Source organism: Cucumis melo, chromosome 4 (assembly GCF_025177605.1).
Source record: "Cucumis melo cultivar AY chromosome 4, USDA_Cmelo_AY_1.0, whole genome shotgun sequence".
In the NCBI taxonomy this organism is placed as follows: domain Eukaryota; kingdom Viridiplantae; phylum Streptophyta; class Magnoliopsida; order Cucurbitales; family Cucurbitaceae; genus Cucumis; species Cucumis melo.
In genome coordinates, this window is record NC_066860.1 from 14,862,385 (window position 1) to 14,923,252 (window position 60,868).

Genomic DNA, 60,868 nt, shown 5'->3' on the forward strand with positions numbered 1-60,868 from the left:
AGAAATGGAGTTAATTCTCAAAATTAAACAACCAACTTTGTAAATCAATTTATTTTACCCTCCAAAAGTAATGCGAATTTTGGAACCAATACCAAAAGTTATATATTAGGACGATTATTTGTTGAAATTTATAGGGTTTTCAAATTACAAAATATTGTTGTATGATTTTTCATCTATTTTTTAAGGCGAATAAATATGATTGTCTTAAGAAAACACCGTTGATTCAAGAGCTAGTTTCCAACTAAGTTGTGAATTATGATAAGTTTGTGTTTATGACTAATAAAAATTAGGCACAGTAACTCAAAAGCTCAAATTAGTAAGGACCAAGAAATCAACTTTGATTGAGGATGAAACTACGTTGTTGAGACTAAGACACATAATCCTTCACCATACTCCTCTAATACTACCTTAAATCATCCCTTAACCAAAACAAAATTTAGACTGTGGATCAAAGCAAATATAAATATATATCTTAACAAAGGAGAAAACTGTTTATAACTTTTTGAAAATATTAAAATATACTATAAAAAAAAAAAAGATTGGGAAAGAAAAGAGGTGGGAGTTATAAGTATTTTTCTTTTGAATGTGAATTACTTGACCGGCAACCGGCTGATATATGAACTCTGAACACGTTTTTATCTTACTCTTTACACGTGCGATACTATTGGCTGAAAATAGATCGTAGAAGACCCCGCACGTGCATTAAGATGAGTAAATAAAACAAATATCTTCTTGGAAAAATTTTCTTCCTAATTCTCTTTTCACTTTTACTTATTTTTTTATTTTCTCTCTACATTCAAATTGTGTTCCCACCCAAAAAGCAACCTATTATCTATAAACAAGAATATATAATTACAATTTTAGGTCTACAATGACTGTGATATCTTTTTTGTTATAGTTGATTGATTTCTATATGATATAACATAAGTGTTGAATAAACGAGAATATATAATTACAATTTTAGGTCTACAACGACTGTGATATCTTTTTTGTTATAGTTGGTTGATTTCTATCTGATATAACATAAGTGTTGAATTAACTCTCACGTCAATCAATGTAGAATTTATGGACATATTGACAAAAAGTTAAGATCTTTAGGACAATAATAATCCACATCTTCTTCTGCCGAGTTAACTATAACATAAAATGATGTATTTATATATATATATATATATATATATATATATATATATAAGATAATTTGATGATAAGATTACATGCATTTGTTGCATTTCAAAATTCAAAATTTCAAATCCAAAAGGTATTCTTTAGTGCATGTCACATCTGAGCAAAGATTAACATATCATCTTTAGTTAGTATGTTTTGCATTTCGATTATCTTTTAGAATTTAATTAAAGCTAAAAAGTAATTAATGAGGTTTAGATTTTTTTTTTGTCTTTAAACTTTAAAAAACATTTGTTTAGTCTCTAAACTTTTTAAAAGTGTTTATTTTGATCATTAATTAATTAAACTATCAAAAACATATGTTGTATTCCTTGAACTTTTAAAAAGTGTTTAATTTTGTTCCATGCTAGTAAGATTTTGTTAACTCTACAAGGACAAAATTGGTTTAGGATAAATTGCATGTACTAGCATGGGTTGAGTAAGATGAAGGTGAAGTAAAATGTTGATAGCTAAAGCACCAAAAATAGAAAACAACTAAAATCTTGAACGTAAAATGACTTTTGAGATCTTCTTAGAAAACTACTTAATTAGCCACCTCATTCAAGATCCAAAACCAATAATATTCTTTAATGTGACTAACTTATATGGTATCCTAGCCGTCCAAAATTACAAATCATCTTGCCATTCTGTCCAAGTGTGATCACAGTCATAATAACAGATACCAAAATAAACAACTTTTAAATGTTTATGGACTAGAATGAATGTTTTTTAAATTCCAGAAATGGAAGTAGACTAAGATTAAAAGTCTAGAGACCAAAGTAAGCACTTTTTAAAATTTGGTGACCAAAATGCCGTTTTAAGAGTTTAGGGAAAAAAATAAAACAATAATCAAAATCCAGGAATTGAAATAAGAATTAAGCAAAATAATCATGAAACTTTTAAAAGAATCAAATCAAAGATAGATTATGAAACATGAATATTATAATACAACCAATATTATACATCAGCTTAATAATGTTATAAAAATAAGTTTTATATAAAAGTGAACTTAATTAGTTCAACGTTAATTGACATGATATTTCATTCTTGAGGTGGGAGGTTCAACCACCCACTCCCATAATTTATTGTACTAACAAAAATATCTAAATCTAACCTCTGTGTATTTAACTTACCATAGGATAAAAAAAAAACAAACTTTTATTCGGTTGGATATAGAAACATTGTATTGTCCCAAACACACATTAGTTTGGAATAATTATTTGTGAATGTGACATTTAGATTGAAAGATATATTTTTAAAGAAAATTTTGTAATAGAAAAGTGTGGTTATATATATGATGCATGAACCCAATTAAGGTAATGTAAAGAATATATTCCCACATTGACTCAAACACACATATGGATCAAAATGGGAAAAGATAATTAAAGTGGCATCAATTAGGTACACACAATTATTTGTTTACACAAACACTCTCACCTCACTTATATAGATATATAATTAAGCATCACTTGGATTGGATGCAACTATATTTTATATATAATTAATTTATAAATGTTTATCATGTTTATAATAAACTTTACCTACATAAAGCCTGCCTGGATACTAGTCATGTTCAATCTACATTACCAAATTATAATAACTATTATATAGTGCTTGAATACTTTTTTGTGTAATTAAATTGACTAAGTTAAGAAGTGTAATTGTGGATTTTTAGAACTATGAAAGCTCTTGGCCAAATAAACAATATAAAGCAAGGGGAATAAACTTTTTAACTTCAACAACACAACTATATCTTTTATTTACATAAAAATCATGTAAGAAAAAATTTAGAATATTTTTTTATGAAATGAGAATAAAATTTAGGGATTGTTTGCTCACCAAGTTTTGTCATGAAGTTTAGAATTAATTTTTAGAAATTAACGAATCCCCTTGGATGCAGAATTGTAAGATGAACTTCATTCATAAACATACAAAATAAGAATAAAAGACGGTTAAAAATTCTTTAAACGTGCAAATTTCAATATTTGTCTATTATTGAAATTGAATCGTTTACCGTATTAGAAAATTGTTGACATTGTGTATCAACATGAAAGATTTTAAAAAATTTAGTCAAATTATAAATTAATAAATAGTCACGAGAATATTCTTGAAACTTTATGTAAATTTAAGATATTATCAAAGTAGAAATTCTACGAAATAAACATAGTACATGTCTAACATCTCTAATTTCCCATATCTAATAGTTCTAGGCATCTATAGTGATCGACAAATCTATTTTTAGGAGGGGTTAGGGGAGTTGGGAGTTTGGGAATCAAGTGCGAATCGTGCATATTTCACTCCCTATTATAGGTCTAAGAAGTTCGTGGACTCTACAACTAAAAAACATCAATTTTATTTTTAAATTTATTAACTTTTTATACGGTCCTATATTAAGTTAATATGAGGAAAACAATTATATGATACGACCTTAATTTACTTATTGTGTTACGTAAACATACTTTAAAAAATATGGTGAAACTTAAAGTCAACAAACATTTATGAAAACAAATTTATAGTGTGAACAACGAGAGTATGGATGCTGCTCTAGTACCATAAAAATTATTCATTCACTTCAAAGCTCACAACTTTCTAAACTCTCGTAACTTTTTTTTTCGCAATTCCGCTCGTTACTCAACCACACTAAAACTATGATGGACTTTGTTCCCTGTGTTAAACAAAAAGTGATATTGATGAAAGGAAATGGGTGTGGGTAACATTAGAAAAGCATAATGATTAAAAATGAATGAACGTGTGGTGACATAGGTTTCGTGTAAAACCTCTCTTTACAATTACCATCCCCCATCCTCTAAATTATTATGTTTTCTTCTTCTTCTTCTTCATCTTCTTCTCCCTTTTCCCCTTTTCCTTTATTTCCCAAATCTTCCCCTGCTCAAAAGTTGTATATAAGGAAAAGAAATTTGGGGTGGAAAAATCAAAACGTTACTAAACTACGCCCAAATGATTCCTTTAATAATACCTATCAATACACAATTGCAAGGGTAGAGCTATATACTCACATTCATTAAAATTTAAGAACAAACTCTTTTTAATAAGTTATTTTATAAGGTCACTCCCATCTTAATTTTTTTTAAAAATGTCTGATCCTTATTTTGGAGTTCTAACGGTAAAATTTTCTTGTATAGGCAGAGATCTAGTATTTTTTGAATCCTTAGGTAAGGAATTGCAATAGAAATTCTTTCGACAAATATGTGAATTAAGAAGGATTATTGGTCGACGAAATCTGAACCAGTCTTGAAAACAATACATTTTTGTTACAACGAGATAGATATATTGGCAGTTATAGATAATTTGATTGGACTTAAATTTGTAATAGTTACACTTGACGATATGAATTATTTGAAAATAAACAGAAATCTCAAAATTTTGAATCCTTTACGGTCTAATAAAATATTGACCTAGTTATTTAAGATGTTTTAAAAGTTCAAAAGTCTATTAGATGCAAAAATTTTAAAAAGAAAAATGGACACAAAATCAAAATCATAAAAGAAGTATTGAACATTAACCCTAATTAACCCAAAGATGAAAAAATAGGGAATTGGCAAAGATGAAGGCCATTCCTTTTTAGACAAAGTTTATGTAGCTAACTTCTTCTTTTTCTTCTTCATATTCTCTGCCACGTCATCTTCTTCTTAAATTTGGCATACTCTTCTTTTCCCTTTGTTATTTCCTCTCCTTCTTCACCCCCCCATACTTTTTGGTCGGTTATTTATTTATTTATTTATTCCGTTTTTAGAGAATTTTAAATCTCAACTAAAAAGCATAAATTTGTGTCCTATTTGCATTTGAGGTAACATTTATTACTCTTTCTGTTCCATTATAATTATATATATATATATATATATATATATATATATTCATCCTAACCCTTCTTTTCTTTTTCTTCACACATCAGGTCCTCTTTCTATGCCCTTTTTGCATTTCATCTTTTCTATCATTTCAACATAAATGCTAATCTTAATTATGCTAATTAAGAGAATGGGTTAATACACAATCAAATAATCTCACAACTTTTGTTATTATGTTTGTTCTACCTATACAATGTCGAATTTAATTCAAATCCTTCAAAACCTTCCAATTTCTCGTCATAATTTCTTATTTTTCTTATATTACAATTATACCCCTTCCTTCCTTTGTGTTTATCTAATTTCTTTATTTTAATAATCAGTCTTTTAAGTATTGTATTCAATTTCCATCAACAAATCAATATTCCTACATCAATTTGATATTTCTATTACGTAAAAAGAACTTATGAAACTCAAAAGTTAAAAGCATCAAAGTAAAATGTTTATTTATTAAATTAAATTTATTTTTTGAATTTTATTTTTATTATTCCTTTCAAAACTATCTATCGTAATTGACATTTTCATTGAGACTTTCGTAAAATAAAAAACTTCCATATTTTTATCATCATTATAATTTCAAATTTGCATCCAATATCTCATCTTTAAATCATGTTTATTTGTTCTTAAGCTTAATTGATTAATTTTGAATCCATTTCTTTTCATATCTCCATTGTCTAGGGTATTTTAAAAAATAGTAAAATATGGAACTTATTTACCAAATATAATAAGATTCATCCAATTCTCTAGAGTTCATTTGAAAATTTTGTTATATTTTGTAAATAGGAATTATTTTTATTTTTATTTTATATAAATACACAATTTCTTTTCTAGAGACTCTAAATTAAATAAGTTATTTATTTTTTAATATTTTATTTATAGACCTCTTAAACAAAAAAAAAAAAAAAAGTGAAAGTTTAAAGAATTATTAAATGAGGACAATTATCTAGTTTTTAAAAACTTTTTAAAATTTGTCTTGCACGTAGCAATATTATCTCAACTTAGAAGTTTAAAATTTGTAAGCAAATTTTCAATGACAAAATCAAGATTTCTAGAGATGAAGACAAGAGATGGACATTATACTTTAATATTGTTTTTATGAAAAAAAAGAAAAGTAAAAGTAAAAGTAAAAGTAAAAGTAAAAGTTATAATTAACAAAACAAATAATGAAAATTAAATTGGAAAAGAATTTGTGATAATTAGCATTTAATTCCGCTCGTGGAAACCAAAACACAATGTCTAAACCATCACATGATTGTTAGGGTGGACCAGTTCCCATCAGATCCGCACTGAAAATGGTTTAGATGGCAACACGTGTAACTGGGCTGGGCCCCATCATTTCATCATCACCGTTAGATCCCCTCACGATATCGATGGCCATGACGGACCCCACGTTGTCGTCGGAATTCGTATTCGACGCCACGTTTTTTGGGGAACACATCATTTGGTTTGCTGAATTTGTGTGAGCCGCCACACCCAAATATTTTCTTTGTTTTTATTTTCCATAATTTCCCCCACACACATATATTTATATATATTTTTTATTTTATTTTATTTTGTCGTAAAAGATTAAAATTAAAACCAAGTAGGGAGTAGGTTGGCCAAATTGCAATTCACGGGAAAAAAGTATATCCCCGGAATTTTGTATGTCTTTAGTTTTTAAAGTACTACATATTCATTTCAAATCTTATCTTTCATTCTTTTTTTCTTTCTTTTTTTATGTAGTTAGAGTAATTATTTTTAGAGCTATTTAAAAAGATAATAATAATAAATTATTTTACTATTCATAACTATTTTACTAATTTTTTTTATTTAAAATAATGTTTTGTGTTTTTCTATGGTATTTTTTTATTTTTGAAAAATAACATTTTAATTTTCTCTAATTTGTAACTTAAAATATGAGTTTTTAAATGTTAAACAACAGAATGCATCATCCTAATTTGTCATTCACAATAATTTTTTTTTAAGAATAATTTCATTCACACCTTTTCTTTTCAGGTGAAAAGAAAAGAAAAAGAAGGCAACTTTGAATCTTCTAGTAATTATATCTTAATCTTGATGATGGTACATTATATTTTTTATAATTAATTTTTGCATAAGGCTCACACACCTTCCAATAAAGCAGTTTTACCCTAAATTTATTTGGTGGAGCCTACCCAATGGGACAAAAATTAATTTCCATGGAACATATCTAACAATCCAATTTTTAGTATAACTATAATGAATTATCGAGAAAAGATTTGTTGTAGTTATCACATTTGATTTAGTTGAGCTAAATTGTTTCTAATATTTATCTACATTTAGATAAGTGTTACAAATTATCACTCTCATTTAAAATCAAATTTAAAAAATATATTTATTTTAACAAATTTTAATTGATCTATCTATAAATTGAATAAAAATATAAGAAGCGACAGAAGACGTGGCTTTGCTTTGGTTGCTTCATGGATTTAAACAAAAAGATATTAACAATAATATGATTAAATAAATATTTGATCTTGGTAGAGCAAAAAAAAAAAAAATATGGGAAGATATAATTAGGCAAGCTGTTAGGAAGGGGAAATATAAAATAATTAAGATTGGCTTGTGTGACACGCCCTCTAGGGATATTGCGACCATATAATAAACATTATTAATAATAAAAATGAAGATTTCGCAATCTTTAGAAACATTATTATATGTATCAAATCACGTTAGTGGAAAGCTATTTTATTACAATTTAGGATAAAATTGATTAGGGGATGGTGTTACGTGATTATTATTATATGATTTTAGGAAATAAGAAAAAGAAAATTAGATTATTGATGGTGTGGATTATTATTAAAATATATGATTTTAATTATTATTTTATTTTAAGAAGATTATGCAATTATATATTTATATTCCACTGTGTTGACTGACATTGCTTCTGGGATACGTTTTGGGAATTTATTTGCTTTTTATAATTCTTAAAACGACAAAAAACAAATTGCATTTTATTTTCTTTCATCTTTTTCCCTATCATTTTCCCTCCAAACAAACAACATCCTTTTCTTTCATCTTGCTATTGCCAATATATAAATAATAAAAATATTTAAATTCAAAATTAAAAAAAAAAAAAGACCTTTAAAAACATATATACAATAATTTTTTTACCAAATTGAATTTGTTTAAATGTAATTTTTATCTCTATCAATTGAAATCTATTTTCTTTTATAAGTTTACTATAAATTATAATTTGGTTAGAAAAATATAATGTTTCGATTGAAATTTTAAATTTTCAAGTTGAAATTCTCCTCCAACGTAATATAACTAAGACATACTAAAAAAGAATAGAAGAACCAATCCAAATCCTATTTACTTACTCTCTCATACATATCAACATCGATTCATTAATGTCTGCCACATGAAGAACATGTAATATTCTATTTCAAGTGCGTTAGCTTTTCAACTCCATTCATGCTTAGGGAGGAAACCAGCTAGTTCAACAAATCTTTATTTATTTTCCCTCTAGAAAAGTGATTAGTTTAACATATTTATTTTTCCCGGTAACCAAACAGAAAGTGATATATAGGAAAAAGGGGAAATGAAATGAAATGATATCTCAAATCTTGAAGGATTGATTATTAATTATTCATATTGATTTATTTGGCTAAAAATCCACCATCATTGCCGGGTCATAAGCTATATGAATTGCTATGCCACTTCCATAATTTATTATTATATATTATGCAACCCCACCTAACCATTAATTTAAAACTATATTAAACTTCCTATATAGATCAACTTTATTTTTATTGGGATAAGAAGACAATAATAATTCAATATGTATAACTTTGTAACTATAATTGGAGTTTCATATGATTTTGATCAAACCTTCCTCATATTTCTCTACGTTATTGTATTATTACATACATGATTGTCACAATTTTTTCTTTTACTAATTTGTCGATGTTGGATTTTTTATTCGGTAAAATTACAAATTATATAGTCAACTATACAAGTATTTATGGATGAATATATAGAATAAAAAATAAAAAAGTTATAGTTTTTAAGGGAATGAAACATATATAGTCGATTTAGGTCCAATTTCACTGAATTTTTTCTTTTCTTTTTTTTGCAAAGATGGAAAACTCTTTCTAGAAGTTTGACATATGTATACATTCAAACCCTTTTTCTAATTCCTTGTCATCATCTTGTATGTTTTTCTTTTAATTTATAAATGATGGCAATTGAAGGTTCTCACGTAGTAAAGTTGCACATGGGAAGAAGTCAATAGGTTTGTGATTAATTATATAAAAGATAATAATGTAAAGATATTATTATTAAAGAGAGTCAATCAGAATGAGACAAATATCCCAATTTTTACGTATGCATGAATCCTGCCGACATGATGTGTCATCAAATCTCTCCTCAATTTATCATCTTTGGTCTCTTCTCTTCCCATTCAATTTTCTTTTTTATTATACTGCTTTACTTAATTAATTCCTCTCAATAATAATAAATAATATATGTTTAATTATATATGAAGTGTGTGTATATATGTAATTATCTCATTCAAATTCACATTTATATCTCTGCTCATTGCATGATAATATATTCTTATGTTTGGCAATATACTTAAAAAGTTGAAGTTTTTGAAATTTTAAACTTTTAAATTTTATGATTGATATTATTTTTTAATTAAAAAAACTCTATAAACTTATTGAAAGATAAAAAGATTCATGTCTTCTTCAATAATATATCTATAACAAGATATGTTTATAAGATACCAAAAACTAATAGGAATGTTTAAGTGTGAAAAAGTTAGATGAAATTAAGTCTTCTTAACGATTTTGATGTAAAGAAATGAACACTCTTTGACAGACAAATATATGAATGCTTATATTTTTATTATTAATATTAATTAACTAATTAATCGAAAACTTACATAAATGTAATAAACCACCAAACTATTTATGACCGTGTAACAAAGCTTATAAAATTAGTCATTTTTTAAATATTTCAGGTTTGCATTTTCTTTTTTTTCTCTTTCTCGTGATGAAATCGTCTTCCTCTTGGGATTTCTTTCGTTGTCTTCTTTCCCGATTTCTTTCATCGTCTTTTTTTTTTCTTTTTTTTTTCTGCGATTTCTTTCAATCATCTTTCTTTTTTTCATTTGTTTTTTTACATCATTAAATCTTTACATCGTATTTCTTCTTTTCTGATTTTGCGATTTCTTTCGACCATCTTTCTTCTTCTTTTTTTTTTTTATTCTTTTTTATGTCGTTAGATATTTTTATTGTCCTTCTTTTTTTTTGATTTTTTTTTACGTCGTTTAATCTTTCCATCGTCTTTCTTCTTCTTTTTGTTTTTTTCGCTGTGATTTTTTTCCAGTATTTCTTCTTTTCCTCTTTCTTTTTTTACGTCGTTTAAATTTTGATAATCAAATCTAAACGACCATGTAAAAAAATAGCAAAATCTAAAAAATCGTGTATAAAAAATCTTGAAAAAATCATTTAGATTGGAGAAGCTAAATGTAAACGATTGTGTAAAAAAAATTATCGGTAGACAAATCTAAACAATTATGTACCAAAAGAATTAAAAAAATCGTTTAGCTTTAAACGATCGTGTAGACAAATCTAAACGATCATATAAAAAAATAAACGATTGTGTAGCAAAAGAATTTAAAAAAATCGTTTAGCCAAATCTAAACGATCGTGTACCAAGTTTTGAAAAAAAAAATATACCCAAATCTAAACGATCAAATCTAAACGATTGTGTAACCAAATTTAAACGTAACCAAAATAAACGATTGTCTAACAAAATTAAACGATAGAATTGAAAAAATAAATTGTAGCCATATCTAAACGATCGTGTACCAAACAATAGTGAAGCCTAAGCGATCGTAAATATATTACGCACGCATTGTTGACGGCGTAATTGACGGGACATTTTTTGTATTTTACACGGTGGACCTCTATGAGCTTTTTTTGGTTTTGGAATTGTTTTATACAGTGTAAATACTTTGCCCTTTTTTTATATTTTTGAAAAGACCCCCTAATTAATTATATGAAGAGTTCTAACGATTTTTAGGAAAACTAATGGTTTGTTAAAAAAAAAAATATGTAAAATAAAAATGAAGACCAAACCTAAAATATCTAATGATTTTATTTTATAAATTACAAGTTGCATATATGTTTGCAAAATCATGTTCATTTCCATACTTATATTCTTCAAACACTTCTCAAATTCAACTATATTATTAATTGGGAAATTATCCTGGATTATGTGTGAGTCAAAATCACGTGGAATATTAGTATCTCTATTCATCTATACCATCTCATATATAGGTGAAATCAGTGATTCGATAATTTGATTTTCTCCATAGGTCAATACAATTTTGGACCAAAAGAAAAAAATTAAATTATATATACTATTTGAATGTATTTTTATTTTGGTAAAAAATTGACAATATATGAGAAAAATCATTCAACTGCACCTATTTAATATTATATCTTTTCTCCATATTTATTTATTTTTCTTGCACTTATTTCTCCATTTTTCTTCTCTTATAATTATTTTTCAATTATCTTATTTCTACATTTTAATTTCCTTTCTCTTATAACAAATTTATAAAAATTTGTTTATGTACGTCGTTTCATATCTTGTTTATCTTTTTTTACTCATTATTCGTTATTACTTCCTTCTTTCTTTTTCTAGTAATTTTATTTTATACTTTTATCCTTTTACATATGGTTGTTTAAATGTTTAATTTGTGTTTACTTTAAGGTCCACCTAATATATTCTGGCTAATAATTATTTAATTTTTTGAAAAAAAAAAAACACCCGACGACGGAATCTAAGAAACTTGAAAGTTCGATTTTCTAGAATTCCTGAGATGAGGAGATCGATTCTTTGAGAGTTCGAGATCAATGGCTAATATGTTTTTATTAAAATCTCAATATGCTATTTTATGTTTGCTTAATTTATTATGTTGCTTTTTACTTGTATTTTACTTATCTAATTTTCCTATTAAACATCATTTTGTGTTCTATTTAAAATTTACAATTATTTCTATTTAAAAATTTTCAAAGTTTTAAAATCCTTCCAACTTAAAACTCTCTATGTTTTAAAATAAAAACTCTTTTACAGTCATTAAGAAAATTTGTCTCCAATGCCATAGTTTTTTTATGCTTTTCAAACTTTCAAAATTTAATATATAGTTTCAAAAGGTTTTCTTAATCAATCTTTTTCAATAACTTATATCGTTTTTCTTAAACAAGATCTTAAGACGGAAACTAGAAAATTTGGATCTGATTTTCTATAATTCTCAAAGGTAAAATATCACATCTTTGGGAGCCTAAGATTTGATTCCAAGAAAAAATGATTTTAATTATTGTTTATTTTAAAAATATTTATTTATTAGAAGACTATATCTACGACGGATTTTGAGAAATTGTACTAATTTCTCACTTATTTGATGTGAGAAAATTTTCTTCAATATAGTTTAATTGATGAAATGCTTATCTCCACCTAATTTATGAGATCATTGTTTCAAATATTGGAGTAATAAAGGGTAAAATAAAATATTATTTTTTAAAAGAAATTTAAGGAATATTTTCAACTCAAGCTTTGAAATTTGTCCACCGTTTTCTAACAATGTTGTGGGGTGTTAACACTTTTCTTATACACAAATGACTTCCAAACTTAACTATAATTTTTGCAGACTATTTTGTTACGATTTTATTTAAAAAATTATTCACTTTATTTCAGAGTTCAATCACATCGTAAATAGATTGGCAGTGACTTTTTTTTTTTTAAAACTAGTTCTCTTGAGGATGTCGATCGTTCGTCATCATCTCGGGCACATGGTGATAGCTTAACGATTCCGTTGGGACATTAGGCTCTACCTCGAGAGTTTGACCATTTTCCTCTTTATCTTGATTTATTTTATTCTTTAATTTTATTTTAAATTTTTGTGGGTAACTATTGTTATTATTGCATTTTAATTAATTAGTATTATTTAATGATTTTTTTTGTAATATATTAACTATAAATATTGGTAAAATATTGGTAAAAAAACATGTCATAATTAAATAACATTAGCATTAAAAATTAAAATTTGGATAATGATTATTTCAAATACTAAAAGGAAGTTTTTATTCAAAAATAATAAAAAATACAAACTATTTACACTTTTTAACAAAAAAAAACCACTTAAGGATAAAAACTCATTACACTTGATTTTACCATAAAGTGTAAATAGTTTGTCTTTTTGTCATTTTTTTTTTTGTAATTTCTCTACTAAAAAATAAGATCAAATATAAAAAGAATGGTAAAAAAAAAAAAAAAAATATCGTGTATATAACCTTCATTCTTGTTCCTTCCATTTATTTTTGTAAAGTTTAAATATTTAGAAAGTTATTTTAAAAGAGACAAATGTTTAAAAGTAAAAAAAATAATAAAAGAAAATAATGAAAAGGTTTAAAATTTTCCGTTATCCTAAAATAAATTTGATAAGATCATCAAACAAATTGGACTAATTAATCTAAAAAGAGAAGTTTTTTAGATTAAATGATTAATTTCGATAGCCTCATAAAATTTTTGGGGTGAATTTTATTTATTAACTTTTTCATCACATTGTTATCCATTTTACTTTTAATTTTGTCTTGGCTTGTGGCTACAATTATAATTTACTATTTATTATTAACCTTTGACGTTAATAATAAATGATAAATTTAATGTATATCATATTGATTAAGGTGATCAATTTCTTTTAGAATATAGTACGTTTAAATTATAAAAGAGCATAGATATGATTAATGACAGAATGTGAGGGCATATTTCTTTTTTAAAAATGTTTTTGAACAATTCGGATTTTTTATGTATTATAGATTATAAATAAGCTATTGATATATATATATATATATATATATATATATATATATATATATATATATATATAAGGTAAGATATTAATACACATCAAAGATATATGAATATGATAGATGATTACAACACGTAATTTTATGCTTTTCTTGTCACATCAACATTTCATGCCAAACTAGATCAAATATCATTCAATTTTTTTCTTTAATTATTTTCGACTGCCAAACTTTAGGAAAGGTTTTTTTAGAAAAACAAACTATTTAAACTTACAAAAAAAAATATTAAAAAACAAAATTCGTAATTTTTATTCAATATACATTTAATGATTTATAGATATAATATTGATCAAATTATAAATTTATTTTTTACTTTGACATTTGTGTTGTTTAATTAATTTTTGACTTTTTAAAATTATAAATTTTATATATATATCTGACTTTCAATTTTTTAACACAAAAATGAAAGTTTAAAGTATTGTAAAATATAAAACTTATATTTACATTTATTGAGTTAAATTAGAATTTAAAATTTAAAACTCGTACTTATTAAATATAAAACTAAAAATTTAAAAACTTGATGATGTAAATTAAAAAAAACCCAAATAAACTCGAACGGTACAATCTTTTAAATACTAAACTCGCAACTCAATCTAATTTTTGAGGTAAACAAATATTTAAATTCATACGGTGATTAAATGTGAAATATTTAAAATGTTGAATAATTTTTTATTGTTTGGTACGTTTTAAAACAATCAAAGGATGGAAAATTAAATCCTCACCCACGAACTTTTAGATTAAAGTATTCGAGGCAATAGCAATGCAACACATATGGTACAAAAAAACATTTATTGGGTTTAGATAAACATGGAATATGGTTTAAATAAAGTTGACTTTAGGGTTCAAAAATTGGCATTGGAAATGCATTATTTGTTTTTTAATCTTTGTTAGAGGCTTAATTAAACGATGCAAACGAGGAACTTTTTTGTCCTTTTTATTACTTCCACGTTGTGTTTCTTTAAACAAAAAGAACGTACACATTAATATCGATGATAAAATCGTATCAAACTTTAAACTCTAATTAAATATTTATTGATATATTGTTTTCTCTTTTAAATATTTGAGATATATATTTGGGTTGCTTATTCATCTGAAACACACACATGTATATATAATAGAGAAGAAAAGAGATCAATTTGTGTAATGTGGAAAGATGTGGTTGGAAGATTTAGTGGATAGAGACATAGGGGCAGGGTGTACCTAATAAGTACTTGTCTTCTATTTTTAGGTTTGTGGTTAACTAAATTTGAGCATTCCCATGCATAGCTACACCATATCATTTTTTTAAAGGGTACCAACTATTGAAGGTATGGTATGCTGATTGTTGAACAAGATGAGAGTGGAAAGAGGAAGAAAATAAAGAGGGGATTGTCCTTTGGTTTTGTCTTTCATTTAAGAAGTTTAATAATAATACTAGGTTAGTTTGAAATGGTTTTTTTTAAGGTTTTATTTGATAATGATTTTGTTTTTCAAAACTAAGTTTGTCAAACCATACTTTTACTTTTAATTATTATTTTTTGCTTCATACTCTTATATGTTGTTGGGTTCTAATTTTGAAAATTGAAAAAGTTGACTTGGGTTGATAATTAATTTGGTTTTTGAAAATTATATATGCTTTCACTCTTTTATAATTGTTTTTTTAAGTAAAAAGAGTTGAATTCTTTGCTAAATTTAAAAAACAAAACTAGGTTAAAAAAGATTTTTCTTTTGTTGTAGTTTTTCTAGGTAAAAGAGTTAGAATTCTTCCATAAATCTAAAAAAATATAAAGAAAATAATAAAGGATAGAAAGCTAAAGGTATTAGACTTTTAAAAATTTGTATACTTTTTATTTTTATATTTTTTTTATTTTTATAAGAAGTCAAATGTTTACATAGAAAACATTGAAAACCACAATCAATGAACTATATATATAAAAAAAATTATAATTTTCAAAAACTAAAAAATAAAAAAATAATCATTATTATTAAGAGTTGTGAAAGTTGAAAAATGAAAAAAATAATCTACAAGTAAAAAAAATGGAATAAATAATTATCTCAAAACATTAGGAGGAAAGTCATTCTTCATTAGGTGTTTTCTTTACATATTGTATGAATGAGATTAGGAATTTAAGCCTTTCATTAGGTTACTAATTTCACAACTCCAATCCAAATTAAAGGTTTTTGCATTTACATTGAGTGTGATTTTATTAGTTAACCATGGTTAGGTTATAGGGAATGTGGGTTTGGGTTACCACTAACCAATATCAGACTTAAATAATGGGTAGGTTTGTGGATATGGTTGGATAGTAAAAAGTTGCAACCCACTAAGCTTTTGTGGCTTTTAAGTGGCCCATTTTCATGGTCCAATATAATTCTCCAATACAGACGAGGGGAATCCGTGGAAATAGCAAATATGAGGATAGAAAAAAGAAAAATAGTAAACTGTTATTCTTTTTTATTTATGGCAAAACTAACTGCTATAAATATTGTTCCACTATTTTTACCCAAAATTGCCCCTCCATGGATGACAATTGTCCATATACAAATATAATGCATTTGTTGAGATAAAAAAATCAAACAAAATATCACATATTACGAGTACAGTGTATTTGTAAACACACCAATTTATGATAATTATTAACTAAATCAAAAAATTATTATATTATTTCAACAATCCCTAAACATATTCAATTGGTTTCAATATCCCCTAATTATCACGGTAAAAATCAACAAATTAATAAAAAATAACTTCAAATATTCAATTTTTTATTTTTCGAATTATAGATTCAAAATTCATCTCTCTCTAAAATCATGCTAAAGATAATGCAATAATTAATTATTAGGATAAAAATTAAGAAATTAACGAAAAAGAATTTCAAATATTCAAAAATTTCCTTTTTGGAATTATAGATTCAAAATTAAATCCCTCCCTAAAATCATAGCAAAGATAATGCAATAATTAATTATTAGGATAAACATTAAAAAACTAACGGAAAAACAATTTAAAAGATTCAATTTTTTATGCACCTAGATACCTCTTTCACTAAAATCATGCCAAATACAATGCAATAATTAATTCACTAGGATAAAAATGTTGAAATTAAGGAAAACTAAATTAAAAGATTCGATGGGAAGCCACGCATGTAAAACGATCTTCACAATCAACTGGAACAAAATGATATTGTTAAGAGGAAAGAACCAACATCATTTTTTGTTTTCTAAATTATTTACCAAAAGAACACAGACAATAAATTAAGTTTACGTTATCTTAATTTTAAGATTTTTATTTTCTAAATTATTTATGAAAAAACATTAATTTTGCCTTCCTAAGATTAGATTCATAAGATTATGCCATATACATCTTCTTCCTTCGCCCTAGTCTACCATATCTTCTTAATAGAAGATCGCTACATCAAACTAAAACATGAGGGCTACAGAAAATGCATAATAGAGTAAAAAAGAAAAACAGATACCCATTATTGAACCCATGGAGTCCGTATAATATATGAAACAATAATTTAATTTAACATACATCCCTCTTATATAAAATCTACCAGTTTTTAACTACTCAATAAATGTGTTCCCTTTGAATTTTTTCGATGGCTTTACAACAAGTGAAGACCGTATTCGATGGTAGATGGATTGAATCCTCCCGATATATTGACTATCGCATCCTTGATGTATATGTTCTAGTTTCATTGTTGTTTTAAGAATTTGCAAACTGCATCCAATGTAGACTTTTTCCAAATTCAGAACTTTCTTTCTCTAGGTTGACCGTTTACTGGACTGATTGCAACAATTCGAACCTCATATTCGAATTGTTGATGATAAGGATGTGTCTTGGATTATGTTAGTCATATCAAAGTTCTCTGACAATGATCTACTTGTTGTCGTTGACACTGTATCTGCTACTAATATTGGAAATACCCCATATTTAAGTAGTGAATTACCTAGAACTGAAGACTCGCGTAATGAAAATGGAATTATTGACCTTGATGCATTTCACCTCTCCCTTCCCCTTTTTCATCTTTATATTCTCTACAATTTATAAGGGCAATATATATTTATAACTACACAACAAATCCCAATTAATCTTCCTAAAATAAAATAAAGGGCATATTGTTCACATTTTATGCCTTTTATTTTAGGAATCTTAAATTAAACAAATAAAATATAAATATATCTATCTATAAATTTAACATTTAAGTGGAAAAAAAAGTTAGTACTATATACTATATTTTTAAAATAGAAAAACACCAGTCAAGAACAACATCGAAAACAGATGTTGGTGGAAAGCGATTTGAAAATTTGAAGAATGTTAGAACCGGGGACAAATCTTAAGAAGAAAATATGAGGATGGGGTATTTTTTATCTACTTGCAGAAAATGTGAGAATATGGGACAAATCCAAAGAATAACTCACCGATAGTTGGCAATCTACCTACAGAAAATGAACAGAAGGTTGAAGAACGAACATAAGGGTGAAAATGAAACAAACGTTTGCATACCTGAATGAAGGCCGGTGGAAAACGATCTTAAAATGGAACGGTGGAAAGCGATCTTAAGTGGAAAGTGATCTTAAAAGGGCTGGTGGAAAGTAATTCTAAAAGTCACCACAACATGAGAGAACAGAGATGGCCACACGTATCTTAAGTGACGGTGGAAAGCATTTCAAAAAGAAACGGAGAAAGCGATCTTATTTTCAAAGGAAAAGATAAGGTTAAAAAAAATTCTAGGGTTTTCTTGGAGAAATAAATGCAGAAGATGTGAAGTGGTTGCATGCAAAAGATGTGATGTTTTCCAGAAGATGATTTATATTTGTTTGGGGGGAATTAGAATATTCAAGAGTGTTCATAGTTTGTATTAATTATATGGTATTTGTGGTTTCTGTTACAATTGTATTTAGAAATCGAATTTGTCAATTAGGTAGGAGCATTTAAGACATAGTTCTCCCATTTATTATTTAAAAATTAACTGTTTTGTTATTTTGCCAATTTAAAAATAAAATTACCATTTATCCAATGTAAACATCTAATTTTGCTATTCTTCTTGTCGTCCCTACATATTATGCTCCTAAGTAACCCATTCTTCAAAATTTTACCATAACATCAACATCATTTATAAGTTAGACATTTCTATTATATCATCAAGACACATAAAAAATAAAGAATATAAAGTAGCAACAAAATGTGTCATTGTTCTAAATATACTACAAATAGTTAACATATTAACTTGTTTACAACCAACAAATCTTAACTTATTAATTTAATTTTTTTTAAAAAAATTCTAGAATTATTCATTCACATAGACATTTTTGTAAAATTGAGAACTCGATTCTTTTGTTGACATTAATATTTGATACCTTAATTAATCTACTATGAAACATTAACATTTTCATTCATCGATGCCAAAATTTTAAGATAGAGGATTAGTCATCAAATAATTCGACTACTAAGCATTTGATTCGTTATTTTTAGTTTTTGAAAATTATATTTTATTTATCATAGTTTTCGTCCTTTCTAACTAGACGATTGCATTTCTTTCCCAAAAATCAAAAAACAAAATGAAGTTTTTAGAAACTATTTTTTCTATTTTCTAAAACCTACCTTGTTTCTTTTTAAATGCTCATATAAAGTTAATAACAAAAACAAAGAAATAAATATTTAGATATAATATTTATAAGCTTAATTTCAAAAATCAAAACAAAAATTATGGTTTGTTGGTCACTGTTTGACTTTAGTTTTTAGTTTTTGAATTAATATATGGTTTAAATTACCTATTAAATGCTTAAGATTTTAATCTAAACAATTATAAGTTTGGTTTCTTTTATCTCAAAGAGTTTGCTGTGGTATAAATTGATTTTACCCTATATCTAATAATTAGACCATACATTGCCATCAGATACTGTAATTAATATAACCCATTTAAAGAAGGCATCAAAGTAATTAATTAGTATTAAACAAAAACATATGAAGGTGTAAACAAATTTACCCCTTTGATCTCAAGCTAAGAAAGACATTCCAAATGAAAGGATTTTTCTTTTACAATCCACAACTGAGAAATAAACAACACAAAGAATAAAAACTTAATTAAGCAGAAAAGGAAGGAAAGAAGAAAAGAAAATACATCAATAATATAATATTTACACATATAGAATGGATTGATTCAGTATAATCACTCGTCAGAGCCATTAAGCACATGAACCAAAGCTTGCATCATTCTCACCTTCATTTGCAACCACACAATATAATCAGCTGTCTCTCGAAAGAGACCATTCAACTCCATAGATTCACTCTTTGGAATCATCTTCCTCAGCTTCCTAATCCTCTTCAGACAAATCCTCTTCTCCGACGACCTTGACAACCTCGACACCATCTCTACCTTCTTCTTGATCACTTGTTTTGCAATTCGCCTGTCTGAGACCGTATCTTTTGCCAAAATTTCCATACCTCTCAATAAACTGCTTAAACTTAGCTATATCTCTTCAAATCTTCATGATGATTCAAAACATCATAAAATTGGAGGGGTTTTATAAAAATGGATTTCAAAAAGCTTAAGGTTTTGAGATAGTGAGGATAATGCATAAAATTTAGGGCAAAGGGTCCACAAAACATGCAACATATATAATGTTGTCAACACATGAAAAAGGGAAGTATGTTTAGTTTTTTTGAAGGGTTGGTTGTTCAAGAAATTTGAAGTGTGTGTAAAAACTTATAATTAAGGAGCTATATTGGTAGCTGATTAGCTTTTTTCATGTTAGGGCTCATGCAGCCACATGATTGTTCATATATAGCCAATTCCAACCCTAAAAAAGCCACCATGTGTCATCAAAGCAAGCTGGATGATTCCCTTCTTCACCCATATTTTTTCCAAAATTCAATGAACATTATTTTTATTCACAAATTTTGGATTTTTCTTTCATTTTTCTTCAATCCAGCTCACAAAAACATGTGTACACTAACAAATTAAATTATATATTTATATATGTCTATGAAACTTTTTGGGTAATGAGAATTCAAGGCTAGCTAACTAGGTGGTTGAGAATTAGGGTTTGCTTCCAAACAGGGAACCTGTTGATTTAAGTAAAGGAGCAAATGAATTTCCCATTTTAAATTTTGATTGTTACTTGTCAATGTATATGCCAACATGTACTAGACATTTTGGATCGTAATCAAACTATATGCTTTGTATAAAGATGGTGTTGAAAGACCAATGTTTTAAGTCTCTATTTAATAATGTTATTGTTTATAGTTCTCATTTGGAAGGGGAGAAAAGTGGGTTTAACCTAACACTACAAGAACATGTGTACATGCTTTCAAATTTAACCTAACATTCATATATTTAATTATATATTTCAATTCATTATAGAGCATATATAAATTGTAATTTGAATTTGGTTTCGAAATTTATTTCCTACATTTTTTTAAAAGTTGCATTATATTATTATTCAGTAGGGGTATTTAGAGTATTTAGTCTCTTGAGATTGGGATTTTTGAAAGAAAAGATAAAAAAGGTTAAATTGCAACTTTTGTAACTTTCAAGTTTAAAAAGTTTCTAAGTAGCAAATAAAAGTTTAATTTGGTGTGTATGATCGGTGTCTAATACATTTCTCAATTTTCAATTATGTTTGAGGTAACCCATTTGTTTTCTATTTTTTGTTTTTGAAAAAGAATTATTTGGTAACTAATTTACTTTTTTTTTTTTTTTTAAACAAGAAACTTATTTTAAAATTATGAAAGAAAAATTGAAAAAAAAAGTTTTTAAAAAATACATTTTGTTTTTTTTTTAAAAAAAGTAAAATCAATTGTCTTCATTTAATTTTTTTATTAAATCTATTATAAATTTTGAGATAGTATATTATGATATTTATAAAATTTATTATTTATTTTCTCTCATTATAATGTAAATATAAGAAGAGTATAAATATGAAAATATTGAAATGACAATTCTAGCTTTATAAAGTTAAGTTTAAATTATAATTTTTTCGTATGTAATTTTTACATGCATTGTACTCATTGTTTACTATATTCTTATGATTAATAATTTTGTTGAAATCTTAGCGAAAATTAAAAAAACAAAAAGGCTAGAAATGAAATCATAATCAAAGCCGAATTTTTCAAACTTCCACAATTATAATATAGATCGGGATGTTGAGTGATAAAAAAAAAGCATGCACATGCATGCTTTTGCAATCAATACATAATACATACTAAAAAGGGGAAAAAAAGAAAAAAGAATATTTAAACGTAAATATAAAAAAAAAAAAAAAAAAAAGGCAATCAAATTTGTGGCCATAAATGAAAAATAAAACGAAGATCTTTAGATGATGAAGTGGTTCTAAAGCAAAGAACGTGTTATGAACGAAATACGAAGATGGGTCTGCAATATATATAGATGATGAAGATGGGACTGGGCCTTCTTCTATCTTTTTAATTATGAAGTTTGGCATAAAAACAAACAAAAAACGACATGACGGCTCAGCACATGCAACCTATCCTTCCATTCTCTAATTATATATATTATCATAATTTCTACTATTACTCAACCATGTTCTCATTCATCACCTCAACTAAACGTGTTTAATTTCCATTGGTTACTCATAAAGTTCAAAGTTTATTGATAGTTCAACCAATATAAACGTATAATGGTCGTGTGTTAGCCACCAACACATTTTGATTATTAAAAAGTTCTCTCACATTATTTATTTTTCTGATATAGAACAGTTTCCTCCACACCACTAATCTTTTCCTTTTGTTAATTTTTAAAATGGTAATAGAGACCTATATATTGTTAAAACAAAATTGATAGTTCAGGAATCTATTAAAACTTTAACGTTGTTAATGATCAGATCAGTTTATCCAAAACGTGAAAAGTTTATGATTATTCGAGTACAGTTCTTTTCTTATAGAGGTAAATCAGAACAAACATGGGATGTCGGAAAAAAAACTTTTTAACGCAATCCATGGGACTTATAAAATTCAAATGTTTACTAGACATTCTATGACAATTGTATGAATTGCATGCTTCTCTCGTCATACATATTTTGAAATAACATGTGCTACTTTCGAAGCAAATGCATATTTTTTTCTTTCAATATTTTCATTATATATTGAGAAGTATCCCGTCATGTAGACTAATAAATAATATCTTTGACTTTAAAAAAATCACCACAACATTCATTACATTACTCAATTTCATTATGGAAGTGGCAAATACAAAATTTGGGGGGTTTTTATATTGAACTTCAATCTAAAAATATGTTTCACCTCATATTCTTTTTTTCTCTACTAAATAAACCCATGATAAAGGAGTCATGGTAATGAATAAAAGTGACAAAACCATCCTTTTTTCCACTATGAGTCATTATATATCTTATAATAACTCCAAATATTGTTATGAATTAGATAAAATTATTTTTAAGATTTGTAAGATTTTTGAAAATACATGGAATGACTTTTTGTTTTTTTTTGGTTAAGAATGCAAACTTTCAAAATCAAAAGAGAAACATAATCAATTTTCTAAAATAAATTTTGGATGTCCTAACTAGTAATTTTCAAACTTTCACTGTTACGAGGGTCTCTACTATTAATTTTAAAACTTGGCTAAATTTCATTTGGGTATTAAGGTGGGGTCACTTTTATTTCAAGCATGTCGATCATGGATGGAATTACAAAAGGTAGTTCTAACCACACATCCTATTTTGAATGGATAAAATACTCTTTACTGGAAATTAAAGCCAAAATGACAGCAATCGATAAAAAAAGATGAGAAAAGTTTGCGTAACAGGATGGTCGTTACATCATAGCTGATGGTAAGAAAATGTTATAAAGTGAAATTGAATGGTTGAAAGTTGAGGATGAAGCATCCCTGAGAAATAATTCCCACACATTGAATGTTATCGTTAATGGAGTTGACAAAAACATAAAGGTTATTAACATACGTGTGTTTGATCGACCAAAACGTGTATGAATGATAGAATAAGAATAAATATTGGTTTAAGTGCAAGCATACACCGTTGGTGAAGTAATAAATCCTGAAGTACTCCAAGAGTCAAATCCCACAAGATTATTTATGCAAATTCAATTTTCCTAAGATAGTTTTTCAATGCTTAACCGGTAAATAAATGATTTTGAGGTTGAATATTGATAAAACTAATAGACGAAAGAGTTTTGAACAGGGATACAATTATGTTTGAACCAAAAAGGTAATGTGGTACAATTATGTTTCAACCAAAAAGGCAATGTGGTCGAATCATACTAGGCCAGTGACTTAGCCATGCATGTATTTCTGTGGTTGATGGGATCTTAGATTAATTCATATAGCAATTTCTGTATCATATGGTGTCCCTTGAAATATAAGCAAAAGTAAAAAAAGGGTATGAAATATAAGCGTTGCTCAAACCATAAAACCCCAGGATATCTACATAATCAAACCCCTTAATTCAGAGCTTATGACTAAAGATAAAGAATGAACTTTATTAAATTAGAAATCATGGTTACCAAGATGATGTTCAACCAGTAAAGAAAGAAACGAGAAAATTACAAGAAAACAGAATACATAATGCTAAAAATACAACTCAAAGATGCCTTGAGGCAAATCCTCAATTTCCACACTTTCCTTATGTTGATTCTTCTTTCTCAAGGATGAATCTTCTCTCACCGCAAGCTTTCACGGGATGAGATGACCTAGAGTGGTCACACCTCAGAGGAACTTTCATGTGTAAGATGGATGACTGAGAGGTTGAGAGATCGTCCCTTGACTGATTAAAATGGCAGAAAATGACAGTAAATCATGATGATAAGTTGTGTGGATGGCGAGTTGAGGAATGACCTAAAATTATGGTCTAAACATTTATCCATCATTTTTGATATTGAATAACAACTTTGACCGTGAAAATGGCAACCAAAATGGATTGGACAGGATCTGAAAAATTAAAGTTTTCTATATGCAGCCACAATGAAGCATGGTGCAACGTGGTCAAATTGAACAAAAATCTGCAAAATAGCTAAAATTATATTGGATGACAAAAGCTAATAAAATTAGCCCAAACTAGTCAAAAATACACTTTAGAACATTGGAAGACCTATATTTAATCGTTTTAACAAATTTAAAACCATTTAAGAGGGAAAAATACAATGCATATAGCAACTTTAACTAAAGAAAGACGACAGAATAGATATTAAAAACAGGGAGTTTTTGAAATCTATCATTAAAAGTTAAATTAGGGGTAGTTAAATTAAAGCTTGGAGATAGATGTAGTTTGTTTAAATGGAAAAAAAGGGCAAAATAGTCACATAAATGCAGCAGGCTAAGTGTAAGGAGAGAAGATGAAATAGTAATAGCAATTATTGGAGAAGGTCTATAACTGAAGGAGATTAAATCAAGTTTTTATGAGTGGTTTTATTGGACATTAAGATATACTTTGTCGGGTGGAAAGTGGTCGACATCATGCATTATGTTAGTCTATTTATCAGCTAATTCCATTCATTCTCTATTCTTTTTTTTTGCACCATGTATGTTTTTATGTTACATCTTAATGTCACACACACGTATAAAATACGTACAATGCAAGTGAAATCTTGTAGTTCTTTCTAATTATTCTCTTACATATACAATAATTTTTATTCTAATGTATTGGAGAAACTTCCTTTGGAAAGACAATAAAGGAACCAAAAGATCCCACTTGGTTAATTGGTCAAAAGTAACTAAACCAAAAGAGAAAAGAGGGCTCGACATCTCTAAACTGCATGATACCAACTTAGCACTTCTTTCGAGAAATGGCTATGGAGATATCAAATGGAACCTACTGTTCTTTGGAGGAGAATAATTCAAGCTAAATACAAAGGTAATCACTTTGGTGACATCCCTACAAACAACAAGTTTAGTTCCTCAAAAGCCCCTTGGAGATCTATCATTAAGAATCTCATTTGGAACAAAGACAAGCAAGGATGGGAAATCAACAATGGAGATCAAATTTTTTTTTGGCATTCAAATTGGAGTCAAGAGGGCATTCTTTCCAACAAATATCCTAGGTTGTACGCTCTATCCCAAGATAAAGATCTATCAGTCAAAGAAGCTTGGGTTGCAAATGAAAGAATTTGGAATATAAAGACCAAAAGACCCATGAACGATAGAAAAAAAAACCTATGGATTCAAATTACAGGGAAATCTTCCTACTCCCAGAGAGAATAAAGGATCTAGCAAACCTACCTGGTCGCCCGAGAACAATAGGTTGTTCTTCATATAGCCTCAGCCAAGAAGGTCATCTTAACCCAAAATGGGCAAGCCTTAATAGATCCAAACTCCAGGTTGCTCTCCAAGATCTGGTAATCCAACAATTCCATAAAAAGTAAATTCTTCATGTGGTCGCTCATCAACAAGGGGATAAACACCATGGATGTTCTTCAACGAAAAATTTCGGATCTACTCCTTCAACCAAATTGGTGCGTCTTCTGCAATAAAAACAGCGAAGACAGAGACCACCTCTTCGTCCACTGCAACACGACGCTTTTCCTTTGGGATTATCTTCAATGGGAGCTCAATTTATCCATTTCGACAGATGACCTAGGCTCCTTTTTTACCTACATCTCCTCTATAAAAGATTCCAACAAGAGGCATAAGACAATTTACAATGGTGCTGTTGCAGTTTTGTGGAGCCTCTCGATTGAGAGAAATAGTATGATTTTTTTATAGCAATCTTTATCCTAAATCTCAAATAAGCCTCTGGGAGGACTCTAGAAATCTCATAGGTTGTTGGTGCAGTCATCACATTGTTTTAAAAAATTAAATCTCATAGGTTGTTGGTGCAGTCATCACATTGTTTTAAAAAATTACTCTCCTGCATTCATAGCTTTAAATCTCAATGCTATATGTAATTAACATCATGGGCTTCCCTCTAGCCCTTGCTACTCTATATTATCTCAATAAATTTTTGGCGTTTTGTTCGGCCTTGAGCTCCCTTGTGTAGTCCATGTTTTCCGACAATCATTGTTTCTTTTTTTTTTTTTTTTAAAATATATATAACCACCCTCCACCACAATTATAAGCATTCAAATGACATCTATTGCATTTTATCTTGAAGAGAGTGTCTCTTCAACATTATCAATTGCACTCTAAAAGTCATCATAATATCTTTCAAATTGGATGCCTAGTTGCAACCATTCGAAAAATGGCAACACAAAAATCCTTAAAAAGTGTAAAAGCAAGAATGACATGTTAAAGATTATCTCTATATAACTCCTTTTAATATAGAAGCTAGCGATATAAATATAGGAAGTTTTAGTTGATTGTAATGATTCGTAACATCAAACTTTGTTTGTGTATATATAGTATCTCAATCGCTTAATAAACACTATAACTAAATTATAATCGACCTTTCAACAAATGAAAATATAATTCAAAAGAGTAAAGAGGCATGGTTGATTTGAAACATTAAATAAAATAAAATATTAATTGGGGGAGAAAGGTCGACCTCTCGACCTCAAGATTATTATTACTCCTTAAGCTAAGAGACCTACGAGCTAACAAACTGAAATTTAAATAATAAATAGGTTATTGATTAATAATACAAAGTTTAAGTGATAAAAAAAATGCTTATTTTGAGATTAAGGGCTTGTGTTTAAGAATCAATTTTGGAGTGTTTTTTAATTTTAAAACTAAGTTATTTTTCAAAATAATTGAGTTGATTGTCAACCACGTAAGATAGTTTTTGAAATGTATTTTTAACCCAAGTTTTTATAAAAGGAATTTATTAAAAATATTTTTTCTTACCGTCAAAACAAACCAAAAATATCCAAAAAAAACTTATAAATTAATAACTAATCATAGTAGAGATTAACTACTCCCCTCTTATTTGTATATTCATTGCGAGATTGAATGCATGTTGCTAGTGAGGGGAACATAGGTTTGAATACATACCATTACCTAACACGATTCATTTTACTTGCAAACTTAAGATACCAAGAAGAGCGAATTAAGTGTAAATGTATATTTAATAAGGAACAAAATGACAATATTTAGACTTGAACAAGATATGATGAAACAAACTACTCTGATACCATCTTAAATTATTTATTAATTCAAAAGTTTAAATTTGTATGTAAAGATAAATTTAATATAATATTTAACCGTTAGAGATTTATATTCATTATTTTTCTTCATGATTTGGCTAGACTATTGTTTCTGAATTAGGATGGCAAGGTGAATATACACTTCACACAAATTTCCTTCATTGATCAAGAAGGTTGGACTTCGTGGCTTTCCTCTTTTCGTTCTTAATAATTAATGTGTGTCAAACTCCTCTTTGTTAAATATACTTCAAAATATATGTACACTCTTTATGATTTTTATTTTTATTCCTCTAATGCAAAACTATAAATTATGTGCACTTTCACGTGTGAGGTCGATGTTTATATTTTCATGTTTTCACTTTACTAAAAAGAAATACATGAGTGTGACGGCCTTTAACTAACTCATATTTTTTCTGGTCATGCAATATATGTAGAAGTGAAAGATCAAACTATTGATCTTTAGGATAGCCTAATATTTCTTATCTATTAAACTATGTTTCACCTATAGTCTTTTGTATAATGTACTTTTTTGTTCTATTTACTCTACTTAAGTCTATCGACGTGTTTATAACTTCTTTTAGAGCTTATGTATAATTTGAAAATATTGTGAAGTGATTAAACGAATCAAATGACATAACCGAAATTTAATAAAAAAGAGAGGTAATTTGATAGAAAACGGACAAGATCGGGATCAGTCTGCACGGGTCACCAAAGCTATTTCAAGATTAGTAGACATTGTTTGCGTGTCTCTAGCATTGGAATGAACTTGTAATGTGATGTAATTCAAAACTCATTTTGGATTGAATATTTGGGTCTGAATATTGTGGTACCACACTCATTTTGTTCCTACTGCAGTTTTCAATTCAACTTTTTTTTTTCACCGTTTCTACTTTTTATGATCTCATTTCCGGCCTCTAAACTAACTTTGTTATAGATTCTTATTAACGTTTTTTACATTTCGAAAATAAAATTAATACAATACTTAAAAACAATCATTTTCACACAAGTAATTAAATAATATTGTTGCCCAAAGAAAGGGAGAAAAGAGTAAATGAATAGGAAAGTAAACAAACTTTGAAATCTACGGTAGCAACCATTGTCAATGACAATTGAATTGTTGAGATGTAAGGATAATATATGATGCTACCCTATATTTTCCTAGAATAAGCCTCTATTTAGATGTGTATCCACATTTCTCTTTCGCTCAATAGTGTCAAGAAGTTTTCGTCTAGGTTCTTAGGTAAATCTACTCGGAGAGGTTTTGACCCGTGGTTTTTTTTTTTTAAATGATCATTGGATAAAAAGATTCATTTTTTTTTTTTCATATAAAAGGTAAAACTCATAAGTGTCTTTTTCAATTCATTTCTTAGAGTTGTATTTATATCCAATATAATCTATAGATTGAAAAGCCTAATGTATGCATTTTCACAATTAATAATTTAGGACTGCACGCCCCTTTAAAAATTAAAATAGTAGAATTAAATGAATATTATAATTCTAGTATAGTTGTAAGCAATCTCGCCTGTCACCCAGTTAAATCCCCAACGACGACGTTTAAAGGGGGTTTCCATTTTTGTTTATATTTGTTAAAGCTATTGAATTTCATCAAGTCGTTGTAGTATAGTGGTAAGTATTCCCGCCTGTCACGCGGGTGACCCGGGTTCGATCCCCGGCAACGGCGTTATATTTTTTTTCTTGGGTTCACTCCTCAACAACAATGCTTAGCCTATATTTACAACATACCATTTGTTCCTTTTCTATTTCTTTTTTTTTTTCCAAGAACAAGAAACAAAAATGTGTTTGATAACTTATCCTTCAAATGTTGCCCAAATTTGATTGATAATATCATCTCTTATTCGGGCAATTGTTCTTAGAAGATGTCGACTCACTTCTTAATTCATCTATTTCGATAACCTTATCGATATTTTGTGACATCTTGTATGTAATATTAATTTTAAAGTGAGTTATTATGTCCTCAATATTTAAAATGGAAAGAAACAAAATAAAAGTTAACCTTTAACTCTGCTACATATGATACTTTAGAGAAAAACCCAGAACAAAAACCAAGATCAATGCAAAGAGGAAGACAAAAACTATGGATTCGATGAAGAGGAAAAGTCGGGCGAAAACTTTGGATCCGGCAAAGAGGATGAATCTGGCTTGTAGAGGAAGACGATAAGAGGCGTAGAGGAAGATGATTAGAGGCAAAGAGGAAGATGATGGTTATTTGGAGAAGACGATGGAGATAGACTACAAGAATTTTTGATTTCTGGCGACAGTTTTTTCTAACAACGCAAAAAAAAAAAAAAAAAAAAAAAAAAAAAGTGGGCAAAGATATGACGTAGTTTTCATTGCGCGGGCACATCTTTATTTTTGCTGACGAAAATATGTACATGGGCAAAAGTTGTGTATTGTGTGACACACATTATCATTTTAGGAAAAGGAAACCAAAAATCATGTGAAGAGGAAAATGGAAAAGGAAAAGGAAACCAATAAAAAAATAATTGAGAAAAAGCAAAAGGAAACTAATAGAAAAATAATCGAGAAAAAGGAAACAAAAACCAATATAACAAAAATTGAGAAAAAGAGAAACGGAAACCAATAAAAATAATTGAAAAAAGAAAAGAAAAAAAAGAAATCAATAAAAAAAATTGAAAAAGGAAAAAGAAATCAATAAAAATAATTGAGAAAAAATAAAAGGAAAGAAATATAAATAAATTGAGAAAAAGAAAACAATAGAAATAATTGAAAAACGGAACGAAAGAAACCATTTTTTTTATCCTCAATAATTTCTTATACAATGGGAAATGTTTCTACTTTTTGTTTAAGAACGAGAAACAAGAAACGTTACCAAACATCTCCGTTTCTTGAAAAAATGAAAATAGAAATAAAAAACAAGGAAGACCTTACCAAACGGACTCTTAGTTCAAGATATGAAACAAAATCTTCCGCTACTTATTTACACATTTTTTTTTTCTTTCGTAATACAATTACAAATAATATAGAAGAAAATTATTATTTATCCAACATTTGTATTTAGAAACTAACTTAGGGGCAAGTTCAAAAATTATTCACCCAATTATCTACTTTTCAGGATAGTAAAAGTTAGAATCTCTTTGGATAAAAGGAAAGGATTTAAATCAAACTTTTCAAGACTTTAAAAGCTATTCCAAAAGTTGTAGTGTTTGTGAAAATTAACTTCTATTTCTTTTTAAAAATAACTTATTTTCAAATTATATAATTTAAATCCAGCACTGTTGGAACATTCAAAATTTTCATTTACCAGATAAAACTTGAACTCTTTGATCAAATTTTAAATATTTGAATTTCCCACTTTTATTATAAAAAAAAGGTTAATTTTCATTCAACTACAATTTCCTAAAAGACGTTTCGTCTTTTGTACAACTTAATACAAATAAGTGGTAAATGCATGAGTTTGAATTTAAAATATCAAAGTAAGTTTGGTCCAATAATAATAACATGAACCTCGACCTGGATCAAAGGTCTAATTAACCACTCGTAGTTGCATTTTAAAAAAATATTAAATTTAGAATATTTAAGCTGTGAAATATGTAAGTAATTACCTTAGTTGAATTCATACATTAAAATTTGCCAACAAATTGAGTTTGTTATATAAGGTGGATTATTCTAATCATATCTACATATAACTCATCATTTCTTTATAATGTATTATTCATAAAAAGAAAAATAAAATGATTTCTCAATTAATTCTTTTTACCAACTAAATCAGGAAATTACAAAACTCACATTCTCACAAAGGAAAAAAGTAAAAAGATATTTCTGGACACTAGATTTTTAATTCTCTCATGTTATTACATATAAATATAATTTCTTTTGGTAAAATGTTTTATAATTTTGTTTCAAACCCAAAAAAATTAAAAAATGGAACATTATTCCAAAGAGATAACTTTGTTAATAACAACGTTGTTGCTGTTGTTTTGTCATGTGAATGTTTCAAAGGCATTGGATTATTGCGAGTTGAATTATAATGATCCTCATAAAGTTGCATACACAATTGTTGTTGATAAATTTGGGAGAGGTAACTTCCACACAATCCAAAGTGCCATTGATTCTGTCCCTTCCCAAAGTAACAGATGGATTAGAATTCAAATTTCTCCTGGCATATATACGTACGGTATATGATCATTTATTTCCCGTTTATTAAAATAACATTTTAGTCCCCATACGTCAAATTCCATCTTATTTTCATCATGTTTAGATTTACTTCTTTTTTTTTTATAAAACTTATAAAGATGTCTATCGATGTCTATCGCTGTCTATCAGTATCTTTTAGTGATAGATGTTAGCTAGAAAAATGAATAGTTTAGTTTGGTTAGCTTGTTTGTGTCTAACACTTGGTGGACACATATCGGATATTTGTTGTTAGTGCAACAAATGTTTTATGCATGTCTAATACATTTTGTGATCAGTAGACTAAAAAAGACACATATACGGCAATATATTAATAACTTTTGAGCATGTGATACATCAAGCTAAGTATTTTAAGCATGTTAATGCATCAACTCATTAGCTATGAAGTTTCTTTTACTATAAGAATGATATTATATTTTTAAGAATGAATATTTTAATAAGCATGTCATCGTCGTGCCATGTCCTAAATTTTTAAATAATGTCAGTGTTGTGGTGTCCCTATTATTTCATATCCATGTCTCATATTTGGATTCGTGTTCTTAGGATTAAGTGATAGTAGTTTATCAGTGTCTGTTTATTATCTATCAATGATATTTTGCTATTATATATTTTTCTATATATATTTGAAAACAAGCATTATACATGTTATAATAACAGGGAAAAAGTAATGATACCCCCAGACAAATCATGCATATTTCTAGATGGAAGTGGGTTTAGAGTGACTGAAATTCAATGGAATGACCATGCAACAACAGCTACTAGTCCCACCTTTACTTCTTATGCACAAAACCTTGTAGTACAAGGCATCACTTTTAGGGTATATATATATATATATAACTATTTCATTTCCCTAACTTTCGAATACTGTATATATTTTCTTTGTTTTATGTCTATTATCTGTGATGCAAAATTGGCAGAATACTTATAATGCACTTGGAAGTGTGACTAGACGTGAAGATATAAAACCAGCAATTGCAGCTCTAATCCAAGGAGACAAAGCGATATTTCATAAATGTGGTTTCATTGGTTTGCAAGATACTTTGTGGGATGGTCCTGGCCGTCATCTATTCACTCAGTGCTACATTGAAGGTGTCATTGATGTCATTTCTGGTTTCGGTCAGTCTATCTATAAGGTTATCTTCTAAATAACCTTACATGTACATGCGCTCCAATCGAAGGTTTTGTATATGTGTGTGAGCTTGAAGTCAAATTGAAGTGTTGATTTTTTTCCTTTTTGTTTGTTTGTTTGTGTTGTGTTTAACGCAGGAATGTGTGATAAACATACCAATCAATGCGTATGCTCCATTGCTAAATGAAGGTTTTATAACAGCTCAAGGAAAGGAGAATCCAAGTGAAAGCAGCGGATTCGTATTCATTAGATGCATAGTGAAGGGAAGTGGGAAGGTTTTTCTTGGAAGGGCTTATAGACCTTTCTCCACTGTCATTTTCCATCTCTGTTTTCTACCTTCTTGCATTGACCCTGCTGGTTGGAATTCTTGGCAACAAGTTGGCCATGAGTAATTAATTTTCTTTTCATCTTTTCATTTCATTTCATTTAATATAATAGTATATTATCTTCTTTTAAATTTTAGTGAGGTCTAAATTATTATTATCATTATCTTTGTTTTGTTTGTAGGAGTAATCTGACGTATTCAGAGACTCGTTGTATTGGACCAGGAGCAGATACTTCAAGCCGTGTGCCTTGGCTTAAGAGATTGGATGTATATCAAATCAGACGATTTACAGATATTTCTTATATTGATCCACAAGGTTATTGGACTTCAAGGCTTCCCGTTTTATCCTAAGTGTTTTAAGTGTTTTATCTACAAGGTTATTGGACTTCAAGACTTCCGTTTAATCCAATGTGTTTTATCCTAATTTCCAAGTTGATTAGTTGATTACATCAGTTATTTTTTCTCAGTTTCATTAATGTAGTAAAGCTTGAGATTGTTATATTTCTCAGTTACATTATAAAGCTTGAGATTGTTATATTTGTAATTTGTTGAGATTGTTATATTGGTAATTCATTTCCATGATATAAATTTGTTGAGACAAAAAGGAAACGGTAACTATAATGATAAAAACTAATAGAAGAGAGGTAACTTTAATTATTCTGATATAAATTTGTCGATATCTCAAAAGAAAAGGTAAACTATAATAGAAAAAAATAGGTAACTATAATAGATTTAGGGTAACTATTATTCTGATAGAAAGACTACTAATAGACTATTTAGTAAATATATTTTAGCATTTTGACAGATTATACTACATTTGACGAATTTTACTACATTCACAATTTTTTATTTAAAACATTACAATTTTGAAACATGTCGCTATATACGCTGCGACAGCTAACTAATGCATGATAGGCTGAATCTGTAAGCCCGAAATGAAGAAAGAATTTTAAGAACTATTGATTGGAGGGGTGCGCCAGGCCCAAGCAGTAGTGCAACGCATGGGCGACACTCGAAGGCCCAGGTAGCAAGCTACCCGGCGGGCCTTCCCCCTTAAAAAATTAATTTAATATCATGTGGGCCGATGGCCCACGTATCAGATATTAAACTGATAAGAACAGATACTACACTTGATCTTAGCCAAAAGGCCGAGAAAGGTATGCTTTGGACATTCAATAAAACTCATATTTATACTCAAGCTGCTTGCTTCCATTGTTAAAGTTACCGATGTGGGACAAACTTATTTCAAACCCTATTGGATATGGATCTTGAATTTTGTATATGGTTTAATAAAATGATTATGCAGTATAAATAAATTAAGATTTTTCCTCCGTAATGTTTTTCCAAAAATTGCCAACTTTTAACTTCCAATTGTTTGGATTATTTAAAAAATTAGAGTTTTTGAAAGTTAATCAAACTATTTTTTTTATTAAGTGTATATTAAGTAGTTTTTACAGAATGAATTTAAACAAAAATGATTTTCTTAAAATACATTTTTATCTTAAGTAAATCCAAATGGATCCTTAGTTTAATTATGTAACTTTGATGTCGTGGCAAAAACATTTTTGATATATGATCTTTTTTCTCATGTTATAGATCTTTTACATTAATTTATATATAATAATAGAGCAAGTTTGTTGAAGTCATAACTTGTCTAATTTATCCTGACAAAGGATACATTATTGTCAGTGGTTTCACAAAGTTTGCATACGGATGTTGCGTGATAGTTATACAAGGTTTAAATCGACGAAGACTTCTACATGATCTAAGTAGGTAAAAGTTGTATCATAAATTTTGGTAAGGTTTATTTTGGTAGTTGAGATATTATGATTGTTAGTGAACAGATGTAGTAGAAGTAATAGATTTCTCAAATATCTTGCTTAGTGGCTCATATGGATTTTTTTTTAGTTTTTGGGCAAAATAATAGATGTGTAGTTGTCTCACATTGGAAAAGTTAAAAAAAAAAGATGAGCTTCAATTTTTCATAGTTAGTTCTACTTTAAACAAGTATGCTAACTCTAGTCAAATTTTCTTTTAGATTTTATAGTTTAAGAATGGGATTAAAGTGTGGGAGTGGGTACAAAAGCTTTAAACCATCGTGCATAACATTTTGCCAAAGAAAAAAAAAAGGTTAAACTATATAAAATACCCAAAAACTTGTACATTGTTAGTGTTGTTTGTCGAAAATATCCTTAAGGGTCTATTTGGGGTTAGGGTTAACACTGTGGGCTTAGGTTAATCCAACCCTAACCCCCGTTTGGGCCAAGGTTTATGGAAACCTTAGTTTTAGGGTTTTCATAAACCCGTTTTAACCTCCCTTCAACCCGTGTTTCACCTCCCTTCAACCCATGTTTCGCCTCCTTTCAACCTGTGTTTCCGCCTCCCTTCAATCCGTATTTACGCCTCCCTTCAACCCGTGTCAATCTTCTTCCTTCACTTCCGCCTTTCTGAATCTCTCTCTCCATGAGTCTAATAAAGTTATTATCAGGAATGCTGGAGCCGTGAAGTTGCTGGTTTATGCGCTCAAAACCGGTACGGAAACTTTGAAACAGAATGCGGCGTGTGCTTTGATGAGCCTTGCTTTGTTGGAGGAAAACAAAACTTCGATTGGGGTTTGCGGGGCCATTCCACCACTGGTATCTTTACTACTGAATGGATCGAATAGAGGGAAGAAGACGCGCTCACGACGCTCTATAAGCTTTGCTCGATCAAACCAAATAAGGAGCGGGGCATCACTGCTGGAGCTGTAAAGCCATTGGTGGCGCTAGTAGCGGAGTAAGGTACGAGTTTAGCAGAGAAGGCGATGGTGGTTCTGGCTGGGATTCAAGAGGGAAAGGATGCGATTGTGGAAGAGGGTGGAATTGTTGCGCTTGTAGAAGCAATTGAAGATGGGTCGGTGAAAGGGAAAGAATTTGCAGTGTTGACACTCTTGCAATTGTGTGTTGAGAGTGTGAGAAATCAAGGGTTGCTCGTCAGCGAAGGTGGAATTCCCCCTTTAGTTGCACTTTCTCAGACTGGAAGCGTTCGAGCAAAGCATAAGATGATTACCAGAAACTGATTAGTCGTTAATTATTACATGATTTTTTGTTAGCTGATTCTATGAAGTGAACACCTTGTTGAAAAATTGTTAATTTTTATAGGCAGAAATGCTTCTGGGGTATCTAAGAGAACCAAGACAAGTTGCATCCTCATCAAGTCCTTAACAATTGGCCTGAGATGATTTTTTTAGGAGGTAATTGTATTATTAAGTAGTGGTGGTATCGTGTATAGGGAGTGGTGTTTTTGATGGTTTGTACAACGTGGTTGAGAATGTTGGAAGAATGAAGATGGTAGAATGAAGTTAGTGCAGTTAGTAAAGCCAAAAACTGACGGTTAGAGAAGAAGTTGTACGATTTTTAACTAGGTTCTAGGATATCCTATTTAATGACATTCCGATTTACTAAATAGTGTAATATCACTTGGTTTCATTTTATGGGTTTGGGGATTTGATGAAATTCTGATTGGTGGTTGTGTGTCTTGTATGGGTGAAGAACCCAAATTCTATAGAACTCATCATCTTTCTTGCAGCTCTATGTGAAGTACATTGAAGTTATGAAATTTACGTAATTTAACTTTCATATTTTGGTTCATTTTGGTTGATTATATTCTGCTTATTATTGATTGATTAAAGTTTAAATGGTAGTTGATCTTGAAATGGGGAATTGCTGCTGCTAATCTTAATTAATTAAGAGAAAAAAATCGAATTGGTACGCCTAATTAGACTCATTGAAGTCCGTTTATTCTTATTCTTGACCGGCCTGAAGTATATTTTTCTTTTTAGTTGATTAATAATGTTTTCATTATATATTTACAAAAAACAAAAAAGATTTAGGGAGGACTAATAATCAAAATGAATACACATAAGAAAATCAATGAAAATGATCAATATTTGACGAATAAGAATGTAATTAGGATTATTAAGAATCAAGAAGTATTAAAACACATGTGAAAATTGAGATAGAACAAAAATGAGTAAATGATATCATAAAAAAATGAAAATGATACAAAATTGAGTTTAATTGAAAACTGCATTAACAAAATTGGTGTAATATTGGACTCAAAACACTCGATTCAAACATGAATTTTGAATTGCAATGCATTCCAATCTCGTTACAATGTCCAAACATCCTCTAAATTTTTGTCCAAGAAAAAAAAAAAAGAAAAATTGCCAAGAAAGACAATCATTATATGGAAGTCTAAGAAACAATCTTTTAATATTTGAATGAAGATCTTACCTATCTTGAAAAGATATATATTATTATCTTATCTAAAAAAGAAAAGAAATATATATTATTATAAACATGTACAATTTGTTAACAAATTATTTTGAAATTAGACAACTGTCTTTACTAATTTAATAACATTACACATAAAAAATTATTTACAATAAGAGGGGTTTGACACTTTCGTAAAAAATATGCAATAATAATTTTATATTTAAAATGTCATTTAAAAAAAATTATACTACATAAAAAAAATTAATAACCCAACCCACATAACACTTTTCTTAAATAAATTTTATCATAAATTCCACGTAAACCTACCCATCTAACCCTTTCTCTAAACACATCTTATCATAAAATCTTCATTAACTCTTCCCCATCTAACTCTTCCTCCAAACACATCTTATCGTAAAATCCCCATTAACTTTTCCCACCTAGTCATTCCCCAAAACACATATTATCATAAAACTACATTTCTAAACTCTTTCCCCAAACAAATTTTATCATAACACTAACCCTTTCTTAAATCAACCCTTACCCCAAATGCATTCTAAAAGTTTCAAAGATATCTTAAACTTCCAAAATAAGTTAAAAAATATTATTTTTGTTAATTTTGAATGGAAATTGTCAATGGTTTACTTAAAAAAGATCCATGAACTTTCAAAATTTTTAAAAATACCTTATAAGCGGAAGTTGTTAAGACCATTTTCCTTCTCTATTTTTTCTTTTACAGCTCTTTTTTTTTTCCCTCTTTACCTCTGTTAACTATTTGACATTTTTTTTTATCTAAAACAATAAATTAAACCAACAAAAATGCACCCTTCATTTATTATATATAGATTATTATTTTTCAAAAAATACGTATCTCAATTTAATTTTGGGACATTTTTAAAAATAACAAAATATTAAAATTATTTACAAAATATAGCAAAATTGGTTAAATTCTCCTTAATCCATTTGAATTTTTTGTCATATTTGTAAATAGTTTCAATTTTTTTTTTGCTATCTATAACCGTTTTCCTTTGTTTTTTCAAGTCTATATATATATATATATATATATATATTAATATCAAAAGTGAATTTTATTTGGTATATGTGTGATACTTTATATTTAAATTTTCTAAAAATGAATATATCATCTTAGAACAGCATATTTGATGTATTATTTACATTTTTACGATACATTTGTTAATACACCAACAAAACATGCATAATTTTAAAAGAGAACCCTAAGTAAGATTTTGTAAAATGAAGGAAATAAAAAATTTCAAAAGGAAGAAAAAAGAAGAATGAGAAAATATATTTTGAAAAATGTTGTTGTTATTAAACTTAGAGCTTAGGTTGGAATGATTTAAAAAACAAAATAAAAAAGATGAAAAAAAATCATATATATACAATTTTCATAAAAACTACGATCTAAACAGAAATATAAATGTATCTCACAACTCTTTTTAAAAGTATTATATTCCAATTTGTTTGATTTGCTATATAATACTACAAAACATTTTATTAATGTTTTTCAAGGTTTACTAATGGTAACATGTTTTCCAAGGTTGGCTAGTGGTGATCGAATTGTGAGGTCAATACTATTCCACTCACTTATTATATTTTAATTAACATTCTACAGTTTTGCATATTTTACGATCTTTACTTCTCCACCTCCCAAGATGAAATTCAATTTTTAGGTATTCATGGATTGGGTCGAAAAATTTTTAGATTGTAAATTTCTTCAACCAATCAACTAAAATAGTGCTTGTAAAAAATGAATTCAATCCAATCCAACCACATTAAACAAAAAGAACCTATTTATAATAACTATAAGCCTATATAAAAATCATATAGAAAGATAACAGTAGATCTTGTATTAGCCATCAAACTTTAGAATGAAGTTCCTATAACAAGCTATTATACATCCCTAGCTCCAACTTTACCTTTGTTTTCCAATATCATAATAAGGTGATGGATGCATACGCACATGAATTTTGTATCACTTTACTTTGAAATCTCAACTTCTAGTATTTGTGATTACCAATGCCTTGGATCGTCAGGATGGATCTGCAGAAGTAAATCATACATGATTGTGAAGTATCTTTCAATTGATTGAGTGCCTATGTTTTATCCAAGTGCTAACGATTTTAAGTTAGAATTTTCCATACTACCTTCACTTATTGTGTGTCACGTTAATATGCTTTTAAAAATAAAACAAGACTCACTGACATTAATACAAATCAATATGTATTTATAAAGTGTGAACAAAAAGAGTATGATACTCAACTTATTGTGTGTCACGTCAATATGCTTTTAAAAATAGAGTAAGATTCACTGATATTAATACAAATCAATATGTATCTATAAAGTATGAACAAAAAAAGTATGGTACTCCCCCATAACACTAGAAAATTTTCTGAATTTTGAGTTCATTTGGATTGACTAGAAAAAAATGATTTAAAAAAATCATTTTTATTTAAACTGTTTTTATGAAAAAGAGATTAAAATATCTATCGAGATTAAAATATCTACGGAAATTAAATGAATTATTTAAAGTATTTCAAAAAGAAAAACTATTTTGAGTGCCTAAAATAACTTATTTTTCTAAATTAAAAAAGTAAAAACAAACTCATCCTGGTAAGAAATTATGGTATCTTTTACCTGATTGTGTCGATCCTCATTGAAGCTTTTAGTTCTAACTTTCAATTCCCCTCTATGGGTTGTCAACTCATCAAGTATTTCAGCATCGCATATTTTAACTTCATCTTCACTATCAACTATATGAGTGGAATTCTTTTCCTATCAAAGGAGAAAAAGAAGGGCTCAGCATATTATCCAGAAAGATGAAAGTTTTAGGGACTAAACTATGATATAGAGGATGCATCTTTTGAGTACCTTGATAGGCAGGGTAAGCGAGAGAACTGAGGTACCGGTTACTTCTTCGTACTCAACGGCGTCGAGCTCCTGCAAATAATGAGGCTGGAGTAGCTTGGGAAGGACACGATGTCTGATGCCGATGAGAAGGAAGAAAGGCAAAGGAAACAAGACTCCAGCTATGGGAATCCAGGTCACTCCAAAACAAATGAGGAAATATACAAATTGAAATAGAGTGAATGCGGCTATGTATTTGAATGGAACAGACTCCACAAAAGAAGCATGAAAACCTTCTAGGACCCTGGAAAAAGAGAAAAAATGGAAAACCACAACAGAAATAATTAGTTGTTAAAGATAATACAATGGCTCATGATAAGAAAAACCAATACCACTAACTAAAGAAAGATGAGACTAGGTGACCATCAGGTGAATCAATTAAAAAACTATAATGGAAGTTAAAAGAGTAATTGATCAGAAACTTGTAAGTGTCAATTGCCTCTCATAATTATCAAGTCGGTACGAAAAGCTTACTTATAACGTCGACTAGGCATTACAAAGAGAAGTAAAATCCTTTCCCAAAATTGGTTTCCAGGTAGACTGTCAATGGCCATGTACGCGAAGTATCCCCAGAGAACTGACGTTGGTATCTTCTTTATTGCTGGTAAAGCAAATACTGATGCTGCCACCAGAAGTGATTGCAACAGATTGCTCAACCTTTGCTCGTTCACTCTAACGGGAAGATAAGCATCGATATGCTTCTCTGGATCGAATGTAACATTTGCATTTTCATCCTTACTTTCACCTTTCATGACTGCCTCCTTCAAATCTTCCAGCTCTTTGACCACTGTTGTCGTCTGCTCAACACCACAAAGGATCAAAACGTTATTTGCTTACTTTTATTTTTCCAGCAACATGAGATGTGATAAGAACAAATCAACTGCGGTAGCTGTCAGTTATAATAAGTCATAGAGAAGTTTCATTTTTGACAACCAGAGGACATACTATTGGGTTGCTTTCCATTTCTAAGAACACAGCTTGCATTTGGCCATAGATTTCGGAATCACTAGCTTTTCTTTCTATGCTTTCCTTTGCACTTCTTAGCATCTTTCTTCGCATCAACTGCAATTGTGATAAGTAAAACTAAGCATCTGATATGGTGAAACATAAGTAAAGTACTTGCCACATTTCACTTCTATGTACATAAAGACTTACACGCCTTCTGAGAGTTGCAAGGCACTTGGTGTGCATGGGGGACTGTGGCAAAACCCCATTTGAAGGAGGAAGCCCGATCAACCCACAAAGCAATGTCTGAAATTAATTTTCCATCATATAGAGTTAGTAAATCATGGTACTGATTGCGAGTCACTTAGTAACAGCACCATGTAGATGTTACCATAAATCCCAGCAACAGGATGTCATAGTGGTAAGCAGAAGGGTTCTTGAGATTAAACTCCTTTTGTTGTGCCATCTGAGAAGCAACACTGTGATCAAAAAAATAAAGTCCTGCAATCATCACAGCAGGAATAAAGGCCGCAAAGATGTATGCAGGAGGTATCTTCCCCATGTCCTGCAACAAACATGTACTATCAACATTCACTTAAGAACACAGATGAATCCATATGATGTTACAATTTACAATTCCATCAAAATAAAACATGCTACAAGACCACAAACTATAATGCCAAGGGGCAGAGGATTCACCTTGACAACGGTCCAATGGTTCAGCGAAGTAGATTGCCATGCCAAAGGACTTTGAAGTCTTCTAGGTACTCCAAACGGGACTTTGCTTGGTACACTAAATGATAGTGCAGTCCATACTACAACCATCAGAGGAACTCCATAGTCTGCAATGAAACTCCTTAGCCAGCCTATGGGACACAGAGAAAGTATAGAAATATGGTTAGGCTATTCTTGTGAGTAGTTGCATGAGAGAATAAATCTCTGCTTCATTGACAAACCTGTCCCATACAACCATGATCTTGCCTTTCTGCTCTTCAAGGCAGTATAGAGAAGGCCAAAAGTAAAAATGATTCCCAGTAATCCATTTGTGTAAACCCAATGAAATTGATAATTCTCTAAACTTGTATTCTCAGTCTCAGGAACTTCAAATTCGCTCACCACTCCCTGAAACATTCAAAATTGGGCTACAGTGGAAAATATATATAAGTATATTACAAGTTCAAATTTGAACTCATAAACTGTCATCTTTTTGGATCAATGTAGAATGTAAGCATTAAGAATCTGAAATAAACTCCTTTCCTACTTAAGTCTTAAACACACCTTAATAGCTTCTTGAATGAACAAAACAGAGATTAACATGCCAAAAAGTTCCCCTGCAATCCTTGTAAATTTGTTGATAAGCCTAGAAGCATTGAATATAGCAAGAAGAAACAGCAAGAGGGCTGTCCAGGCACAAACCCTGTAAAACAAAAGTCAATATTCTGCCATAACGAAGTCTTCACATCCGTAGTTAAAGAGATTGACAGCTTACCATCCTGCCCAAGCCAAGAAGAGGTCTCCCCCTATATCTTCCCTTTCCTTGCAAAAATTGTACAAATAGGTATACATAATAATTGTTGGTTCTGCAACCCCCACAACTAGGAGAGGTTGCCCACCAAGAATTGAATGAAGGATACCACAAATGGCAGTGGAAGCCAATGTTTCTACTGTGCTCAATCTTCCATCTATTGAATAAAAACAAATATGCATGGAAGATAGTGAATTAAAATGTTTAGGAAGAGTACATAAATTATTATATAGATTGGAGGGATTTAACTTTTATTTCATTTTATTTGTTAAAGCTAAAATGTCTGTTGGTTTAAGATGTTTTCAAAGCCAATTACCTTTTCCAAATATTACTTCTTTCTTTTTCTTCACGCAAAAATATAATATATATAATCATAACAAAACAATTTTAAGAAGCCTTTTTCAAATGTACTTTTTAGATTAAAAAATATTTACGAACAGAAAATAAATCTTTAAATTTCGTCAATTTTATCTTGAAAAAAATAAAATGATTTGAGGATACAGTTTCAATAACAGAATTCTCTGTGATCAAGAAGTAAAAGGTTTCATATAAACCAATCTTTTTCTCTATATCTACTTCAAATTTTACGTAAGTTACATGGGTTTTACAAGCTTTATTACCAACCTGTATATCGGCTCAATTGCTCACCAAAAGCAATGACAGGAAGTGCAGAAGCGAAAAAGATATAAGCAGTTGGGGCCAAAATTCTGTCAAACCATCAAAAAACAAAACTAGAAATTAATTTTAAAGCAGAATCAAACTTAAAGTTAAAACAGAGTTCAATAAGTTACCCAATTCCTGAAATTCGACCATCAATCCAATCTTGTTTATAACAGGCGGCTCTTCCTCTAATATCATCGACAATACCCCTAAATGGAGTCCTTAGAATCTCCATTCCTGTATATGGAAGAACTAAGAATACATTTATAAAAAAAACAAGAAGGTCGGATTGCATTCACTACCGAACTCCATAAATAACGGAGAGAAATATAAAATAAATTATCCACGATAGTGAGATTCCTCCGTTTCTATTAGAAAAAACAGAAATAGAGAAGAAAGCCGTGAACGAAAACAAAAATCTCGAAATGCTCGTCGATTCAGTATTTTCGTAAAAAGCTAAACAAATGAATCCGATGGATTGCATGACAATCAGATTGTTAAGAAAGAGAATAAAAAAAAGAAATAATTGGTTACATGTAGAGAGTAGTAGCAGTAGAGTTAGGTGGTTTTAAGGTGAAAACAAAGATGAAAAGTATAAGAACATGATAGTGAATGGTTAGCGGTTGATCGGAGAAGAATGAGGGAAGACTTGCCGGAGATTGTAGAGTTGTAGGGCGAGAGGAATTGCAGTGGTTGGGATTGAATTGGCGGGTTGTAGGAATGAATTTGTGAAGGACTTTGGAGGCAAATGCTAAGCGACGTCTTTTAAAAGACCCGCGAGAGTTTTGATTATGCGACGTCACGGAAGTTTGTAACCGTACACTCTCTCACTGCTGCTCGGTTAATTTTAGCCGCCTGCTCTCTTTGCGTCTCTCAAATTATCGGACTTTTTTTCTTTTTATAAAAAATAATAATTATAAAAATAAAGGGAAAAAAATCGATGCATTATTTTCTAAAAACATTTCCAACTAACCTAAAATGAAAAAAAAAAAAAAAAACATTTATAAAATATGACATGTTAGAGACTCTAATAATCATATAGATATTAGAAAATGGTTGAATTTTTTGTTTTTTATGTTCAAATAATTTTTTAAATCAATCTAAATTTCATTTTTTTTATTGTTAGAGTTAGATTTGATTTTTTTATTTATTATTTTGCTCCTTAAAAGTTCAAGGCATACTTTTGTTTTTTTGTTTTTTTAATGGTTAATTTTCATAAATATAACAAAACACCAAAATATTTACGAGTGTGTAACAAAATCAAAAAACCCACGAAGTTAGTACACAAAATTAAAAAGTTCATGAAGTGGATAGACATTTTTTATAAACTTCATATTTGCATTTGATATTGCGGACGATTCGTCACTTTTCTTTCTTCTTCTCTTCTAGATTTAATCATATCTTTCTTCTTCTATTTTTGTTTTTACCCTCGATTTCTTCGGCTCTCCCGTTCATTTTCTTTTGAATAAATACTTACAAGATTTTCTTTCTTCTTATTCATCTTCTCTTTCTTTTCTTTCTTTCTTCGTCTTCTCTTTCTTTTCTTTCTTTCTTCATCTTCTATTTCTTTCTTATGGATCCCCTTATCAAGATCGTTTAAATATCACTTTGATATGATTTAAAGATCATTTATATTTAAAGCATTTTTTAAAATTGTTAAAAAGGACTGCACGATCTTGTATAATTTTCTACACGATCGTGTATTATGATCATTTAGAAGAAGAATTATACGCGCACGTGTGACCGATTAATTATATGTTGACCGGGGTATTTTTAGTTTTTCTCATTGTGGGCCTATAAGTTTTTTTGTCCAAAATTTTTCTATACATGAGTGCGAATATTTTACCAGTTATATTTTTGAAAAAAAACTCCTTTTAAATTTGTATTTTGATACTATTTGAAAAAATTTTATAATGTTTTTTAATATTGTGTTTATCATGATTTTTTTAAGTTATTGGGGTGAGTCAAGTCAATTTGGCAACTTTTTATGTTTTCCAAATCATCTACTCCCTTTTTTTTTTAAGATAATTGATGTCTAACGATGCAAGTTAGTTTTTTCTTAATTTTTTTAGTTGATTTATTTTACGTTTGATTAGTTACTTTTTTTTTCAAGAAATAAGTAATTCACTTATGAAATATAAATATATACGACTAACTTATTCTTATTCACAATCAGATGATTTTTTTTGACTTCTAGAATGACTTTATACTTTATATTCTCACACAATATCATTATGTTAGGTTGATTATGAACGTCGTGATTAGTAAGTTAAGATTGCTCTTCTCCCATAGTGACTATTTTTGGATTGTTACGTTAAACATATGGAGGAATATTGTCGAAGAAAGATCAAATATTGAAGGAGTTCGTATCATAAATTTAGAGGTTATACATATATTGATTGGCTGAGGTTGTTGAAGCTTCATATATTTTTGCATTTGAGCTGAATTGAAGTATCTAGATGCTCAATTAATTTACCCTATTCTTCAACCAAAACATTTCCACTGAAATATAGAACGCCAATGAAATGAATTTTAGATAATAATTATTATATTTTACTTAATATAGGTCTGTTTGTTAATTTAGATTAATTAGCATTTTAGAATTAATTAGTTAATTATTATATTTGATTGCAAAACTATAAATAATAGTCATTTTAAAAGGTTGTAACAACAAGTTTTTGAGATCTTATTTATAATATATAACTTTTGTAATGGATGAACTTCACTGGTTTGGCAATGGACTTGGTCTGGTGCCTTAAATTGTTGCATCAGGAACTCGATAAATGGATGTGGATCTATGCATATAATAGACCTTACTACCAAATATTGACATATTTGATAAATTACTCTATAAAAACTTAGAAACAAGTTCATGTCTTAGAAAAATTAATATCAAAATTAAACAATAAATTCATGTTGAACGATGCTACGATGCTCACTTTTTGCTAATTTTAGAACATCATTCATAATATCTACGCTAAATATCTACAACTTAACTAGATGTCCAAGAATAATAAAAGTTTATCTATTATTTCAATTTGAAATTGGAGGAACCTAAATATCTAATCTAATCTCATCCACAATTACTCCATAGCGTTAGGTGTAATTTCAAATATGTTGTGCCATTTTTAGGTTGCATGCATGAAGTCATCACATGCAATAATCATATATTATCATATCTATTACCCTAAACTTTCTTATTCAACTCAATCACTTCAAAATGTTATAACGAAGGATGGAATAGTACTTTTACACAATATTTTTAAAATTAAACAAATTTTAGCTATGCCCTTGACTTTGTGTGTCTTACTAAAACTAAGCTAAATATTATTAACAATAGAATCATCAAATCTTCATGGAGCTCTATTAGTATCAAATACCTCTCTAAAAAAGCTGAAGGTCATTCGAGAGGAATTCTTCTAATGTGGAATGATCTGAAATACAATGTTGTTAATTTTATAGAAAGATCATTTTCGATCTCTACTAATATTATAGAGCATGATGGTTTTAATGGGTGGTATATTGCTATATATGTATGGCCCTGCAAACAGAAAAAGAAGAAGCAAATTGTGGGAGAAACTTAACAGATTAGCTAATCTTTGTGGTCCAAACTGGATCATAGGAGAGAATTTCAATGTGGTTAGATGGAGAACAGAAACATCCTCCCTAAACCCAGCCAAATACAATATGAATAAGTTCAATTTCTTTATCCTTAAGTCCCTACTCATTGACCCTCCCTTCATCAATGGATCTTATACTTGTTCCAACATGAGAGATGCTCCGGTGCTCTCAAGATTGGATAGATTCCTTTATTCTCCAAACTGGGAACAAAGATTCTCACATCACCAATGCAGGCTACTTACAAGAATCACCTCAGATCACTATCTTATTGTGTTTGAAGTCCCCTCTCTACCTTGGGGTCCCTCTCCTTTTAGATTCAACAACCAGTGGATTAAAGAAGATAACTTCAAAACGATCATAGCAAATTGGTGGGCAGATAATCAATAAGAAAGCCATCCAGATTTTTCATTCATGATGAGACTCAAGCAGATAGCTAAAAAGACCAAAAATTGGCAGCATAATAAAAAATGTCTCTCAAGGAAGACATAGATAGAAGGAAGGCTCTCAAACTTGATTTGCTCAATGCCACCACTAAAGAAACCCAATATTGGGCTTAAAGAGCAAAAAGGCTTTGGATCAAATGAAGGTAATGAAAACACAAATTTCTTCCACAAAGTTTACTTCGCTAGAAGAAGAAGAAATCAAATTTGGACTCTATGATACATATGACATCATTTATAACTCAAATGAAGATATCCAAAAAGTCTTCATAGCTCATTTCAGCAACATATATTCTTCAAAAAATAAGATCAGCTGCCTTATTGACAACCTTAACTAGAACCCGATCGACAACTTTTCTTTTGACAGCCTTATCTCTCCCTTTGCTGAGGAAGAAATCCAAAACTCAAATTTCTCCTTTGAAGACAATAAAGCCCCAGGACCAGACGGTTTCACTCTTGACTTTTTAAAAAAGTTTTGGAACATTTTTAAGCCTGACATAAAGAAAGTTTTCCAGGATTTTTTTTTTTAAAATGGCAAGATCAACAAGATTACAAATGAAACCTACATTGCGCTTATAGCTAAAAAGGAGAGAAGCATCTATGCACCTGACCATAGGCCAATCAGTCTTACCACCTCCTTATACAAAATCATAGCCAAAGCTCTCTTTTCAAGGCTAAAAAAAGTCATCTAGAGCACTATTTCAGAGAACCAGATGACTTTTGTCAAAGAAAGACAGATCACTGATGCTATCCTAATTGTAAATGAAGCAATAGACTTGTGGAGAAAAAAAAAACCCAAAGGCTTTGTCTTCAAAATTGATATTGAAAAAACCTTTTGACAAAATTAGCTAGGATTTCATTGACAACATGTTAAAGAAGAAAAAATTTCCACAAAAATGGAGGGAATGGACCAAAAGTTGCATCTCTACGGTACAATATTTCATTCTAATCAATGGCAAACCGTGTGGAAAGATAAAGCCAAAGAGAGGGATCATACAAGGAGATCTCATATCTCCATTCATCTTTGTATTAGCTATAGACTACCTCAACTGTCTCCTAAAACATTTGGAGATTTTAAATAAGATCAAAGGGGTGATCATCAAAGATATAAACCTTACACATTTGCTTTTTGCAGATGATATTCTATTCTTTGTCCAAGATGATGATGAAAATATTAGAAATCTTCAATTCACAATTCATCTTTTTGAATCTGCCTCAGACCTTAACATCAACCTCACAAAGACCTCTGTCTCCTCTGTAAATGCTAACAAAGAAAGAACTGACAAGTTGGCTAACAGCTGGGGCATAAACACCCTTTTTTTTTCCTATCTCCTGCTTAGGGATGCCTCTTGGTGGCAAGCCAAGAACAAGCTCTTTCTGGGACAACATCATTGGCAAGATTCACAAAAAACTAAACAATTGGATGGTGGCAGGCTAACCATGATCAACTCCTCTTTAGTAAGCCTTCCAACATGTCAGCTCTCAGTTTTCAAAACACTAAAGAGTTGCTGCAAAAAGATAGAAAAACACTGGAGAAACTTCCTTTGGAAAGACAACTTTGAAAATGTTTGCCTTAAAAATACTGAGAAAAGGACCTTAAATCCGATCTCGTGGAAAATAGCAACCCTCACAAAAGAGAAAGGAGACCTCAGCATCACCTCAGTTGAATCCACAAACTTTGCGCTCCTTAAAAAATGGCTATAAAGATATCATAGTGAGCCATAAGCATTATGAAGGAAATTCATTGATGCTAAATATGAAAAAAATACACAAGGGAGAAGTGCCTACACAAAGTAAGTTTAGCAGCTCCAATGCTCCATGGAAGGACATCACAAGTAGGTATCAGTGATTCAATGAGAACTTAAACTGGAGGATTCAAAATGGTGATTCATTATGTTTCTGGAATCACAATTGGAATGGTAATGCATCTCTAAAAATCAGAATCCCTAGACTTTATGCTCTTTCCAGATCAAAAGAAGGATCCATCAAAGATACGTGGAACGAAAGAACCAATGAATGAGATTTCAATCCAAGAAGACCTCTCATTGATAGAGAACAGAAGCAATAGAGGGAGATCAAATCTGGCCTACCTATTTTATTGGAATAAATTGGCAGAGATACCCCGGTCTGGAGACTAAATAGCAATCAAAGCTTCTCTGTTAAATCAATGAAAACGGCCATTTGCATGCATCCGCCAATCCGCTTACATAACATTAATTCACAAGCCTACACAAACCTTTGGAAAACAAAAATCTCCAAAAAATGCAAAGTCTTTTTATGGACTTTGATTAATGATGGAGTTCTAACCACGGATAAAATCCAGATGAGGCTGAAATCTTCGTGTCTGAATCTAAATTGGTGTGTAATGTGCAGAAAAGATAGTGAAACGGGGAACCATATTTTTCTCTCCTGTCAGACAACTTCTTATCTGTGGCACAAGGCAAACACTATACTAAGGAGAAATGAGAACTTTGACAGTCTAACCTCCCTCATATCCTTCATTATCGACCAGAGAGCAAAGAAAAAAAAAAGTATCATCTCCTTCAACATTATGGTGGCTCTCATATGGTTAATTTGGTTGGAAAGAAACAGAAAAATCTTCAATAAACTCTGAAATTATCTGAGATTCTATTTGCAACCATGCAGCTATTTGGCTATCTAAAGACAAGATCTTCAAGAATTACTCCTATTCCACTATAACTTTAAATTTACATGCACTTTATAGCTCCTAATTGGCTTATCTTAAGCCTCCTCTATTTCGTCTATTAGACTCTTGTTGCCCCTGTTTTATATGAATATATTATGGGCTAGATGCAGGTTCATTAGAGTTTCATCAGCTTCTTTGTCTGAGGTCGCTCTAATTAACCTCATCGGTTTCTTTCTAAAAAAAAAAATTAAACAAACTTTGATTTAAAAATCATCCTATTAAACGAAGAATAGCATCCAATGGTTTCTTTCTCAATATACTCGAATCAAATAGAAATAATACTAACGTCAAATATGTCTATATCTTAGTTAAGGTTTTTGGCGCATCATGAAATAACACCTTAAAGTTGACGAGTTGATAAATAACACCTTAGTAATTAAAGTTTTTCTCAATCACTGAAAAACTACCATCATCATTATTTCAGTTTCTTCTTAGTTTGTGATGGTAGTTTGGTCCAAATTTCTTTCCTCCCCACGTTATATTTGAACTTCAATAATATTCTCAACTAGTCTAACTAGCGTTGGGCTTGAGACGTATTTGGTTGAGAAATAAAAATATTAATTGTATCTCAAAGAGATGGAACAATGTTCACCATAAACTTTAAACCAAAGCTCACATGATTGTAATAAAATAGGAATATAGAAGGTAATTAAATCTCCTACTGCAATATACCTTAGCTATTGACCTTCCACCCCATCATTATTATTTATAGACGATGCGTCACGCAATTACTTCAATAAATACATTGAATTCAATTTGAGGACAGATGGTTAAGTAACCCATCATATTTTATACCATTTAGGCCCTAAACAATGTTTGTCATTCATATAGTATATATAGAAATTCATCATGTTCTATGGTAGTTTAACAATTAAATATGATTTTCACAAAAGACTAGTAAGAAGATAATAAGGAAGAACGAAAAGTAGATGTGAAATATATTACAAAATACAGATTAAAGATATATTTTATATATTTGACATATTTTGTTTTGGAGTTGTAATTAGTGTTTGGCTTTTTAGCCACTTTAATTTGTTAGATGGTGTATTTTAGTTTATTGTAATTAGTTGCAAATATGTTGGATTAGAGTTTTGGAATGATAGCTCGAAGTTTTTGGGAGCTATTCTTATTTTAGATTTAGTTTTTATTAGAAAAGAATATTTTATATTAAGCTAATTAATGCTTTCTTTTTTAAGTAGGACGTTTTTTTCTAATTGTAGGGTCCTAAAATTAATAAATGTTTTAAGGGTTGTGATTTGTTTTTATTTGGAACTATATTTAGGTTTTAGGTTTTCTTAGGTATAATTAAATTTCTTGCCATCTAACTTTTAAACTCATTTATTTTAATTAATTATTGTCTGATTAAAGGGCATTCGTAAAAGTAACAAAAAGTTTTATAATACTAGAACTTATTTTACAACATTTTCTAAATTGAAAAAAAAAATAAAAATGGATAATTCTCTACGATATATCTAATTACAATATGAAAAGAAGATGTACTATCCTTATTGTTTTTTTTTTTTTTTTGTCATTTGATGCAATCTTCTTTTCTATTAAAATGAAAGGCATATGACCAATTCTAAAGACGTTCTCAAATTTGTTCCTTCGAATCCCTTGCGAGAGTGAACTTGATTATTATTCTGATTTCACTATTTCTGCTTTTTTTCTACTTCTGTCTATTTTCTTTATTAAAGAAGAGCTTTCTAGCTTCAATCTAATTCATTCTAGCCCTAGCAGCCCTCTTCCTCCAAAGGCAGATGAGGCAGCAACAAGTACTTCAACGAGAGTCACAACTGACTCAGCGGGAATAAGGACTACAACCTCCGCCCATACTTCTACAGTTCTACTTCCCTTTCTAATTGTTTGTATTAGCTACTTAGTCTCTTTTCATATGTTTTAAGGATTTTTTTTAGTGTTAAGATTTCAATATAATAAAATGTTTTAGGGTTTTGATTCTTATTGGTAGTTAATTTAATTAATGATCTTTTTTTCACGGACATTTTTCAATGTCTTTTTTAGATTTGTTTCTCTTTAATTAGAACTTTTGAGTTTCTATGTTTATTTTAAAAAATAGGGTGTTATTTATATCATACTGACAAAATCAGTCACGAAATGAAATCGTTGATAAAATTATAAATTTTTTTTGACAAAATCACGAAGGAATCATAATATATCAAAATCACGACGGTTGGAGCAAGTGTAGATCGTCTAAGAGGATGTGTTGATCTCAATGCCTTGGAGGTTGGACGTCTAGTGTAAAACGTTTGGAGTTTGGGTTCCTAGTGTTCTAAGCCAAGGGTATGACATTTGGATCTTCGTCGCGAATCTTGTTGCCTAGTATCTGAACGCGTATGGTATGCAGCCAAAATTGATCGGCAAAACAAAAACTTGTGTGAAGGAGATTGAGTCGCGGATCACACCCGATCTTTTTAATATATTTCGCCGCTCTCACATTATCTCCAAGATAAAACAACTAACTCGATCGAAGTTGCCCCAAAACTGATCAAAACACTAACACCTTTCAGATGATTTTGTTTTTATTTTTTCCTTGGAACACTTTTAACTCAGAGAAAGAAAGTGGGAGAATGTGCACGTCTGTAATTTTTTCTAATATACTTTCAAATGCACACCTAAGCTAAGCATCCTGGTCCCTCAGTGTCTCTATATATTTTCAGGCGTTGTTGAGTGGTGTTATTCATAGCCTAACGGACCGTTGTGCTGCTGTGGATTCATTGTTGCATGAATTTTCAGGCCTTGATATCTTCCTCTCATGTTTGTTATTCCAATTCTCCTTCTTAGTTTTATTTTTCCAGCAAGCAAGGGAGAGTATTGTTTGGTTGGCTCAATGTTTGTTTGGTTGGGTCTATGTTGTGGTTGGTTTTGGACTGAGTCCTCTGTATTTTGTTTTGCTTATGTTGTCTTAATTTGTTATTGGATTTTGGATTGATCTGGTTATGGATATTGGCTCTTCTGTGATTGGATTTGGTTTTGTTTCTTCTGAATGAATGAATATGGTTTGCTTACAATTTTTTTTTACTATTTGGTGTTGGCTAGATGTATCTGGTGTGCTTGCTTGGACAAATTAAGGGAAGCCGATCCCGAGGAGAGTTTGTTGTAAATTATGGTCCCACTTCCTTTGTTTAATTATTCATTCATTTTTGTATTAGTTTATTCTTGGGTGATTTTCGTTTTTGAGCGTTTGTTGAGATTTTAGTCTTATTTTTTCGATTCTATTGGATTGCTGACTTCAGTTCTTATTCAGGTCAAGTTTGTTTTTGAAGTGTGCAAAATGAGTTCTTGTTTTCGAGAATTCTTTGGATAAGTGAAGTAACAAAGAAGTTGTGCTCTATAGTAAGTTATATATTGAAGAATATTAATGAAGTTCTCTACTCAATGAGACGTACAGAGGATAGAGATTCTTGACGATCAAGTGATGCTTAAATGAACAATTACATGGTGATGTCTGATCAAGGGGGAGTGTTTTATTATGACAATTATTAGTGATTATTCTTATGATATATTTATCAGTAAAATGTTATCACTACTTATATATATCATGTTGAGAATGTGTATTGATGTATGTATTGAATGTCATAACTCTGCAATCATGAATTATATCACAAGGCAAATATATAATCTTTTATTATGGGTAAAGAACCCTTAGATGTTGTGTCATCGAACTGGGTTACCAATGTTCGGTGTTTTGATAGTTATTTAATTTTTATTTATTGTTCTTTCAGTTATTACATAGTTATTAAATCAATGTTGACTAAAGGCATCTAGTTAATTATATCGAGTCCTCATTTTTCACCAATAATTCTAGCTACTAGTTCCTATGAGTTCAACCCCGACTTGCATTTACTACGGTAAGGTTGGATTACAATTTACCTGGAAGAATTGTTTCGGTAGGCCAACCTCAACTTATTTCTTATTTGCAATCAATTTGTTCCTTTAATTCTACACATATTGCTTGTTAGTCAACTCTTGCATTCTTTCATTCCGTTTGTTGCATATCTCACGACCCTGCCCCAACGTTATCAACTTTCAAATGATGCCATTGTTGGGGAATTAGGCATAGGAAAAATTGGAATTAGGCATACGAAATTTAATTTTTGAATCTTTTGTTTCCTTAATTTTGATTGATACTTTTCTTGAACAACTAATTCAATTTGTAATAAATCCTAAAATAGTTAGTTGGATTGAGTTTCATCATTTTCTTGTATTTCTTGCATGACTTGATCTTCTTTGAATAATATTGAATTTTTTTTAAAGATATATAAAAATGTAGAATAAGAAGAGAGAAGAGAGCAAAAAATATAGGCCTCAACATACATCAACGTAAATCATAATCGTCTGGTGACTCTACATGTGCCATGCTAAGCAATCCATCTATATCGTCTAAAGGATGCACATTAGTAGCAAATGGACTCAAATCTCGAACCTCATTATTCAAGACATTATTGTACTCTGAGATTAACTGAATGTTGGGTTTAGGTGACGATAATTTAATGTTTTTTGGACCATTGGAATAGTAAATGACGGCGAAGTACTCTTAGATTGACGGGATGATTTTAATACCTTCAAAACCAAAATCATTACTCGAGGCATCCTGCAAATATGTAAAGAAAAATTAAAATACAACTAAAAATCTCAGGAAGAAATCATTACAACTCGGCGGAGATTTGAAACCCATACTAATCTCTGGGGGGTGGGAGGCAAATATATAACAAATCGGTCGAGGTCCTTAAACAAAAACGGAGACAACGTATGAAAATACCTAAAAGAGAAGATTGGTAGCCTAATAAGCATGCAACTAACAATAAAACGTGATTTATAAACAACTGTAAGCTATATTCACCTTATTTTCTTTGATGACCTCAAAAGATATAAAAATGTGGGAGGAAAGGAAGGAGAGAAAGCCCAAAGCAGATGTAAAAGTTTCTTGGGAGTTGATGGTGAAACTTCTTGATCAAGTCATTTCATTATTTTAATATAATAATAATATTTTCGTGTATGAGAGCAGTTTCGTCACAGCTGAAAAATTAATCTCGGAATGCATTTTACTATGTTTACAAAAACTTGGGACAAATCTTTAACACACAAAATTACATTATAACTCAGAGTTGATTTCGACCGAGATTGATTGAAAAAAAATGTATTTTATTTAAAAGTGCGCTACTTTTGAAATATAAAACCTAAATTGTGTTGTTATTTTTCCAAGTTTCCTCCCCTTTTATCACGTAAAGATAAAATTAATATGTCATATTAAATATTAATTTGTGAGACACAAAATTTGGCCGTTTGAGAAGGAGATGAAAAGTAATTGAAGTTTCATAATAAAATAAATGAAGAAAAATCAAACCTTATTATGAACTTCTTTTGATCTTTCAAAAAGAAGAAAGACAGGAAAAAGGAAGATAGAGAAGATGGTGGGAGAAAGATATACATATATGACATACAAGATCTAGTTGCATCCAAATAAAATTTTAATTCTTAAAAATATGATATAAAAATGTTATCGTTTTCTATGTGCAAAGCAAATGGAAGCATGAACTAACATGAATTTTTATTTTTTATTTGTTCAATATTATTAATAATTTTTGTCATATTTACCATGGATGCAATGACTAGGAACTTAATTTTATATCGGAAGCAAATTTCTTTTATTTAAATGACTCGAAAAATGTCATACAATCGCCACATGCACATAATCAAAACTATTTCTATCTATTATTCTCTTTCTTTTTCCAGTTTGGGTATGAAAAATTTGAGAATTCAACCATGAGAATAATCACCAAACTATGCTTATGTTAGTCTTTTGAATTTATTCAAACATAGTGATTTGAGAAACGTATTTTGATGAGTGATATTATTATAAGGAGAGAGAGGAGAGAGTTTTATGTGATGTCAATTCCTTTCCATAATATTCAAGAGAGAGAAATCGATTCGTATATATATTTGTTTGGAAGTAGAAATTAAAAAATAATATTTAGGAAAAGTCAGACTTTGCCAATTACTAAAACGTCTTAAAGTTAGGTCCTCTTTTTGCATTTATTTTCTCTTCTGATATGATATATTATTCCCTAATCTATCATATTACATTATATTGTTCCAAATATCTTTCTTTTGGTACATTAAGAATTTAAATAGTGAAACTATGTCTATGGTTAATGGTATTGACATGTATTTTGTACCTTCGAGTTGGAGTTTTTTTTTTTTTAAAGAAAGGTATTACAATAGAATTTAGAGATGAGGATTTAAACCCGAAACTTTTTGTCTTCAAATACGTACATACATGTGTTAGTTGAGTCGAGCTCATCTGAAGGAAGTTGAAGCTTCAATCTCTCGTTCCTACGGATTGGAATATTTTAATTTCACATTCTAATATAAATATTTATTGTTGGTTTTTTTCTTGTATGCATGTATATTGTATATCGTATCAATGAAAAATCAAATTTTTAACTCTAACTTTATCGTGCTTTAATTTTTTTTTCCTTTTTTCATTTACAATATATGTTGGAAAAAGGCTCTCAATGATCGAAGGATGATACTTCCTTGATAGTCAGTCTTGTATTTGATTATTCTTTGATGAGTTTTAAAAAAAGATTTTGATTACGATTTTTGTTTTTTTTTTTTTTTTGGAAATTTAGTTCTTTTAATTTGAAGATTTGAGTCAGGTATGGTTGCTGAGAAAATAAATGTATTTGAGTCAAATTAATGGGAAGAAATGAGTATTACCTTTGAGTTGTTTTCAAATTAATTATTTCAATACTTAACATAACTTTAAAGAAATTGACTAAAATAGAAAATAAATAAAAAATTTAACTCTAACTTATCATGCTGTAGTTAGGGAGATGATTATGATGTTTGGTTAAAAATAGAAGAGGAAATAAGTAAACGAGGGAATTAGGCATTAATTGGTGAGTGGATTAATTTGGGAGACATCAAATTATTTGTTTCTCTTATAGTTTTTTCTTGGCGTTGCAATATATCAGTTTCTCATATTTTATATGTTGGAAATTGGGATAACTAAATTAAGAAAGGAAAGAAATAAAAGGAGAATATATATATATATATATATATATATATATATATACATTTTGGAGAATGCAGAATAAAAAAAGTTAAGATTAGAAGGGTGCAGATGGATTCTAGAATCAAGGGTAAATGATTAAAGGAGAGCAAGAGAAGACTAAAAAACAAATAGGCCCACGAACAAATTGGTTTTGGTTGGTCGAGGCTAAGCCTCTTATGTTAGCTTGATGGTTAAAGTCCCAACATGGCGTAGGCCTTAAGGGATGAATCCCTAGCGTGACTAGCAAGGATGTTGAGTGAGTCCACCTCAGATAAAAAAAGATTCACATTCAATTTATTCAATCTAAAATCTTAACATGAGAAAAGAGAACCAGCGGATAGAAATAGATTCAAGAAAAAGGGCTAATGAGATTTTGAGCCAAAATGGGTTAATTGGTCTCAGTCTTGGCCATGGATGAGAGCGATGTCGACCTTCTCTATTTAGTGATCATAGAGTATTGTGGCCTATTTGGTCGTTGAGAATATGATGTTATAGGTTGAAGACTCAAACCAAACTCCTCAACCTCGACCAAGAATGAGCCAGAATGAGGTCGAACTCAACTTTATTCGTTTGGCACATCCTTGTTCATTCAGCTCGAGAGATAATCTATCTTATATAGGATTAGGAATCTCATATATCTTAAGCCTAGTTGGACCAAGATAAACCATCGACCAAATGTCCTATAAATGCACTCATGTTATTCCATAGGAGTTAACTAATAACTTTTGACTTACTCTCCTTTTTATAATTCTTTTACTAACTTAGGCATCAGAGCTCTTTTCTTTATTTTGCAGATTCTCTCTTCCACAAATTACAAATTTAACTATTAGGTGTGACGACTTTTTTCTTTGGCCAAAATTTAACATCAATAGAGGGTATAGAAGATTTTCTTTATTTTGTAAATTCTCTCCTTCACAAATCACAAATTCAACTCTTAGGTGTGTCTTTTTCTCTTTGGCATCAACAGAGGGTATTAGAAAATTGGGAGAAAAAGAGTACGAAAACTAGAGAAGCATTGGATCATGGATCAAAGTATCTGAGAGAGAAAAGGAATAGGGATGTGATCTTTGAAGTGCAGTTAAATGGTCTAGTCCATGCGGTGATAGCGAAAGCTTCCTTTAAGTTTATTTATTTATTTAAAGATATTAACACGACTTTTAAAAATATATAGGTTTTCTTTTTCTAGACATTTTCAAATATAGCGACAGTAAACAAAAATATTTTACAGAATATAGTAAAATTTAAATTCTATTTATGATAGACACAGATAAATTTTGATCATATTGGTGTCTTGCGATAACATTGACAAATATCGATAAAAACCAATAGAAGTCTATCGGTATCTATTATAGATAAAATTTAAAATTTTGCTATACTTATAAATATTTTCAACAGTTTCACAATTTACAATTTTTTTTTTTTTGAAGAAGTTTTGTTAAGTACAACTTGGGTAGGAAAATTTAAACCTAGGACCTCTTGTCTTCAAAAATATACAAATGTTAGTTAAGCTAAGCTCATGTTAACATTTTGCAATAATTTCTCCCAAACACTGTTTTGAGATAATCAAAATCTTTTTTTCTCATCCCAAAGTAATTTTTTCTTTCAATTGATGGTGTTTGGTGTAACTAAAGTTGATTTTAGAAAAATATAAAATTATTTCTAATTGATTTTGAAGAAATTAAATGATAGGCGATTCTCGGTCAATCACTTCCAAAATGATTATCTAATCAGTTTTTGTGTAAAATATTGTGTCGTTTATGAAATCTTTTTTATTTTAAATATTGAAACAAAAATTGACATACATCGTTTGTCATTAAATTTGTTAATAAAACATACTGTTGAACAAGAAATTTTGGTCAATTAAATCGCACCACGTCACCACAGCAAAATTGTGATGATTATAATTTGAGTGAATTTGGGTAGTCAAGTTTCTCATATCCAATCCAGTTCAAGCCTCTGATGAAAAATTAGGCCAAAAAAATAATGAACCCAAACCCGCCAAACAAGTGAGCCTGAGCCCACTAAGCAAATGAACCCAAACCCAAACCAGCAGACAAAATGGGCCCAAGTCCAAGCCCAACAAGTAAATAGGCTCAAGCCCACTTAAAACCCATGAAATTTCTCTATAATAGATACTTTTGCCATTTATTTGGGGATCTTTGGTGGAAGGAGTAACTAAAGCTCTAAAGAATTGAAAATTCAAACTTCAAAAAGCTCTCAAGACATGCAAGTTCTTATCTCGAGATCGTCATCTACTGAAAGATTGAGGACTTAGAAGATCAAACCTTCTTTGAATTCCAGAAGATTGAAGCTCAAATAGATTTGCAACTACAACTTCCTGAAGATCGAAGATCAATTAGTTTGTATTTAAGAGAAAGAATCAAAGCAACAAATATTAGAGATTATATCCGCAATATGTAGATCAATACAAAGTTCAATTCAATGAATTGCATTTCTCTTGAAATCTCGTGTAAACAATTTGGCACGCCCAGTGGGACCGCCTCTACCTTTCATCTCTTTCTTTTTTTAAAGAACATCGACATCTGCTTAAAGGAGACTCAATCATACGAGAATATGCGTTGAGTATCTGAGACAATTGTCAGAGCCACTAAAATGTGGAATTATAATAAAAGAAAATCCTGTAAAAATGCGAAAAATAATGATGGAAGGTTTCACAAATAATGATGTTGACAGGAGATGTGAGGTTTAATTATCGGTGAATCCTAAAGAGGTTATATTAACAATACAAACAATAAAATTTTTTATTTTTAAGTATAAAATGCTATGAAACTGTTATAACTTCAAATATATACTTTAAACAGAATTATTGCAGTTTTGCATGAAAAATATTTTAAACTTCTATTTCCAATATATTCTTTAGCAAATTATAAAAATAGTCCAGAAATGTTCAAACATCAATACCTAAATAGTCATTTATGAATACTCTGGTGGAAACAAAATCATTTTCAAACAAAGTTGATTATGTGCAAAAAGTTAACATTCAATTTCATTGTAGTTCACATAATAACACATTTCCTCAGTTTTTTTTTCATAAAACATGATGTAACTGTGGTAAAAATATATATATACTGAATAAAAATAATGAAAAT

General features: G+C 29.5%; 2 protein-coding genes, 1 long non-coding RNA gene, 2 other non-coding genes and 1 pseudogene across 5 annotated transcripts; 3 read left to right on the forward strand and 3 right to left on the reverse strand.

Annotated features, from left to right (window-relative positions):
- Positions 1-24,363: 24,363 nt before the first annotated feature.
- Positions 24,364-26,892, reverse strand: LOC103489914 (uncharacterized). Its single transcript, XR_007820505.1, has 2 exons — positions 26,119-26,892; positions 24,364-24,902 (listed from the first exon to the last, which is right to left on the reverse strand). It is a non-coding gene; the product is annotated as an uncharacterized LOC103489914 (long non-coding RNA).
- Positions 26,893-29,586: 2,694 nt separating this feature from the next.
- On the forward strand, positions 29,587-29,658 carry TRNAD-GUC (transfer RNA aspartic acid (anticodon GUC)). Its single transcript has one exon. It is a non-coding gene; the product is annotated as a tRNA-Asp (tRNA).
- Positions 29,659-32,817: 3,159 nt separating this feature from the next.
- Positions 32,818-33,955, forward strand: LOC103490078 (putative pectinesterase 52). Its single transcript, XM_051083365.1, has 4 exons — positions 32,818-32,967; positions 33,068-33,283; positions 33,417-33,667; positions 33,787-33,955. Exons 1-4 carry the CDS (start codon positions 32,818-32,820, stop codon positions 33,953-33,955), a joined length of 786 nt encoding a protein of 261 aa, XP_050939322.1.
- Positions 33,956-34,570: 615 nt separating this feature from the next.
- Positions 34,571-34,765, reverse strand: LOC127149270 (U2 spliceosomal RNA). The gene has a single exon (XR_007820672.1). It is a non-coding gene; the product is annotated as a U2 spliceosomal RNA (small nuclear RNA).
- A 1,187-nt stretch (positions 34,766-35,952) lies between these two features.
- Positions 35,953-36,847, forward strand: LOC103490079 (U-box domain-containing protein 4-like; annotated as a pseudogene).
- Positions 36,848-39,707: 2,860 nt separating this feature from the next.
- On the reverse strand, positions 39,708-44,711 carry LOC103489915 (boron transporter 4-like). Its single transcript, XM_008449257.3, has 14 exons — positions 44,569-44,711; positions 44,047-44,152; positions 43,880-43,962; positions 43,220-43,412; positions 43,009-43,147; positions 42,687-42,852; positions 42,430-42,596; positions 42,122-42,295; positions 41,941-42,036; positions 41,731-41,847; positions 41,260-41,582; positions 40,750-41,029; positions 40,516-40,653; positions 39,708-39,921 (listed from the first exon to the last, which is right to left on the reverse strand). Exons 2-14 carry the CDS (start codon positions 44,148-44,150, stop codon positions 39,892-39,894), a joined length of 2,010 nt encoding a protein of 669 aa, XP_008447479.1. The 5' UTR covers positions 44,151-44,152; positions 44,569-44,711; the 3' UTR covers positions 39,708-39,891.
- Positions 44,712-60,868: the final 16,157 nt, after the last annotated feature.

What these genes read in the sequence shown, in the direction of transcription:
- LOC103489915 (XM_008449257.3), bottom strand. Translation starts at nt 44,150, where the DNA reads ATGGAGATTCTAAGGACTCCATTTAGGGGTATTGTCGATGATATTAGA. An exon ending in ATCATGGTTGTATGGGACAG is followed by an intron (nt 42,597 to 42,686) that starts GTTTGTCAATGA and finishes TGTGTCCCATAG; the next exon opens with GCTGGCTAAGGAGTTTCATT. An exon ending in ACCATTGGACCGTTGTCAAG is followed by an intron (nt 42,296 to 42,429) that starts GTGAATCCTCTG and finishes TGTTTGTTGCAG; the next exon opens with GACATGGGGAAGATACCTCC.
- LOC103490078 (XM_051083365.1), top strand. Translation starts at nt 32,818, where the DNA reads ATGATACCCCCAGACAAATCATGCATATTTCTAGATGGAAGTGGGTTT. An exon ending in TACAAGGCATCACTTTTAGG is followed by an intron (nt 32,968 to 33,067) that starts GTATATATATAT and finishes CAAAATTGGCAG; the next exon opens with AATACTTATAATGCACTTGG. An exon ending in TCGGTCAGTCTATCTATAAG is followed by an intron (nt 33,284 to 33,416) that starts GTTATCTTCTAA and finishes TGTTTAACGCAG; the next exon opens with GAATGTGTGATAAACATACC.